Here is a 72,089-nt window from a genome sequence, read left to right on the forward strand (position 1 = left end):
TTTGTTTTGCATGTGTCAAGCAAGTACAAGAAAATTGTATTTGCAGTAGGCAGCATCCCATGCTTGAGCCCAGGTATCTACATTAATGTGACCACCTGCTTTAGGATTTTCTCCGCTGGGACATTATTATGATCTAACCCTTTCAGCTGTTAATTTGTTGTGCTTCACAGGATGGTGAGGAAGGCACAATGAAGGGAGGAGGTGTTTAGAGAGGAATCAGGCACTTTAACTGCATTTTACTGCAGTAAGTAATTACAAATATGAGTATTTCATATACTCTCTGCTTTCAAAGGTTGCCGTCAACATACAAATATTTTGTAACCACATCATTTCTTAGGCAGCAGATAAAGAGTCAGACAACAATGGGAGTCTTCAGCTTTCAGGCATCTGTGTCCCTGCTTCTTTTGTCAAATCCCTGTGTGGAGCTCAAGTGCGGGTGGCTGTCTCCCCTGGATCTACTGAACAGTGTCAGGGCCACACAGGGGACTGTTCTCTGTTCTGGAGGTAAGCAAAGGCCGGAGAAGCATCACTAATCTTTGTCAATCTAGCTGGGACAGTCAGGGCTGTAAAACGGTTCAGCGCTCGCCTGCACTTTTGAAACCTTCCACAGGAGACAGAGTAATGCCAGAAAGCCTCTGCATTTACCTCCGCAGAGGATCTGAGAGGAGACATGCTCCTGAAAGTGCGGTTCACCGAGGGAAGCTACAGCAGCTATATCTGCGCTAGCAAAGTGCTTCTCTTTCAAATTTAGCCTAGGATTCATGCTCTCTTTTCCCTGAGACTCAGACATCCCCATGCTGTGTCAAATGCACGTGAGATGCTACCAGGCTGGTCTCTGAAGGCTGGAACAGCTCCAAGGAAACCATAGGCTACGTCTGTTGTAGCAGATCTTACTTGCATGAGGATGAACTAAAAGTTTGCTGTGATTACCCTCTGCAAATCGGGACTGCAGAGGCTGCTCTGCAGATGTCCCTGCCTGTTGTACTCACTGATATCAGATCATTGTTTTCTTATCCTCCATTCTTCTTTCTTTTGATTTAGTCTTCAGTCCTAAGCATTTTCATGCCACCTTTATTCTGTCTTTGGATAGTGGCAGAATGTGGGTCTCTACAAGCTGCTGTTTTTAAACAGCCACCCTACAGCCTGTCTGCTGTGCCTTACAGACACTGTCCGCTTTACCTCACTGATACAAACCTTGGGCTTTCAACCAGAAAAACGGAGGTGTCAGCAAGAAAATGAACTAACTCGGGAGCTTCAGTCCTTCCTGCCCCAAATCCCACTGCTAGGCTCAGTGGTAATAAATCAGTGTTTAAAACACACTAGCTTTTCATCATCCATTAGAATAAACATCCACCGACTCATTTGTTTTCTTTCTGCAGTATCATTGTCTTCATAAGCCTGAATGAATTGATTTCTTTGAATTGGGTTGGGTATCATGAGAGGGCTAAGTTTTTCCAAGAGATAAGAGCATGAACTGAATGGTGTATGTGTGTGTGAAATAAGTTCCCATCCAGAGACGGGAGAAGTGACAATTCAATACAGAGCCACCACTACAATCCTGGAGTGACAGGAAAACCACAAAATCGCGCATCTGTGCAACGCGGGACCAGGTTGCTGAGAGAAGCTGTGGATGTCCCGTCACTGGAAATGTTCAAAGTCAGGTTGGACGGGGCTTTGAGCAATGTGATCTAGTGAAAGATGTCTCTGCCTGTGGCGGGGGGTTTGCTCTAGGTGATCTTTGATGTTGCCTTCCAATCCAAACCATTCTATGGGGCCTCTTAGGTAGATAGAGAAGTATCACTAATCTTGTTTTATAGGTTAAATGGGAATCCAGGATTGAGTCAAATTGTTTGAGAGACATGAAACAATACACAAACACATAATCCTCAGGAAAACCCATGAATTCTGGATGTCGCTCTTTCTTTCTCCCTTCTCAACTATCTTATCATCTGAAAGTGTAACAAAACAAAATCTACAATAAAATTAGCTTGAATCATAAGTCAGTGAAGCTGAGGTGGCAGCACGTCCCACAGTTTTGCCTCTCCAAGAAGAATTAAAACCTAAAAAGACAAGGGAAGTTTAATTTCTTTCCAACAAAATGCCATTATTGTGTCTGACAATGACGGGGTTTACACACACAGACACACACGTGCGTGCACATGCATACAAAGTTGCTCCATAATAACAGGTTTTCTGGCTTGGTCTCAAGGCTGACATAAATCAGAAGACCAGGAGCTTCTCCTCTGCTAGTTTATGGACTATGAATAGGATTGCACTTATCCTGATGAGCCCTCTATTAGGCCATCATTCATAACCGTAAGATAGACTGCCCCTCAGAAAGAAAGGACACATCCGTGCAAGGAGATCCGTCAAAAGAACTCAATGCGTCACTCTGAGCGTACCCATGACCCAACCAACACCTATTTGTCTCCCTTCCTTCCTTAATTTAATTTTTTTTTTCTTTTTTCTGATTCCTTCCCCTTTTTACCTGCTTACCGAATGGAAATTGCACTGATAGGAAGGCAGAGATACCAGCTGCTCTGAAACTCTCTCCATTTATCTCTCTTAGGTCCTGAATCAGCCAGGTGCTTATGTGCATGCTTAACAATAAGCACCTGCTTGAATCCATCCTTATTCAGTGAAACATTTAAAACTCATTGTAAGCCCCCCTGATACCAAGCGGAGTTAAACACAGTTGGAGCCATGCTTAAAATTCAGCCCAGATGAGTAGTGCTTTGTCGAATCTTTATATGGCACTGGATAGCAATGCAGACCCGAACAACCTCCAGAAAGCTGCTTATTACAGTTGTTCATAGTAGTTAGGGGCAAATACCTTCAGGTGCAGTTAAGGAAATGTACCTGACTTCAGATCTTTGCCACTCACAAGCAAAAGTTCAAGGAGGCTGAGAGGAGAAGGCTCAATTGGCTCTCAAAAAAAAAAAATCACAAAAGCTCTGAGGAATAAATGCACAAAAATGCTGCTTTTAAAGTTTTCAGGATAACAATTGCTCACGGCTGCCATAAAACCCAGATGACTTCCATATATTTAATTTTATCTGCCTAAAAGCTAAATTTACATGTTACAAAATCTGAAGGTAACCTAGGGGTGCTGTTTTGTAGCTGGCTGCCTACAATTTGCAAACACTTGAAAGTCGTCATCTAATGAGACTATTTGAGAGGAAACCATTCAGTGTCTCAGTTACCCTCTTGACTTGCCATGAGCAACTGAGATAACTCATCACTAACGGTTATGAAATGAACAAACAGTTTATTTCAATGGTAGAAATAACCTCCTGGAGCACGTATAGTGGGCTGGCTATGAAAGGCCCTACGCCAGAGTACAGGGAGTGAGGACTCCAAAACTGTACCTGCAGACTATGTACCCTCAAGAACACAAAATAACTAGAACTGCCTGTTTCTGGCCTGAAGAAATTTTTTCTGTGGTATTTGTAAGAGCCATCTGTTCTCCAGAAGTTCATTGACCATTGCACAAATGGAGTGGCAGTGCCTAATGGGAGGTGTCTAATGGGCAGATGAAGAGAGCAAGCTGAACACCTATTAAAATTGGTTTTGGTTGGGCTTCCTGGCTGAACTGCCAATGGCTCTGCTATTAGAGGGCTCAGATGTTTATCTGTAGACAGGTTTAGGGCTCTTCATCACTTTCTAACCCGCTATAAACTCTGCTTGATCTTTGTGTAAGATCTGCCTGGAGCTTTGTGCAAGATCCAGCTAATGCACCCAGAATGGGAGGTAGGCGAGAGACGCAGAAAAGCAATAGGTTTGGTGACAGGAAACATTTAAGAATATATTGTCTCTTCTGTTAGATGCAGTTACTAGTACCCGTGTCACTGAAAACACCAGGAAGTCCTTTCAAAGCACAAGGTCAGGTATTAGGCGGAGGCAGCAAGAGCCCAGCACTCGCTGTGCCATCTGCGGGCAGCATCGCTCAGCGTCCCACTTCTTTCTGCTCCAGAAGAAGTCTTATGCCTTGAAAGAGCTCCCATGGAGAACAATTCATCTGCCTAGCAATACACCCATCGTGGGCTCAACAGAGACGACTCTACTTTGCCACCATATCCCCTATTCAAAATATCTGTTGAGATACTTACATTTTGCGCTTCTTACATGTGAAATCTCTCCTCAGCCAGGGCCCTGTGAAGCAGCTTTGCTACAAGGCACCGGTGAAGCTCCAAACTGGTAAAGCAAGCGGTGAGGCAGGAGGCACGACCTTCACAGGAGGTAAATCACGACAACACAGCTTGCAAAGAACAGCAGATGTCACCACGCTCACCCAAAGCTTGCCAAAGAGCTCATTTGTTTGAGTTCCCTCCATCACTTTTGTACACGTACACAATTGCTCACACACAGAAAGCCAATGAGCGACTATATGGAAATAAACACACACATGCTAAAACCCAACCAAACTCTGCTCCTTCTGCCAGCTGGAAAAGGAGGGTTGGAGTGTTTCTTGTTTTCCCTATTTATTACCCACACAGCAAACACTGGGATACCAAATAAGAACCTGTACAGAAAGGTTGGAGCAGTATAAAGAGGACAAAAATACCTGAAACAAACTCGGCTGCTTTGCCCAGGAGAAGCTGCTATTTCACTTCAATGCCTGCTGAAGTTGTGGATTCCTCCCTTGGTCTCAGCAGTGATTTTCTTTCCTTAATTAATCAATTACACATGTAACTGTGGTCCATTAGCAAAGCAGATGACTGTCTTCAGACTCTGATTACTGGTTTTGGAAGAGCCGAAAAATATTTCAGTACGATGAATAAATTTCCTCTATGAGGTTTTAATGAGACCATTTAGCATTTTTTTTTTTTTTAAAACCCAAGAACCGAAATGGGCATAATAAGCCAACGCCACCTACATCACGCACTTGGGAAAAACAACAGGCCCCAGTTTTAGACCCTGTCTGCACTTAATTGTACTTGGAAGAGTACATAATGGAGGACTAATGGTACCTATGCGTTTAGTTCACTTAGCAGCGCAGAGGGGATGATTTCCTACGCGCAGTATAGCACTTTGGTTGGCTGTTTTATAAGATAATGATCAGGACACATACATTAGTAATAGACCGCCAGGGCTAGCGTGTCCTGGGTTACAAACCCCAGCTGGTCATGATCGTAGTTATTAATAATAACAGTAATCTACATTTCTAAATCACTTCTGACCACGAGAGCTACCAGAGTCTGTTTATATAATATATATATATATTGCACTAAGCCTAATTTCATCTGTGTATAAATATAGGGGCATTTTTCAGTGTGCGGGCATGTTTTCAAAGAAACAAAAGCTCAGTTCTTACAGTAACTCAGTATACTGTCCTGCACACAAAAATACAGCCGGGATTTCAGTACTTACTTTTCTGACATCTTCCCATAATATACATGGTACGTCTATTCATTTCATTAATCCGTTATTGACAAGAAGAGCTCAGAACATCGATTTTAAATCTCGTCTGAGATTCTGAAAGCCTCTAGTCTCTAGCAAGTGCTTGCCCCTGGGTCACCGCTACTATTATATGCTGATTTGCAGTTACATATTTTGTTTGGAGGCTGCATTGTATTTGCTTTCTCCTATCTGAATTCTTTCTGACACTGAGGGGGAAAACAGCGATCAACATGGGGCATCAGCAACAGCTTACAGCTCTCCCCATCCCTGTTACGTTGTCTCAGCCTTTCTTCATGTTTTACTGATTATTTTTCAAACTGAGAGGCTTAAAGCCAGGAAATTCCTGAAAAATTAGTTGTGAACGCAAGTGCTGAAAACATACATTCTGCATAATGCTGAAAAGAAGACAAAGTGATCCCCACTCTGCGTTTGCCAAAGCGTCTCTGAAATCCAAATAAATTAAACTTCTTATTCACTCAGCGTTGCCAAGTGGATGGGTACAAGCCTCTTGTTCCCCTCCAGTAGTGAGCGTCGGATGACAAGTATATTGGCCATATTTTCGGACTTACTCTGTTAATTGTTTTACCAATTAGGGAGCCACCAGGGCCTTTGAATCCTCGTTGGAGTAGTGTCCTCCATGCCTGCCTGAACACGTCTAGAGCTCCTGGTGCTGCCCCAAGCTATGGAGTCCACTGGGTTTCCACTCCTCTTTCCTCTGAGGATATTCAGGCACCGTTGCTGAGTGAGATGTCAGGAATATATGGATAAAATGGCCCAAAAGCTGGGATGAAGGCGGCTCAGTAAGAAGCAATTTGCATTGTAAAGAAGTCTTATAAGTATGCAGTCTATTAATAACTGCCTCCATTTGTGACAAATGTCACCAGCCTGATTTGAGCTGCTTTGGAGGCAGAACGGATAGCAATTATCTATCACCCCGGAAGATGCTCTCAACAAATGATTCACGTTTGAGGGGGGATGGGGTGGTGTTTTCTGTTGTTTTGTTTTCCTAACTAGTGATTTCAACACGAAAGCCCTGAGTTTCAAAGGCTTCAGACTTAGGGTCACCTCTGCAGGCCATTTGCATCTCCCCAATCCATCAGCCCTATTGCACTCTGTGTTGCACAAACTTGAAAGCAAAATGTGAAAAAGATCAGAAAGGAATGGAGAAGATTAAGTCTTTGGGCATTTAAATAGCTTCAGAGCTATGACGGCTGAAGAAAAGCTTGCTGCGGCACCTGGAAAGGCATTGGTCTGCAGATGGGTACTGGCTTTTGGCTTGACATTAGCTCTGGGCTGGGAGAATGGCCCATGCTACAGCTGAATCCTCAGAAAAGACCTGCTTAGACACCCGTTCAGCTCTCTCCAGGCATGGGCATAGACAGCACCAGGGTGGTAAAAGAGGAATACCAGTATAAATATAATCAACACAGAACTTGCAATGTGTTCCGCTGAATTCCCTGAAATTTTCTGGAGTTGTTTCAATGTGGTGTCTGCAGCTTGTTTCTACAAGCTGCAGAAACACAGATGAGCTCAAGAAAATTAGATGCAGCTCTGTCATATGAAAACTTGAGGAACTTTAACTCTGTGGTGCCAGAATGTCACCTTTTTAATCCTGACACCTGTCATCTACATTTTACAGCCATTGTCTTGTCCTTTTGCCTCCGGCCCATGGCAACCAGATCTTCAGTGAACCAAGTACCTCTAACACATCTGTTGGGAACCACTTCTAAACCCATGGCTTTCCTCCCCTGCCTTTCAGACAGCTTTCTGAATTGCTCAAGACACACAAATGCTAGACAAGAAATTTCTGGGGTCTGACTAGTAGAGAGCGCTGACTTTAGGACACGTTAATAGGCAATAAACTTTGGATCTTGAGGTAGGGCACTTAGTGCGATGAGGGAAGATTCAGGAATCATTTGAATGTGCTCATCTAGCTTATTTATATTTGTGCTTAGTTTTGGGAATAAAATGTGTGTGTAATTGAGCATCCTGAGTGCGGTGTGTAGCTTGTGTAATTTCAGATGCGTGTTTGTGAAAATCTTCTGGAGCTGGCTCTGGGAGTCTTCTTCAGAGAAAAGTTTTGCAATTACCTGACCCTCACTGTAGTTTGACACTTTTAAGCAATTTTCCATAGGAGAAGTGCTCTTACTGAACCCAAGGCATTCGGTGGAGGAAACAAACTCCCACAGAGGCAGAAAAATCACTCTAATTCACCTGGTGGATGCTCAGCAAAAAGCCCATGAAACAGATCCCGTTACCCCATCCATGAGGCAGAGACAAGAGGAACAGAATCAGTCACTTCTCCAGACATGCCTGTAGATGGGAGCTGTCAGTCCTTGAGACACCAAGAATCATGGAAGACAGAAAGCAAAGTCAACTGCAAACATTTCAGCTTCCTCCCTCTGTCCCTGCAGATGCATCTTAAACTGGGATGTTTGCAGAGAGCCCAGTTTCATGCCACCTGCCACTGGCCGAATCTCCAAATCCCCAGTCGCATTCTGCAGCAAGCGCAGATCTTGCTGAAGTCAATGGACACGGCTCTTTGCAGGACTGGGCTTTTTTGCTTGCAGAAGTGATCACATGAGACGTTGTGACAAGCCAGTATCAGATCACATACCTATCCCAGTCCAAGCAGGCACTGACTACAGGCTTAGGCTACGTGAATGCTTTTATACCCTATTATAAAGGTACCAGTTCCTCACTGTCATCCGGTTGTCATCGTCTCTCAGGCAGTTTAAGAGGCAGTAATGGCAAAGTTATCAACACCTTCACATTTTCTGTTTTGTTACCTCCAGTACAAATACCAATTACACAGTCTGACAAGGAGAAAATGAAATTGCAAAGTGTTAGGCTGCAGGTATTTAGTTCAATGATTGGGACTGTCTTTAATGCACTATAATGACACCATCCCAGCCAGATAACAGAGAGATGGGGTGTTATGTGCATTCCTACACTTTGAATTTAAATTAAAATTTGCCGTGATTTAAGATGTTATCTCCTTTGAAGGTCTGTACTTTCCTTGGAGAAAATAATTATTCTCAGCTAATAACGTGAATTGCTAGGCTAGTGATTAGTATATTTGCAACAGGGTAAATTTGCTTCCTATTGTCAAAGACAGGTGCATTATTTACCGCATGATAATCTCAATCTGGAAGGAATCTTTGACTTGAAATGACACCTATTAGTTAAAGCTCATCATCACCTTGCCTGCTTTTGCTTATGCCTCAGTTTGGAAGCTACATTTTCCTTTGTGATTTGCAGAAGTCATTACCAAATGCTTGAAAGTCCATCAGCCAGGTTACCTTGATAATTTATTTTATGAATAATAATAACAACAATGACAATAAATAAAGCTAAATTACGTCCAAAGGTAAACAAAGTAGTCATTTGCGAGTTGTGATTACAAAGGTAGGTAGTAAGAAACATGCAAGGAGATGCAAGGACATAATATAGGTACTGACAACATCATCCCCCGTGTGTCATTTTGAAACCAATTCAATCAAGCCCCCATCCAAGGACTTCACTCATTGGTTTAATGTCAGGCAACAGGTTCTTGTTACAGAGGGAAAGAGGAACACGAGAAGTAATACTTCAGGATTAGAACTACAGAACAGCTCAGGACAGAAAATCGTAATGCTTTATCCCCAAACCAGCTCAATGGCAGACACCCAACTAGATTAGGATCCCTGTATGGCAAACACAAAGATCTCGATTTTCCTCCACATTGGCTTTAATGCTTTGTGCAGTTATATGAGAATGCCTGCTCTTTGAGAAGCAGGGCCATTGCAGTGGAAATCTCTGCTGTACAAGCATTTCACCTTGTGCTGGCTCCTTTTCATGCACAATTAAATCCTGGCTGAGATACGCCTGGTGATTAGCTCAGCCTTTATTCCTTCCCTGCCACTATCTCACACACTGGATGAACTCATTCTCAATGATTATGTTGCTGATAAGGGAATTCCCAGAACTACAGTGACCGAACATATTGGATTTGCATAATCTTGCTTAAAAATCAACATTGCATTTTCGTCATGTCACCAGATTCCAACTGCGTCAAAGGAGGGTGGATACTTGGGCAAGTCATACCTGAAGATGAAGAGATAAAACAGATACAAAGAAAAGGAGACAGAAGGTGATTTATCACCTCGGAGATCTAGTTCAGAAAGTCTTTCTTCTGAAGTGAGAAAGAACTGCTAGCTTTCCAGTGAGCCACACCACCACCCTAATTTTTGTTCGGAGAGGCTCCCACCCACATCTCAGCTAGTCTGGGGCTTGTACGCATGACAGAGATTCAGGCTGAGGCCTCTGCCTTTGCTTTGCACCTTGGCCAGTGTTATGCTGGGGGAAGCCATTGGAAAGGCCTATTACAACGTCTCACATCAAACGGATGCCAGCGATCAGAAGAGGATTATTGTCTTCTGATTAGCTTGGTAACTGCTCGTATTTTAGTGCATCTTTCAGCATAAGAGCATTGGGGTGAAGGCTTTTCAAGAATAGCTACCTTGTTTAAGATCATATGCCCACCTAATTTGAAGCAACTCTCTCATGCGTACAAGCATTTTGTCTACATTGCTTGTGGTTCTTGGAAATTATTTGAGGTTATTCTGTTTCTTTGCAAGGACTCGGCATTCTGGGCTGGCAAATGCCACCAGAAAGACAACCCTGGAGAATAAAATGTTCTAGTCGTCTGATAAAATCCAGACAATATCACGTTAAAATTCCTATCCAAACCTGCCTCCAAGTCTCAAGCCAGCCCTAAGAAAGGAAAAGGAGTAGCCTGAAGGTTGTTGACACATCCCGAGTAGCTCACCCTCTGAGTTTTCCCTCAGCTTGGGCTTGAGTGGAGCCAGTCTCAAAGCTACCCCTCTTCTCAATGAATTTCTTCAAAACGCCACCCCAGTGTGAACAAGATTTCCAGCAAAAGGCCATGAATTCTCCCCTACGAGCAGAGGGCGTGAGCTGGGAGAGTCTTTCAACTTGTCTGTGGCGCCATTTACTCCTGCAGCAGTAGGTATAAACTTTAGGCTTGTCTCTTTCCGAGGGTATAAGAGCTTTATCGTCTCACTGCTGTTGATTGAGCAGCCCAAGACAAGTTATCATTAGGCTGTTTAGGCTATCTGCACATTGCCAAGGAGCTGACTGGGATGTCAAAATCTCCAGACAAGAATTTCTCCCAGGGCTAAAAGTGGAGCGACTGGGAAAAGCTGCAATTGCTAAAACTCTGTTTTTAAGCCCAGATAATGATCAGAAAAAGCGGTTGGGCTTGAACTTGTTTTTTTTGTTTGGTAGTTTTTAACGTTTCCTTGCATTATTTTCCCATTTGGATTTCCTCTTCTTTCTGAAATCCCATCTCTAAAGCCTATTTAAGGCAATTTATTCATCCCCAGTGGACATCGGAAGGTTGCAATAACCATGGTCATGATTTGGAGATATGCTTAACTTCAGCCTTGAACTCCTCTGTGGTGGGTGCGACGTTCACCCCAAATTACTTCTTTTTTCTCCTTAACCAGCATTTCTCCCATGCAAGCTCTATAGTGAACCTTGACCTATGGATATAGGGAAACTGGTTACTTGGAGTTAAATTTGCACCACATAAAAGAGAAAGCTGCTTCCACTGACCTGGAGGAGGGACATGCTGCATTACCAGAGACAAATGTCAGCAAATAACAGAGCTTCAGGACACCCCAAAACCTCTGCAAATCTGCCAAAGAAGGTCTCTTAGGGCCCTGACACAGGGGTAACCACACACAGAGGAACAGATCTGCCCCAGAGACCAACACAAAAGTGACAGTATACCTGTCCTCTTCGAGGTGGGATGTGAATGGGAACCAAGTGACTTAGCAGGGTCCTACAGCTGGGCCAAGCCAGAGCTGCGAGTTTCTTATGGTCTCTTTGGATAACAAGGTCAAACGAGGGCTGTAAAAAGGTTGTTCTGTAATATTTATAGGCCTAAGGGCTCCATACGTGGCTGGTTTCTGCAGAGCAGTTTGTTGTTTAAGGGTCTAAGGGAAGGAACAAGGCTGCTGGGAAGTTTTCAAAGCTGTTACCCTTATCCCCAAAAAGGAAAGGACAAAAGCACTGACTTTATTATTCAACAATGTGTTTTGAGAGGCTGAGTACAGTATTGTCTTCCCAGTCTGAAGCAGAAGATTTCAGGGCTAAGAAAGGGCTCCCTCTGGAGAAATATTACCAACTTCTGGAACCCCACAGCCAGCAGAGCCTGCTCCAGCTGCTGTCCTGCCTGAGGCACTCCACCAAGGAGACCGGCTGCAACCCTGGGGAGATAGGTCATCCCTGGGGTGAGTCGCTTTACTTTGCTAGGGTTACAAAAGAGAGGAACGAAGCCACTTGAGATCTGGCTTTGGTCTCCTTGCAATTAGGTCTGTTTATATTTACTAGATAGCTCTTTTGTTTGTGTTCTATGGTGAATAAAAAGCTTTTCAGGGAAACCCAACCTCTTGGTTCCCAGAGAGAAACCATCAGTGTAAAATCCGCAGTGGACAACAGCTGCATCCAGCTGTGGTGGCAGCAAGCTCACAGGACTAGGGTAGAGCCCCGCTTAACTAGACCATGAGTCTCAGGATGAGTTCCATGGTTTCCACAAGCTGTAAGAAGGGCAACCACAACATTTGTCGTTGTTATTTCATTAATTTTCAGCAGGCTCTGTCCTCTGAGCTGAATCTCCTACCACCGTATAGGGAAGGCATTGAGGATTTGTGGCCGGAGGTTGTTTTGAGGCGATAAGCAAAGCACTTAGAAATGTGTGTGTTGTCCCTTGTCTTACATTCATGATACAGGGATGCAGGAGGGGTTCATGAAGCCACTCTGGGGAAAGACTTCTCATTTTAAGAGCTCAGATTTTAACTGCAGAAACTTCTACCTGTGCCTGAGGCTGGGGAAGGAGGAACACATGGGGCAGTGCTGGTGACATCTTACAATGGTTAGCTGGGCTGGAGAACTTGTCTACAAACCCCGTTCACTGCAGCACCTCAGCGAGCTGCCCCAGGAGTCACGGCTGGTGCTCACCTGTTCCTAGGTCTGTGGGCACAGCATCGGCCAGCACAGAGTTCTTCTCCTCTACCTGGAGTCTCACCACATTTTTATAAGGGATTTGCATCTCCAATGGAAAATGCTTAGTAGCTGCAGGCCAAGACAGCTTGAAAACCATTGCACTAGTCTACTGAAGCAGAAACTCTCATATTTTATCCCCTAGAATTATGTTCTTCAGGTTTGCACAACTCCTGTTTCAAAAGCTTTGGCACTAGGCAGTGCTCGCTCTTCTCCAAACTTTCTAATCAGTGCTTTTTTTAACCCCTTTTCCCTGACTTTCCCGGGGATCCGACTGACCTGTACCTGATGGCACTGCCGCAGCATCCTGTCTCCGCATGATGCGGGTCCTGGCCGGGACTCCTGGTCCTGGGTGCAGCCTCCTGCAGGCAGCACTGCAGCTACCGGGGAGCAGGGACCAGCAGCCCGTGTTGCGGGCAACTGCTGCCATCTTCTGGTCTTTTTGAGACTAATTTCAGGCCCGAAAAAAGCTGAGGCAAAATCAGTAAGGTCAGCTGTAGCAATTTAGTTTTACACATGGATGCATGTGCGTGCATACTTATTTATACGTAGCTAGAGATACACACATGTTTTTATAGGCAAAACAAGGACTGAAAAATAAATTTATGTATCACTTGTAATTTCTTCAAATAGTACTTTGTGGGTTAGTGCAGTAATAACTGTATATGCATAAAAGTGATATATAAGCCCTAACTTTTAATTATCATGGGGCAAGATGAATGCAAGTTCTTCACTTAATTGTCCTCACACACTGAGAACCGTAAAAAAAAAAAAAAGATCCGTGGTAACCTCTTTGGCTAGTTCTTTTTGTGTTACATGCATCTGCTCACAAGAAAGCAGTCTGAGAAACACAGACGCACTTGATATCAGCCACAAAGTCCTACCAGTGTTTTTACCTTGGTAGGGTGCTCAGTCTCCAGCATTTTCTGCCATTTTTCCATCCAAGCTGGAAAAACAGAGCACCATGTCCCAGCACCAGCGTCTGAGACATTGGAGCACTGATAAAATGACGGGCCAGTTTACCATAATCTAACTCAAATCATATTCCCGATACCGAGTCACTTCACAATTCAGACACATCACTCAGAACTACTGCTGGATTTAATGGCTGCTGGGATTGCCGTCGTTTCCAGTCTTCTTCCCCCACTGGGTAACCTTCTGTGACAGCTTGGGTGAACCTACATATCCACGGAATCTGGGTCATTTATTGGTAGCTACGAGAATCTGTGCCAGAAACTCCGCATAGTGAGAAACATGAGATGGTGAAGGTAGAATCATCAACACAGAAAAACAGGAACACAGGTTTGCAAAGGTTTTCTTTTCATCTAGTCCATTCTATGCTATCTCAGCCATGTCACACAATCCTGCTCTTAAATTCCCTGCACCTTACTTTAAAATTAGTCAGGATTTTTTTTATGCAAATATATCAACGACCTTGTCTGCACATTTAAATATGGGATTTTTCCTGCTTACTGAGATTTCAGCCTTATGCAGAATGTCAACTAGCCTGGAGTAAGAACGACTCAAAAGCACCTCCAAGGCTTTCAGTGCAACTCTCTGACCTTTATTTAAAAGCCCACTTCTTCTTAGAAAATGTTTTTTGATGGTATTTGCTAATACACAGTTTCCTACATAAAGGCAGAACACACGCAAAGGTCTGTTGACTCCGTAGCTCTGTACTCTGCAGTCAGGCATGAGCATTGCAAAATTCACAGCTGGCAGCTCCCACCTGAGACCAATCCTCACCAGCTCCCACCTGAGACCAGTCCTCACCAGCTCCCACCTGAGACCAGTCCTCACCAGCTCCCCCAGTCTGCTGGCGGCTTTGGTTCATCCAGTGGGACCCCAGCTCAGATGGGTCCTATGGGACCCAGCTGAACCTGAGCTGAGGGAAAATGCCTGATTTAAGTCTCCTGATGATGGAGGTACCTTCATGGTTCCTTTATTAGATTTCCAATATCTTCTGGCTCCTTATCTCTCCCTTGAATATTAGCTTTAGCCTGTTGCATATGCAGTGTACGCGGAGAGAGGACTAAACGCTGATTGACCTGACAACCTTTCAGCACCTGAAAGTCTTATCAACAAGCCAGAATTGACTCAGAATTAAAACCCTCCCGACCTTGAGTGGATCTGGGGGAAGAGACATCGCTGCATTTTATGGAATGCATGAAGTCGAAACTCACGGAGAAATCCCATAATCTGCCAAGCAGCCTCCACTGCTTACGCCACGAGCTCTTTTCCCACACAGCTGATGTTGTGTAGGTCTCGATCATCCTGCTCTGAAAGCACAGGGTGGGTAGTTAGACTTATACAAGGAGGTGCAAAAAAAGGAGCACACAGCCTTAGAAATACGTCTTTAGAAACACAGCCTTAGAAATATGGACAAGTGTATGCTATGGTCAAGCGGTGTGCCAAGCTACAAGAAGCAGCTTTCTTCTTTGGACATATTCTTGTTACAAAGCAGAGCTTAGTTTTCCAGTTTCACGCGGCACTTACTTACTTAAAAACATTTCATGCTTTCTCCACTAGAAAACTTTTCAGGATATACAGAGTTTCTCGTGTAGTGTGTTAGGAAGTGTGATAAAATGGTGGTAGAAGGGAGATTTAATTGAGGTGGGTTTGAGAGAGCAAGGACATACACATAGCAAACATCAGAGGAAGTCCCGACATTGTAAGGGTACAAAATCACCCGCAACAGCCCTTGAAAGTGCACATTAAACACAAACACTACAAGAGTCATTCTTTTTCTTCCAGGTTTTTAATGTGACGGAGAGAACAAAAACAAAGTCCATTGGAACAGCTGCAATTTCCAGTGACAACCAGACACACATCAAATAAAAAAAAAACAAACCAAGAAAGGTTTCAAATGAAGAAAAGGAACCAAGGGACTGGAATTGGCTATTTCCCACACAGACCCGACAGAGCATCTAAATGAAATATTTCATTAAATGCACGACACTGGGTGTTATTTACAGTGGAACTTGCAGTGTGTACATTTATACAGCACTAGCATCACATAGAGCAAAGAAATGTCATTTTGTTTCCTTTGCCATTCACAGGCTTGATTCTTCCTAAAAGCAGCATTTGCTAATACAAGGGTGAGAAACTGAGGGAGAAACTTGATGGAAATATAACATACGGGGATAAAATCTACATAAACCTAAAAATATACTCTCCAGTTTTGCATGTCCTTTGGAAAGTCAAAGGACACAAGCAAGGAACGTAAATGGACCTAGGGCCTCCTTAACAGTATCAGAGTATACTCTGTTGTTGGAGGTCTCAAAGCAGGACCTGGAAGAGACTTACACGTCTGCAGAAAGCTCAGGCCCATGCTCTGTGCCCCTGTGTGGAGCCAGCCTTGGGGCTGGAGTGCTCCCAGGCTCAGGGAATATCCCTTAGAGCACCTCTCCGGCATCACCGAAGGACATTGGGCTGCCTGACCTCTCTCCAGAGTGCAGAACATCTGGCTCTGGTTATGGGTTTTCCAAGTCCCTTTTCTTAGTCCAAAAGATACATACACCGCTGTTTATAAGTCACGTAGCATTTCCAGGGGATGAGGATCAGATGGGCAAGGAGGCGATCACCCCACCCAGCCCAGGCTCCAGCCACCACCAGTAAGATGTAGCAAAGCCAAAGGCGGTGGCAGGACCTGTCCTGCATAACTGATGTGAAGGAATAGGTACACGACAACCAGTTAAATTAACAGAGAATATAAGGAGGCAGAACTCATCGTAATACCACTGGGTCTTTCATAGTAGTGCTTTGTGTTCCCCTAAATGCCTGTTTCTGCATGCTCAGAAACTCAGTAATGAACTCCTCCTGTGACCCCCATTATGCTGCAGTTCAGCTAAAGACACCAACTCACAGCAGGTCAGTCTGGGTTCCCTAGACCCACCTTTCCCATGCCACAAAGTCCCTGGCTAAGTGGCTGCACTGGTGTGCCACGCACGCATGAAGAGCTGTCCTCTAGTAGAGGTCTTTGGGATTTAAGGCAAGTCCCCTGTCTTGGTCCTCTGTGCCCCTGTCGCGGTAAAGTTCATGAATCCGAGGAAACAGTGCTCTGCAGAGATCATCAGTGGACCCGTGGTCAGCAGTTTTCTCTGTGGATGGTCCAGTGTGTCCAAGACAAGGAGACTGTTCACTGTGGCAAACGTAGGCGGGGGAACCACTGGAGGAGGAATGGTGGCCCTTGAACTGCAGGTGTAATGCTGATTTTACAGTAGAAATAAAGCTGAGCCATCGCAGGAGGTGCCTGATGAGAAATCTCCCCCTGCATGGTCCTCCGGGGCTCTGTGGCTCATGCTCAGCCTCACAGGTAGCCCATGGCTTGAAACTGAGACCCAAATCAAAACACAGCCAATGCTGAGGGAACTGCACCCAACGACCATTTTGCTTGGGAGAGCAGTAGTGTGAAGCCTACGCTGATTTAGACCATGACAAAGACAATAAACAAGCTCATCAGGAGTGTTGACTAAGCCTTGTTCTCACTGAGGTTGGATGGGAGATGTCAGCCCAAGTGTCACAAAGGCAAACGCCTGAGCTGAAGCCGCTGGCCTGGATTTCTCTGTTACGGAAAGAGAGGAGCAGGGCCATCCAGGGCAGCCCATCTTCTTCTCAGCACCGTGCCTGAGCGTGGTCACAAATATTGTCTGTGCCTTTCAAAAGGAAATAATGGGAACCCAGGGTGATGAGTTCAGATCCAGACATCTAACTCGGAGGTGTCTAAGGCTAGGTGATATGGGTTCTCCTTAGCTTTTCCTTTCTTCCTTCTCTCTTCATTGTTGTCCTTTCCTTGTGTCCCAGCTGCAGTGTGTGTTTGCCCTTTCCTATTAGGTCATGAATTCCCTGGTCAAGTCAGGGGTAGGAGCCTCATCACAACACACGTGCATCATCCCCTGGCCCTCAGGTGACTGACCCATGCATTTTAGGGGTGCAAAGAGTTTCTACAGCCACGTGGCTAGCCTGGGTGACACTGACAACAAGATCCTATTGCTCTTTACCTTGTCCCAGCTAATGTCTCAAAGGTGAGGTTTAGCAGCCTGTGAGAGAGTTATTCTGTAAAGAAGAAAGGTTTCTAAGATTGGATATTTCCTAATATTACCTTGCCATTCCTTTCTCCTCAATTTCTTCCTTCTCTGAAAATTAACAGAGAAGTTTTGCAAAATAAATGATGTCATTATTGTCACTGTACAATGTCAATGGAGAACACAAATAGTCAGAGCATTGGATGATAATGACTAAGAGTGCTTCATAAAATAAATAAAGATAAATTCTGACTCCACAGAGCAGCACAACAATAGCCCAGAAAATGAAATGAACTCTTTTTTTCCCCCAAATGCGATGTGGCAATTGCTGTGTACAATCCAACAAAATGGACGAAACATAAAGACTGTGGTGAACTTTTGTGTTGAAATACATATTTAGCTGCTTCTCACCATGCAAAAGGACCAGACATTCTTAGAGGCAAAAAACCCAACCACATTCTGGGCTGTGATTCTCAACAGAAGCTGTGAACTGCTGCCAAAGGACATAATTACATTCACTCCTACCTTAGAGAAGGAACCTTGCTGTTTTGAAGACGAATCAAAAAAAGGCCCCCAGCTACCCATAAAATGAAGAAATGAGGCATAATAAGCTCAGTTATTACAGCAGCTTGTGATTTTACCAATTTCATAAACCCCAGAATAAATCTCAAAAATGCCAAGTAGCCCATTGTAGCCTGGCTGCTCCGTAAGTGTTTATCCCTGATTGACACAATGATAAAAATGATGCTTATTAGAGGGTTTTTGCCTCATTGGCAAGGAGTTGCTGCTTGTGATCTAACCACGCTCTGTGTCCTTCGTCTGCCCTCCGGAGCAGCACTGACACTGACCCCCACGGATCTGTGGGGCTGGCCCCTGCGTGAGCTGTTAGTGTGACTGTGTTAGACTTCAGTCCTGCTGGATTTCAGCCTAGCCCTGCGTGATTTTCTTAAAAAGAAAAAAAAAAAAGAGGCATCCAAAGAAAGGTAAATAGGAAGATCATTAGCAAAAGTCCAAAATAATTTTTTTATGTCACAAAATACCCTGGTGAGACAAATTCCCTGTGTTCTGTGACAGTTTCTGATCAATTCTGGTCGATCGCTGAGCTTGTTGAAAGGGTCTAATTAGCGCTATCTAGTCAATTGTGAGCATCGGTGTGTAATTTAACAGTATGCCTTTCATTCCTGCTTCCCAAGAATGTACATCCAAAAATACACAACTCCCTTTGCTTCTAGGTGCAACAGGACTTAAGTCTTACGATAAAAAGGGCATGTGAATTTAAAAAAATGATCTTTACAGGATACCAAACTTAACTGTGCTGCTTAATGGAGAATTTAATGTTCTGTACAGCGAAAGCTTGCTGCGTGCATTCCCTGTGTAACAAGTTAAATGGCTTTAAGTAACTGTGCTTACAGTGCTTCCATGAGACCGAAGTATATAAGAAAATCAAGCATCATATTCTTTAAATAATATGGCTAAAATGCTGGTAAATTCACAGAAAGTCCCCTATTTACACTGGATAATATGTACACATTTGGTTTGTGGAATGCTCCAACATCATACCGATTTCTCCTCTGTGAAAGTTGTAGGAAGAAAACCCTTAATCGTCATAGAAATATATATTCCCAGCCATCAACACATTTAAATATTTGGTGTCTGGATATAAAGAATGAAGTGCCACTAAACCGGTCGTGACTCCAGATAATCTTGAATTGGTGGGATTAGTTTTTAGTGTCTCTCTTAAGATCTTCTTAAGGGTGCAGAAATTAAAAATTACAAATTTCAATAGCTGATCACTTCAATCTGTGTATGTACGTTTGCAAGTATGTGTAAATACATATATATATATAAATATAAAAAAAATTATGTATATATTTCTCTCCCAGACCAAGAAGGTGCCTAGTGATTCTCTATGGCCAAGTGCAGACAGTAAAGGGCTTTGAAACCCTGATTCTTCTGAGAGCCCAGCACCCACCCTCATATCCTCCAGAAATTAGGACTCTCTTGCTCTTTCGGGTGGTTCAGGTGGTAACCCCAAAATCAAGACAGCCAGCGTCACTAGTCACATTGGTAGCTCTTGTCCCTGTTGCTGGAGCTCACCTATGGTAGGTTTGTTACCTGCCTCCCCTTCGGATGCCCTTCGTGTCTGAGCACAGCTGATGGGAATTGCCAAGGAGTGCCGGGCAAGGCAGGCAGCATCTCACAGCTCGGCAAAGGCATGAGGGGGTCAGGGTCTGTTCTCCCGTCGGACACACTCACACCCAGGCAGGCGCACGCATGCACGAAGCCGCTGCTCGCGTCCTGTGCCATTACACTGGGATGGAGAGGGACAGGGTAGACTCCCAGTGTAGGCAAGGTTAAACCCAAGCTCTGCAAGGGGTGTGTGGTAGCTGCATGCACCAGTCGTGGCTGGAAAGGAGTCAGAAACTAGGGGTTTCATTTTTATCCCTTTGGGCTCTTCTTTCCCTCTGTCCTCTCTCTTCGAGGTATCGACACAACGGTATAGAAATGGACATTTTGATTTTTCCAAGCATGGCTCTTTTTTGTTCCTCTTCTGCGTCCACCCCCCCGACCCCCCTGGCCTCTGTTGCTCACATCAGGACCTGATCTCGAGTCTCTGGCAGGCGCAAAGCAAGCAGGCCACCTCCAACCAGAGCAGAGGAAGCCAGAAGGATGGGAACCACCTTGGTTATCCCTACGAAGGAGGAAAAGATTGAGTTCCCCAGGATGGCACCAAACTTACAAAGCCCATTGAGGATGCCAAAGGCCGTTGCCCTGCGGGGAAGAAAAGCAGAAAACAATGGTTAGGAGGGAGGTTCTTGGCATAACTACAGAAGATCTGGACAGGTAATTTTGTGAATGCTCTTAGGTTGCCCAGGCTATGCTTCTAGCAAGTAAAGCCAGGCAGGATAAATAAATAGATAGATAGATGTTGGGGTTTTGCATGTCTGTGTGAATGATGAGAACGTCTGTGTGTAGTCATTTCTCCTTTCCATCTCAGCTTCTCCCTAGCCCTGTGGAGCCCACTACGACAGCCTTTGCCATCCCCAATGACAGCTGGACACAACCTCCTCTAGAACTTATCAAAGCCCTTCTAAGCGCTGGCTGGAGTGGATTGTCACCAGAGAAACAACCCAGGCTCTCCTCCGAATTCTGCTTCACCCAGCAGCTAAAGCACGCTGCCTTCAAAGCACAGTCCTTCTCCTTCCCTTCTGGCTTCCCCCAACAGCCCGAAAAAGGCAAAAAAGGCAAAAAAGGCTTATAATGATGCCACAAGGAAAGGTTTAATCTGCAGCACATTCTTCCAAAGCTTGCTGTGCTACCTCATCTCCCAAACCATTCTGCGCACATGGCTGTCTCCAGGTTGTGGAGGGGAAGGCTGTCATGGTGATGAGCTATGTCAAGATGCTGGGGGATACAGGGATACATGCACATCCATGAAAATGATAGAATCCATATTTTATCTGCCTGTAATTTCCATACACCCACACGACTCCCTGCCTACAAGACACCATGCATGCAGAATTATGCTTGCAAATGTCTGTGCTGATCCAGTACAGCCGCAGGACTACCCAAGCCCTTAAGGACTGGTGAAAATAAAAAAAAAAATACACCTCCCCCGACTACGCTTATCTAGAGTGACTTTTTCCATCAGGAACCGAGAGGACAAAGTCAGAGGGTGGAAATTAAAGGGACAAATATTCTGAGCACCTTTTGTCAGTGGGGTAGAGCTCCACAGTGATGACGTCCAGAGCGTTCCAGGCTGCAATGCTGGCCCCGCAGAAGAGGCACTGCCAGCCGATCATTGCTGACTCGCTGTTGCCGAAGAAGAGAAAGAAGCAGCACACTGCTGAGATCAACATTGAGCCACCTACGGGAGGAAACCAAGAGAAAAATGTTGGCACCGGTTTTCCCTGTCCACAGTTGAGCAAACACATTTGTTGATAAAGATGGCTTTCAAGTGACGGCGTTTCACCCCAGAAGAAATTAAATCTGCAAGAACCCAAAAATACCTTGATGCTGCCTATCTGTCATTCTCTGATGCTGGAAACCAGCCCGAAAATGTTCTCAATGACCATCTGATCTTGCTGATAGTCCTGCTCTACGGAGACTCCAAAGACAGGCTTTTCCAGGCATGTTTCCAGCATCTCCGACTTCCAGATGGACCCAGAAAGAGCAGGGGCAAGTAAACATGAAAGTCAATGAGGAGGAAGAATCATTGCGAAGGTTTTCCAACTTGAGTTTTGAGTGAAGAGCTGGTGCATTTCATATCATATTGAAATCACTTGACACGTTTATAGTCTCAATTAGGATAATTTACAGTCAATTTTATGAAGCACTTGAGATCTCTTTTAATTATAAGAACATCATTAGATTTCATGGCACATTTGCACAGGAGCCATAATTTCATGAATGCCACCGAGGGAGAAAGTGAGAGAGTTCATGCTCAGTTAGGCACAGTTCAGATTCAGAAATATTAATGGCTACAGCACTGCCTTCTACCCTGTTGGGAATTTTCACTTGAAGATGCAATTTTTGCAAAATCAAAGTATCTTTCATTGTAAAGTTTTGTCATTGCTGAAATATCTCCATTTACTACCAGGAAACTGAAATAGTTTGTTTGTTTGGGGTTTTTCGAATCAATTTGATGCCATCCAAAATAATCTGAATGCTGAACCAGAACTAAAATGCTTCATTTTGGACGTTATGTTCCATCTTGCCACTGCGGCGCCCTGCCTATAAAAAGCTGCCGTGCAGGACTCCATATCCACTTCTCCTCCATGGTACCTGGCCAAAATACATCCCCCGCTGTGCGGGGTGGATATTCCCCCTGCTGAAGAGGTACAGTACAGCATTAGGGTCACCGTCTGTGCCCCTGACCTGACATTTGGCACAGGAGAGGGTTTAGCAGAACACGATAACACTGAACTGAAGTCCCAGCGAGGCACATAACGCAAAAAGCAAAATTCAGTTTTCCTGCTAAGCTGACCAGAAATAATGTGTTCATCAGAGCGATACGGGTGGGATGCCAGAAGGCTGTTTCAATTGAAAATTCCAGAGTGAAACGTTTCAACGTGTCGTTACTAATTTTTGTCCTGTACTTTTCATTCTGCAGAAGAAATAAGCATTTAGGATCCCAGCTGTCATCTCAATTCCAGAGGAAGATGCTGAAACGCTGACATGTTTGCAGGGGGGACAATCTGATTCTCATTCAGCTTTATTTAATTTATTTCCCACAGACCCTCTGATTTGCTTGGGTCTTTTCCAAATTCACTACACGAACGCTCATTTCCCCTGCAACATACATTCCTGACACACTGGCGGGGGTCATCTTTCTTACCTTAACCTGTCTGACGGTGAGGCTAAGCTGACTAAACTCCCCTCTGTTCTCAGAAGAGAAAGGTAGGTGAGCTCCAGTGAATGAGTCACCCCTTACCCCGAGCCACATCCCTGATTTTGTTAAACTCACTTGGCTGTCCCTGGAGGTACGATTCCCACAGTACCCGGAGAGCAAGGTCTGAACCCTGGAGGAAGCAACACCAGAAATTCCCAGAGTAATCCTAAAGCTGATACAGTGATAACTTATTCCAATGACGCTAAAGGGTGGCATCTTGTTTGGCTGTGACATGGTCAGTTAATCTACCATACGCTCTCTGAAGCTGTTTGTAAGATCATTTGAAAACCAGGAAACCAAAAGAGGGAACTCCTGGGCTATCGAGATGCTGCATCAAATAATCTTTGTGAATATTCACTGCTACAAGCAAAGTGTTTATTTACTTATATGGAATGCTGTGGACATCAGCATCCACCCAACAGCACCAAGAGGTCCTGCTTCAGCTCTGACACTGATGTGCTGAGGACTGGGTAAACAATAGGCTTTGAGGTAAAAGCCAAAATAAAAAAATGAGAATTTCACAGCTACCCAGAAAAGCGGGGTGAGGAGGCGAGGAGCAGGTAACTTGCCCACTGCCACAGAGTAGGTCACTTCCGTCACCCTCGAGTCTCTTTACCCTTCTGCTCCGTTTGGTCCGGGAGTGACTCATCCCCACCTGAACCATCTCGGCTCACGTTGGTGAGTGCAGATGCAGCGAGACCTTCACACTGACCTCGGCTCTTTGCAGAGTCGTGCTCCCACCCACGGCCTGTGCCATCCACCCGTTGTCCCCGCTCACCGATCATCTTTATCCTCCCTATTTTGTCCATGAGTAACGCAGAGATGATGTTGCCCGGCAGCACAGACAGACTGCCCAGGAAGCTGACCAGGTAGATCAGGAAATCGTTGTCCTCCTCGAAATCCAGGTGGCAGCCTTCCTTTTCCTTCATGAATGTGCTGTTTACGAGCCTGCAGTTGATGAATTTATGTTCGTAGAGATCTGCGAGGGAAAGAGGAAAAATCTTGATCCTGCGCAGCTGATCTCCCTTCATACAGCAGCAACAGGACTCAGGGTCAAAACCAAACCAGAGATCTGAGAGGTGCTCTTCACCAAATGGAAATTCAGGGAGTTTTTATTTTAGCGGCAAGCTCTAGCTGCATGCTTGGCACATGGTGGGTGTAAGCTCGTGCGCTCCCTATATTTCTGGAGTCACCTGGACCAGTATCCCCACGCCACACGGACAGGAAACGCAGGCTCTTGCTTTCATGCATTATGATTCGTTCTCTATTAAAGTAGAAGTGAAAAGCTTTTTCAGCATAAATTAATGAATATCTTACTGCTTATGACCACCAACCGCAGGTTGGTTAAAATTATATTTTAAGCCAAATTTGTTGAATTGAGCTGTTAAACTGCTAGGCATTTTGCCATTACTTTAACCTGCCAAGGTCTGAGCGCAGACTTTTGCGTTTCCCGTGCAGCAGCCAACGACACCAGAAGCCATCTGGTTAAAAACACCGATGGAGCAAACTGAAGCCTCCGTCCAAATGCAGCACCCTCTTTCTTTTCCCATCATCACTCTCATTACCCAGCGCACACACACAAACATGCAGACCCCTATCGTCCTTTCTCCCAGAATCTGACAAAATAGTTCCTAATTAGAGAGATGGGACCACAGCGGGAATGCCATTACCCGTGTTATAAAAGACAGTAGAGATGATGGTGCAGTTTTCGAAGAAGGTCTCGCTGGATGTCACGTCTTCAAAGTAGCATTCCTCAAACAGTGAATCCTCAAATCTCACTTCCTTGAATTTCATGCCAATAAATCTGCGGGGCAGGAAACAGAACTTCACCCTGTGCTTTCAGGTATTTTCTACACTATATAGCATGTAACGGCTGTTTCAAGAGACAGAGTAATAACGGCAATTTCTAGGGTCATTTACAGAAAAGGTGTTGCTTGAATGCGTAACTGTCCTTCCATCTCCATGCTTACACATTTTGTATTTCAGTAGAAGCGATGGGTTTGAAGAATTTGTGGGTTTTTTTAAGAGAGATGGACCTTTTCGGATTTCTGGCAGTTTTTCCCTTTCAAAAATAGTCACACCTATGAAAATGTGCTTCTAAGGCTGAATGGACACAAATCCTCTCACTTTCAGTACTAGTCCATCTGAAGAAGAAATAATTTCACCGAGTGCATGGCATTTTCTCTGTGGACTGGCCTTGCCGCCTTCCTTGTTCTGCCCCTTCCTCCAGCATAAATGCAAACAGACATTATCAGGAGCCCGTTGAGCCATTTGGTGAAAGGCTTCTGACAGCTGTTTAAACTCAAAGTGATTTTTAAAGCAAAAATGCAGCAGGGTTTCTAGAGAGAGCGGGGAGATTATCTGAGTTCTGCTTGTAACCATCTCTGTTCGGGGAATATTGCTTATCATGTAATGAAAACAGATTACACTAAAAATAATCAGCTGTGTCAGGTGATTGATTTCTCCTCTGATGGGAAGCTTGACACGTCTGACCTGCCTGCCTGAAGGATGACACGATATTGATTTACCTACGAAATTTTGCAGGGACACGGAGAAGATGTATTAGTTAATGCACAGGCATGTTTGGAAGATGTAAGGAGCTATTAAGAGCAAGCATTATTGCTCTAGTTAAAGAGGCCATGACTGTCACCAAATAAAAAGCCTTCTAACATATACCCAGAAACTTAATTGAATTGAGCACTTACAACACAGTCGCGCATGATGGCTGTTTACACCATTAACTGAGCACTGCAGGGCTTCTTAACTGAAGCTACTAAGAGATATTATTAATGCTCGAAATACCATGAGAAGACTATTCGAGTCTTTTACTCCATGTAGAAGGTCTCATAGGTTAGAGCAGAACTGAAGCTGTTCTGCATTTGCTCAGTAATAGCCTGTGATGTATTTACTCCCAAAGGCGGCTCGAAGCCCTTTTCCTGCAGTTTGCTTTCTTAACATCTGTCTTTAAGAGAGTCATACAGCAACGGACTGGTGTTCAATGGAGTTTTAACTCACAGCTATAAGTCATATCGAGATATGCTGTGGGCATTACTGGAACGTAGATTGATCAGGTTTTGAATTTTTGAGAAGACCAAGGAAAGCGAATAGTGAACTACATCACCTTTTTATGTCTTCATCCTGCAAGGTGCTGAGCATCCTCAATTCTCAATGAAGTTAGTGAAAACAGCACATTTTCTCCAGGTATAAGATAAGGGTCCCCAGTCCCCAAATTTGACCACCATCCACTTCTCACTGGGCTTTGTTTGGCTGCTCGATAGCAGCAGGGGAATAGGAATTATGGGGTTAGGTTTGCACCATCAAGCACAGCTCCTTGCTGCAAGGAAGGTCTCTGGAAGGACATAGGGACATATGCTGGGGTCTCCCACCAACGTCTATCAGATATACACCAAGGAAATGGTGACAAATAGTTTCTGAGAGGAGAGGAATAACCCGTCTGGGCAATGAGGTATGGTTTCACCCATAAAGATTAAAACAGCGAGTGTTTTATGTAACATTGAACACCCCATGGGACCTCCCCACATAGTGCAAGGCAGCTGGAGCAACAGCCTGGCTAGCCTATCTGGGGCAAGGGGACCTCCACAGAATTTACATAGGGATATTTCACCACCCATTTTATTGGGATTTAGAAAAGTAGTGATGGCCTGGTACAAATCACTAGGATTTGTATTGCTGTGGAACACAGACTGATTGGGGTCCAGGCTGGATGCAGAAGAAAAACCACCAAGCTTAGCCCAAATAGGAGAAGAAAGGGAGGAAAGCAATGGTGTTCTGCTACAGTAACTTCACTGACTTTAAAGCACTAAAAAAGAAGGTGATATACTCGGCTGTGGGGAGATGTCGGCCAGCGTGGGAGAAGAACACCAGTACAACTGGCCACGACACAGCTCGCACTAATGGGCTGCAGGGTGGAGACAGGGCTAAGTCATACAGGGGGCTTCAAGGAAAACCAGCTCTTTCTTTTGGAAATGCGGCAGCAGGGCAGCTTCATTACAAGTGATGGTCTCCCCTGGCCAAGACCAGTAGATGTCAGTGCGTGCTAAGGAAAGAAAAGTCCCCTCTGCATCCAGAGCTGCCCAGCACAGCCATGTGGGTGCCCGCTGGCCTGCTCCTGCTGAAGGCAGGGCTCCTCACAGGCATCCCCTTGGGTCTGGAGATGCGAGTGGCTGAGGCAGAGTGCGTGAAAAGCAGGAGAAAAAGGATATTTGGTCTGCAGAAAACTGCCTTTGGGATTTTGAGAGATACAGACTGTGTGTCCAAAAGAACAACAGAGATTTTCAAGTCAGTGGAAAATTAAAAAAAAAAAAAAAAGAAAAAAATTAAAAAAGGAGCTTTCTAGAAACGTATTTCAGTTTGCATGCATCGGACCAAGTTCTGTTCACTTACTTATCGTTTCTGTATTCCCCGTTTCTATGGATCTGGTTTTCGAGGGTGAAATTAAAGGTGAAGTGTGACACTTCTTCCTCATCAAAGATCTTCACTCGGGATTCATATGCCTCTTCTTGGAAATACCGGATCATATCAGGGAACCAGACAATAAGGCCATAGTAACTATAGCAGGATGGGAGACATACATTAGGGATACGAGATACTGGCACTGCAAATATTGCCGTGCTTTTCCAGTGATCTACTTCATAACCTGTAAACCTGTTAAACTCCTAATGCCAATGCATTTCTGATACAAATTCTTGCTCGGGTCGGACACAGGACAGAGCAAAGTGCCTCCCTACTCTAAACACTCAGCTGATCTCAGAAGCACGTTGAGCCATTTTCGTTCACTTAAAGCAGGACAATTCATTTAAGTTCGACTCCTTGGCTGGGAAATCCAGCCATGTGCTATCCTTGCTGCCCAAGAGGCTAGCAGAGCAGTAAGAAATTTGTAAACTCCCCCAGAAGGCAGATTTCTGCAAGTGTGAGGTTTAAGTGAGAGTCAAAATTTACCTGTAGTTTAGATTTAGGCTCACCTGAATAGTTTTGATCTAGACTAAGGAACAGACGAGAATCCAGTAGGGTTGTGTCTTTTTTTGTGTGGACAAGATCAAATGGAAGATCTAGAGGTGAGAAAGTCGATATTCTACTGCCCTACTCACCGCTTCTAAAGTCCTGATTTGTTCCAAGCACCTTGTACTCTCATATCAGCAATCAGATTGATCAACAGTTCTTAGGAGAGCAGGGCTTAGTACACAAAGACTCTTTAAAATAAGACCAGGGTTAATTTTTTAATAGTTTACTTAAATGTGTACATAATTATTCAAACTCTGAGGGCCCTCTAATTTCCTGAAGAAGTTAAACAAGTACCTTACCTTAAGGCCATTGTAAACCAAACTACAGCCAGCATCAGTGTGTTCATCCTGTACTGGGCTGTTAAGCAGTATAGCACATTGTCCCAGACCTACAGACCCACAAGAAGGAATTAGCTGCAAGGACACCCAAACAGACACTTGGCAGATTAATTTCCGAGAGCGTCATAAATATACTGTCAGTAAAAAGGGCTCGTTGGGGGAAGGTCAGATGCGCGGCTTCTATTCGGTGTCGGTTCAAAGTTATATTTATCGAGATAAATGGGCAAAAAGATCGCTTACTCAGCTGTGTGCCATGGTACTTGATCTGAACCCTCTGTAATGAGCTGGCGTGCGTGACCAGGGCTGGGCTGGCGTGATGCAGTGTCTCTCTCAGGTTATATCAGTAAATGTGGACATGAGCCTGTTCTCAGACCTGCTGTCAATTTCGTCTTTTCACATATACTTATTGTCTCAGGGGTGCTTTCAAAATGACCTCCAAAGCTCGCTGAAGAACAAAACCCCAAACACAGCTGGGACTTTAGGAGGAGTAAGATGAACTCAGGTAGGGATGAAGCCGAGCAGAGCAGGAGGCAGACCAAGACCTGCTCTTCTTGATCTGTTACAGAAAATACCGCCTGGAACATGAGGGGATGTAACTCCTCATGCTCTTAACTTGATATATAAACATAATAATAGCATAGCACCTGCGTTGCTATCAATTATGGAAGACTCTCCTTTACTTTAGGCTCATCCTCCTAGACTGGAAGATCTAGCAAGATTTTCCACAAAGTTCTGCATGGGCATAGGTAAGCAGCATAGCATGTGTGAAAGGTTAAATTAGATGAAGAGACAATACAACACTGTTAGAAAATCAGTCTCAGCAGGAGCAAGGAGCAAACACTCTTCTGAATCCACTGCAGGTGGTAAATTCACTTAGGCTTGGGGGAGAGGGAATCAATATTTATCTGCCCAGAAAGAGAGTCAAGTGCTTGGGGCTGTGGCTCATCATGGAAGGCCTGCCATCTGGACTACCACGATGCTCACAGGGGCATTTTGGGGGCTGGCAGTTTGGAGATGCTCACATCTGCATAGCAAGTGCAATCAGAGTACAGCCTTTTGCAAACACCAGCAGATTTTTTTGAGTGAGGGTCAGGGTTTCAAGACACCATGACCTGAAGCAATGAGGCACCAGAGCCCAAAGCTCAAAAGTCCCTGTGGGATGTTTTTTAGTTCTCTTTACCTGTTTGAAAGTGGTTGTGATTCTGACCAGCCACCGCTGGTACCAGGTCCCTGTTGAGCTCTGGATTTCAATAAATTCATCTATTTGCTTTGGAGTTTTGATATAGGAAACCTGGAAAAAGGGGGGGGGGGGGAAGAAAAGGAGAAAAAAATATATAAAAAATTGGACTGAAGTTTCTAGAATTGATCAAGGGTGGATTTTAAATTCCACTGTCTTCTGGGCAATATTTCCACCCGATATCCCTTACTATCTTTTCCTTGAATGTTACTACTAACAATTGAGCTAACCGATTTAATTACAGCAAGCTATTTTATTATAGAAAGAAGCCTGCCCTCCTTCCTGCCTTCCTTTCCTCCATCCTTTCTCTCTCTCTCCTTCCCTGAAATATTTCAAGTGCATCACATCCACTTCAATCTTTCATTTGTTGGCTAATGTGCCTGTGCACTACCTTATTTCTCTATCCTTTAGATTCCCACAGGAAATTAGGACTAGGCAATTATAGTAAAAAAAATATATCCATGATCATCCATTTGTATCCACATTGAAATGTGCCCTCAGGATCTGTTTCTTCAAAGATAACTGACACGAATATTTCTCATTCAGCACCTTTTAAGCACCACTGGCAGAACTTCTATGACAAACGAATATGTAGATGGGAGTCTTTGCAACTGAAAATGCACTGTGTCATCAAATGAGCCCACACCACGCAATCAATTTGCTCCACTAATCCGAACCTTCAACACCAAACACCTGAACTGGACTGCTCAAGAAACCCTTAAAAATGGGTCCCGAAAAATATTTGCTCAATAATTTTAAGTAAAAGCCTTATTCAGGGAAACCAGATCTGTTTGTAAACACGAGAAGGAGGTGAAAATTTACTGAATAAATTTCTGACTACGAATGAGCGCCTTGGCTCAGCTGTGGAGTCTCCGTGTTCCTCTTGCTGGCACTGTTTAAATGTCAGATCTGGGAACTGTCCCGGCACCGGCTGACTCACCACAAACCGGCAACTTCTGGCCTACCAGAAAAACATAAAATCTGACAGTTTGTGCTACACCAGCCGCATTGATCATCCGCCCGTGCCAACGGATGTCAGCAAATCTTGACTCAGCCAGCGCGCCATACCTCGAGGTGCGATACTGAGATCCGCTCATGCTGCAGCAGTCATGACACTGTTGGATGGAGCAATGAGCACTAATGGGTGATGTGCAGCTGCTCCTTCATTCTCCTACTCAGACTCTCATAATGCCCAACTTTGATATGTATATCTATATATATATAATTGAGTTTCAGTCCTCTTCCCACCACACAGCAGGACTGGCCACCCCAGCTCGGCGTTACAGCAAAGCCAGGTAGGGATTCAGAGAGATGGTCTCTCGTACCTTTGCTACCAAGGTTCACATTAGTCAAATGGCTGGTAGCCTAAAAATAACACATGCTCATTAAGTTCCTACCTGAACATGCACACAATCGTCATGAACTGATATTAATCTAATTTTCTTGAAGGATCACTCCTGAAGGGCCCTGTTGCCTGACAACCCTTCTGAACACGTAGCCTTGCTCTCCTTTTTGTTCCAAAAGACATGTTTGACACACAGCCATATCTCCTTTTCTCCATCCTTTAAAAGCACATGTCCTCTTACCTTTAAAAGCATAAATCAAGAGCTATTCCCTGGCCGGCTCACTGGGAGTTTACAACTGAATTATAGTAATTTGCAGCTAACCCCAGCATAAACCTTTTACCTGATTTTACTATTAACAGAGTCCACTGGCGTGACCTTTTTCACAACAAGCAGCAGACTAATGAGTAATAGCCACTCATCCCACTTTCCCTTGGAGAGATTAAAGATTGGGTATGAGGCAGGTGGAGTTTAGGAAGCTCATTAGGAGGTACGTGAAGTTTAATCAGAGTTTGATTAGAAGCCAGAATGGAGAAAGGAGTGACTCAGATCTCCCACATGACTAATATCTCTCTTTTTTGGTTTTAGTCTCTTACAGCAGACCAATTAAGCATGTGTGTAATTGGCAAATCACTGGTCTATATGCTGCAGAGTAACACCAGGAATGAAGAGTACTCACTGCAACTCACAGGACTGACTAATACTTGAAAAAACAGACTGGCGTCTAACTTTAATGCGCAAAATGTATCTCAGAGTCCTTTTTCTGATTGCTGGGGGAGGTCGTGTTGAAAGAGTCTCAAGAAGGAATAAACTGGTGCTGTGCTGCACCAAGGCAGATATGTCCAACCTTTCTTTTTACACACTCATGGCTTTTTCAAACTCACCGTAAACACCCTCTCTGGCTCACCCTTGGCCCGCATGTTGGTGTCATGAACTTGCTTGAGGATCATCCAGGCTTCATCGTGTTTACCTATCTGAAAACACCAAAGAAAAGGAAAATAAATTTTGAAGTTCCCAGCTCTGTAATTTACCGAAGCATGAAGAGAAACCAATTCTAGAGGTCCAATATAGTGGAGAAGCACACGTACGGCACTGGCTGTATTAAACGCAAATAGCTGAAAGCATGGTTTGTATTCACAGAGTGCAGCATCGCTGTGCTGAGGAAAGGAGTTACCCTAAAAGTGTCTGAGGCAGGAGAGCAGTCAGGAACAGAGCTTTAAAACCAGAGGAAAGAAGAGGAGATAGATGAGGAGACCTGGGCTCTAATCCCACCTCTGCTAAAGACTTGAAGGGTTGTCTTGGGCTAGATATCACCGCATTTCTCATCTGTGAATTTGGAATAAAGAATACTTGCATAAGGTCTCTGAGGTTTATGTATTTTACTCAGTAAAACATACTCTGTCCTTTGCTCTTCCACCAGGATTCAGTAGTTACATGTCAAAACTCTGTGAGATGTTTTCAAAATGCCTTTATTGCACTTACAAAATTCCCAGCATTCACCACCTTTTTTCTCTACAACGTTTGGCAGTGAAACATTAACCATGGTCGATTGACCTCGTTGTCTGTAGTCTTTGGGATTTAAGCAATCTGTGGAGCTAGTGTAGACACGTAGGAGTGGTTTTGCCTCTCAGCTTGTGCTATGCGTGTTTGATGGGACAGAGACAGACAGACCGTGACACATTAGGGACCAGCTATCCTCTGCTAATATCAGACTGCAACGTTCAGATGAATCGTCTTACCTCCAGCAAAAAACGCGGGCTTTCAGGCATGAATTTCAGTGCCACCAGGGAGGCGATACAGGGCAGAGAGCAGACAAGTACAAAGACCCTCCAGCTGTGGAAGTGGTACTTGGTTCCCATACTGAACCCCCAGCCTGGAAACAGCAAGAGCCAAAAAGTAAAAATACTGACCAGGCATTCTGAGTTTTTCTCTCCTAAAGCAGCTCTGAACTTTACAGCGCTGAATGATACAGGGACAGGTTGAAAGTTTGCTATTCTTAGCAATGACGGCTCTTAGAGGCTCAACAGCATGCTCAGTAGATAACAGCAAGTGAGTTCATGTTCATTACAGAAAATGGAGCACACTTGCTCAGGCTCTGCCTTTTAAAAACCTCCTTTTATCTTTGAGTTTAGAAATCACCTGGTGATAAGAATAGCTCCATGCAGCTGTAGGCAAGTAAGGCTGGGAGAGCACAGAGGAATCAGGGCTATAATTTATTGCTGCTCGGTGATTTTACAAAAAATCTACAAAGGTTAAATCCTCTCTGATCTGAGAGGCGCATTAGAGGTGTCTCCTTTCCGTCTTGTACATCACACATGTATTTCATATTTTACGGAAGCGAGCTAGGAAAGCAAGCTTATTTTTTTCCCAACCTACAAAACCTCAGCTGGGATTCAAACATAGAAGAACCAAGATCCTAATCCTGCATTTGAGATTCCCCCTCTCCTGCTTTTTTCCTGATGCCTGACCAGGTCAGGTATTCCCCTGCTAGGGACTGGAAAGCACAACATCATTCTTGCATTGCTCCAGTTACTTTCCCTAGGATCAAATCTCAAAAGGAATGTTTAATTCATTTTTTTTTCTATAAATATTTTTATTCATTTAATAAGGAAATCATCAAGCAATGGGTTTTGCAGAGGTCTCATCTGAGTCAGTCATGGTGTTCTACTCATTTCCCGAAGTTCCAAAAGAGTAGGTGGAACATGGGAAATCAAAAAGAGAAGCTATAAAAACAAAACATCGAAAAGTCATTTGAAAAATAAATGTAAATACATAAGAGTTTTCTAATGCAAATGTAATTGCAGATAATAGAATTACTTAACCTGACAACACTATGCAGTAAATTTGTCTATTTGTTCCAACAGTCTCTGTCATATCAATCAAAAGCATGAAAATTTCTTTATACTGAGCATACTTTAAAGATGGTGAAGATGGATTGATAGATAGATAAATGTTAGTGTTTTTCTTCATGGTCTTTGTGGCCTGTCCTACTTTCCTTAAACAGGATTTTGCAAACAGCTGGTGTCACTGGATACTGAGGGAATTAATCTTTTCCAGTAGATATTTGCTTCTGATGTTTCCCTAGGATATACACACGAGTTACAAGGAATACCACGTGACATGCAGATTTTTGCTCCCCAGAGCATGGATAGGTTTCAGAGTCTTCTGATCTACTATTTCTCTCCCACTCCCAGCTCTGGGCAGGGAACTCCTCAAGCCAATTAGGTGAAGTCAGATGTGACTCCAGCCCATCGCATGCTGGGGAGACGTGTCACCAGACACACAGCCCCGAGAGCGTTGACGCTTGGCTAAGGAAAAGAGCATGTGCTGTCCTCACTGCTGTTATTCATAGAACCCAGTAATTCTCTGATTAAAGTTACTTATTTTTGATAACTGGATCAATTTTTGCAATATAATCTCAGTGTAGTTTTCCCTGAATGCCCTGACATTTAGATTAAGCGCTCGGGCTCTGGCAGCATAATTCAAGGGGTGTATTTGAAGCTTTTGATGAAAAGCAGCCCTCATCAGTCCTATTTACAGCCCTAGTATCAGTCAATCAATCACTCAGTTGATTTATCCAACCTTTTGTGTGCGCTTCAGGTATCTATTATTTTCAGTGTTGTTTATGGTGGGATGTGTGAGGACTGACTAACGCTACCTGTGTGGGCTGTTGGGGTATTGTAGTGATGCAGGAATGTGGCGGTGTTGAAAGTCAAAAGCACAAACCAATTACCGTAATGCGGGATGATGCTCCAAGCCATTGCTGAAGCAAAAATACCACCAATCATCCAGAACATGCAAAGCCAGCTCAGGTGTTCCCCCCTCTTCTCACGAGATAGGAATTCAGAGAAATAGGCAAACACGATGGGGAGGGATCCCCCAATACTGAGGAGAAAAAACAGCACATGGGAAGAATAAGAGTTTTCTTCAATGTCTTTGTATTTAGGATTGCATATATAAAGAGGGAAAGTCACACTCATAGACCCACTGCACAAAGGCGAGGCTTGTAGGAAAAATGCAAATCTCTCTTTGGCTGGTCTCGTCTCAGACACCAAAGATAAAGAAGATTCTTCTCATGCTCTGAAAGCCGAATTTCCTGTACAGTTTATATAAAGCCAGTGTAATGCCCTGCTCTTCACCTAGACATCTTCTCTGTTGTTATTTCGTGATCACTCATTTTAGGGAGTTAAAATACAGGCAGGCGATGGGGACTGCTGAAGGTCTCATTGGAGGCCCTGGCTGTAAGGCTTGTAAAATGAGGTGGGCGTTTATCAGTCTCACGCGCCTTTCTGCACAATTTGGGCAGTGCCAGAAGAACGTCAATGATCAAGCTTTCTTAATGCTAACTCCTTAAAGGTCAAGAGTAAAGTAATGTAACCACACGTGCTAACCAGCAGTGCCATCCCAGCTTGGTACCAGACGCATCTCCGGAGGAGCCTTCCTCCTCCCACCCCACACACTCAAACTGCCAAGCTGTGGCAGGACTCCTCCAGGACATGGGGTGGATTCACCAGTTACCCACCCGAGGCCCGAGATAAGGCGGCAGAAGAGGAAGAATCCGTATCCCTGGACGAAGGAGGAGAGGAACGCGAAGGCAGCATTGATTGCAAGTGATATGATGAGGCATTGCTTTCTTCCCAGTTTATCAGCGAGGCCACCCAGCATGACAGCCCCCACCATCATTCCTAAGTAGACTATCAAGCCTAGAATAGAAACAGAGAGACAGTGAGTTTGGTTAGTGGGTACAAATATTAGGCAATGTAGAAGCAGATTTTAATGCTCCCGTACGGTAGCTGGTGTCAACCCAGTATACTATGCAATAAAGTAGAGATACCCCCATGCTCCCCCCCCAGATTAGCTATCTCAGATGCCAGAAACTCTATCCATTGGTGAAACCTAATTTCCTCATCTTCTGCCCATGAGCTTGCATCGCTCCCTACTGCATTGCTGCCTGCAATATAGTCATACCCTCATTTGACCAGACCCACATCTTTCTTTCCCTGCCTCCCCGCTCACATATCCCCTGCACGTAAGCAATGGCCAGGCATAAGCAGCTTAGAATACACGTGTCCCAGCTATGTGCCACCAACGATACAACAGAAGTCTGATGTCTTAACTCCGCTAACCCTCCTGAGCGCAATGGGACTGAGGATGTGCAGGGAGGAGGCTCTCTCTGGTTGCCGTTTGTACTCAGAAAGCTGTGAGAGCAGAGAGACTGCTAAAGCGTGGATAAATTCCTTTGCAGGTTACCTATCCTACCCATGCTTCCTTTGCAGTATATCATCTCTTTCACTCTCTGCTTTTCCTAGCTTTTTCTGAAAGGATCAGTCTGTTACTGAGGCTCACCTTGTGTAGCGCATCTACTTCCTTCGTTACTGAGCCAAGATCTGGCACCCAACTGAAGGATAGCTTACAGAAAAGAGTGCAGTCTTCATCTCAAAATTTCAGGAGAAAGCAGAACCTACTGCTCGTCTTCACAGTTTGCTCTAGGAAGTTGACACTCTGACATCGTTAAGAAAAATGGGTTCCGTTTTTTAACTTGACTTCAATAGATCTTCTACCATGGGGTCCTCAAAACACAGTTTCAGTGACTACATTTGCTGCCGGGCTGAATAGGAGAGAATGGGTTTCTTCCCTAAATAAGCTGCCTGTACCCAGCTCGCTATGTGCTTGCAACTCTGGCCTAGAAAACACAGCGGTGGTTCTTGGCTCTTCTACTGACAGCACCCCCAGAAGGGCCACCTATCATATTGCCTTTTCCTTTATCTGGGTACTAGTGTAAATAGCACTAATTAATAATGCTCACAGGTCCAGGAATTATTTTTTTTAAGCTGTAGATACTTCAGTGGGCAAGAATATTCCCAGGAATAACCGCAAGCTATGATTCTTCTGCTGGCAAAATTCCTGTTGAGGCCTGAAGGAGTTATGATATGAAAGGACAGCAGGATTAGATATTAAGCATTTAAAATCTAATAGCAATCAGTGCTGGAGGGCTGGAAACACTGATCAGCTAGAGGGAAATGATTTGCACTGTTGTTAAGGAATAATATCTGGTAATTGATCAGTCCAGCAGCTGGCACCACATGGACCAGATCTTTGAAGGCTTCATTGGCCCCTGGGCTTCAATTTTTTGTTTTAGGCTTGGCTGTGAACAAATCTCTGCTCATTCCTTTGAGCCAGGAAACCTGTAAGGATGGAAAGGATCAGGCAGGAGCATATGTCTCCAAGGCTCCTCTGAAAAAGCCCAGATGAGGCAAGAACGCAAGGAGAGAGACTATGCTCCTGAAGCTATGCTGAGTTTCACGGTGTAAAGGACAAGGCCCTTCGTACTTTGTCCTCTCGCTGAGTGTGGCTGCGGCTGCCTCTGCCTTAGCACTGCAGGGCCAAAACACTCAGTGACCCGGTGACTTTATAGCATGCTCTGATGGCTCTGCCAGCTGCTGACATGGAAGTGTTCGGGGCAGCACATCCAAGCTCACTGTTACCGCATTGGCAGCTCCTCACCTACTAACCCACATATGTCTCAGAGCTGTCTACTGCAAGCTAGTGGTCCACAGAACAGGAGCAGTGCCACCATCACCACATTTCAGAAGAAAGTGGTGGCAACCACCGTGTTTCCTGGGAAGCACAGAGGTGCAAGAGGCCGTTCCCAGAACACCTCCTGCATCATCTCAAACACCACGGGCTGGATTATAGCCTATGCCTATAGGCTGCACAGTCCTGCTGTGGAGATCCTGATGGGGCCTGGTCATGGCTGGATATGATCCAGAGGAGCTGAACTATGTCAGGATGGAAGAATATCTGCTGGATGAAAAGCAAAACTTGCAGTGCAGGGGGTTCTTGAAGGAAAAAATTATGCTTGGAGATGCTTGGAGGTTGGGGGCATGTCAGGTTCAAGACCCAGCTGAGCAGGGGTTGAAGAAAACACCATAACTGAAGAAAAGCAGCAGTGTTCCCTGTATCCCTGGCCCCTAGTGAAGGCAACAGGTGCTGAGCAAGTAAATACATTGTTTTAATAGGAAACATTCCTATTCACTGACTGAAGAAACGCAGCTAAAATAAACATTTTTCAGGCATGGTTGAAGAACATCTCTTTGGAGGGTCAATCCTCACCTTGAACCAAGTGTTGACTTCTCTTGAGAGCCAACAGCTTCCCAGGGACCTGTTCTGTCAAACACATCACTTGGGAAACAAGGTGACGACGAATTTTTTTGCAACTCGTTAACATTTAAACAAGACGATCAATTTGATGGCTGAAGGCTGTTCTATGCCATCCAGCAAAGCCGGCTAAGGACTAATGCAGAGAGTTATTTGGCAGCTGACTCTGTCTTTCTTCTGATTGTGAACGCCTGCACGTGATTTGAAATGCATTACTAAATTAAAAGTTATGCAGCAGAGAGCTGCTGCAGCATTTGAAGGATGCTTGTCTCACGTTGATCAGAAGTGGAAAGGTTCAGACTTCTGAAATCTCCTTGTTCCATAGCAGGGCAGTGGGGTCACCTCTCTGTGAATGGTTCTGCTTTCTTTTGTGGCCACAAAATGTCTAATGGGCAATTAGGATTTTGTGTGTCAAAGGCAAAAAAAATCCATTCTTGCCTCTTTGTACCACAACCATGGCACAGGGTTTTGCCGTCACAGTTGTACCTCCACACGGTACAGCTCCACACGGCTCTGTGCCATCAATACCCACACTGCCTGCCCTACCCTCCTCACCCGAGCTGTCCTGGTGAGGTGATCTGAAGGTGAGTAAAGGTTTCAGATACTGATCTGCAGCAGTCAGAGAAGACATGTACACAGATGGGAATCTGGGATCTCTTTCTCTGTTGACTTTGGTCTCCAGCTTGTTCGCTGAAGTGCAAATTACAAGGCTAGAGCTGAGGTAAAAAACCCTTTCAGTCCAAAATCTTGCTGAAGGAAGAATCTTAATGCAGCACTGTAAGGCTTAAGGCACTTACCCTGGCTCCTGAGCTACGTTTAATGGAGCAGCTCTGATCGCAGCCAGCAGACGGAAGCGATGATGCACCCTGGTATCTGCTCACTGGCGCGTCGCAGCTGCCCCTCTGACAGTGAGCGCTGCCAGCGCCGCGCGAGCGGCTCACGACACAGCTCAGCCCACCCCACCAGACCCCACGAGGAAGAAAAAAAATCATCTGCCTCAGTTAATTTTTTTCTTTTTTTTTTTCCCCCCTCGGAGAAAATCCCTGGATGGCAGATGTTCATCCAAATCCTCTTAATAACAGAAAACGTCCCAGCTCAGGAGGAGGTGGAGGAGGTTGTTTCTCTCTTCTAGCTGGGGATTTATTGCAGTGGGGATTTATTGCCGAGCACCCTGGCCGGCAGCAGGGCAGCCAGCTCTCTGGCCCAGGGAATGGTGGGCTTGGCATGGGACATGGCAGCGTGTGAAACTGGGTATCGAGAAGCAAAGTGGAGCTGCTTTTGTGGGCAAACCTCTGCAGATTCTGACTGAGGAGCCCAAACTTGTGATGGAAGGGAAAATTATATCTCTGCAACACAGTATCCATGTGGCTTTCATTGGTTATCATATGCGACAAACCAACGGATGCGTTGTCCCTCAGAAATTTAAAACAACGAAAATCTGTAGTAAAGGAAACCTCAGGGTTGACCAGAGACTGTCCGCTTGGCCAGCTTCTGAGGGGAAGGATCCCGGCTATAGAAATGTTTACTACAGGGCTGAAACAAAATCAGCAGGACACTTTATTCTGGTAGAGAGGTCTCTTTTGGTAAGACTGCATGTTCTGCATGGCCCGTATCGTTAAACCTTTTGGGGCAGCTGCTATAAAACACTCTGACAGCTCCCAGATTGTGGGACCCAAGGTGCACAATAACAAACATCAGGCTTTGGAGATTGCTGTCTCCTGGATTAACAATAAGGTGTCAGGGACCTAGGGAGGAGTGGAATAGTTACTCGTACAGTCTCCATGTGGGAGAGACAGTCTTCTGGAGAACATAGTGATGGTTGTTACCTCTGAAAGAGATCCAGCTCAAGGAAACTTGAATTTTAAGGAGAATTAGACCAAGAAAAGCGATCACTAAATGGTATTTCTTTTGTTGTTTTACTTCTGCCCACAAAATATTCTACAGAACAACACTACAGCAGTCTGTACGAGAAACTGGACTTCAGACCTCTGCTTTAAACCACGCAGACTTAGACTGTGCTGGGAGGACTCGGCTTCCAAATAAACACATGCAGCAGTTAGGTGAAATGTTAAGGGCAGCTCTGAATAAGCCATTATTTGCAGACTATTCCACGAGTAATGCAGTATAATGAATGCCTGTGGGAAAGCCTGCAATAGCCTCCCGTAAAATCGGTGGAAAACCGAAGAGCAGAAATTCTAAGAATAGATTTCAGATTATGACACATCCAATGCTGAAGTTATAAGGAAAATATGTGACCACTGACTGGGCTCATTCCCACTAGAAGAGAGGTAACATATACAGCATTTTCACACTAAGAAATTTATTAGCCTTTATCGAAGTTTTGTGCTCCATGTTAGACAGGAATTGTGGACTTAAAAGCTGAAGTTCTAGGAATAAGGAAAGGTGGATGTAGTACATGGCTCGGTGTCCACTAAACTGTCCTTTTACTATTTCAATATATTTTGAAGTGAGAGTTTCAGAAAGAAAACAAAAAAAAAACCAACAAGGTTTAACTAAATCTCCATCACAAGCATGAATTTCTTTCATTGACAGTTAATGGGATTAAAATTCTTAAAAATAAGGGAAATCTGAAAATAATCCCTTTCAAGGCAGGACAAGGACTCATGTTAAAAATGGAAAATTTGAGCAGAAAAACCCCACAGTTCAATGGGACGAATTAGTCCCAGAGCCCTTGGGGCTGTCAGGAAGGTGAGGAGGCCGCCCGGGTCCAGGTGCAGGGTTGTCTCAGCTCTAACTGGTCTGCACGGAGCCAGTAACCACAGGAACGTGGAAGCTCCTACCTGCCTTCAAAGCCCAAGCCACTACTTGTATAGCCCTATGGTAAAAAAGAAAGGCTTTTGAAGAGGGAAAGCATTTGGACACCAGAAAAGGATTAGAACCTCATATATCCTTCTATTCAAAGTGTAATAAAAACAAAATCCAAACACTCCTACCAGTGTAGCATACAGGGATGCACTTTATGGACACAAAATTTTGTGAGTCGGGTCTGTACAGTTTGGGAGATGGACAAGGCGAGGCACAGGATCCAATTGTGTGTAAGTAAGCTAAACGGAGGAATGAGCCAGTGGTCGTCCTGACTGTCTTGTGCTCTAGCGATGGCCGGCGTGTACCAGAGCAGGGGATGGTCTCACCAGAGGATGAACTGAGGGCTGAGTGGCCTTTTTTCCCTTTCTTCCTGAAATTTATCTGATTTTCCTTGTAGGCTTATTAGTGCTTTCCCCACTAATCTCCTTGACCTTGTAAATGGAAATCAAACGAAAGGGAAGTCTCGTTGCACCTGCCTTGTTGGTTAAGTACCGGCAGAGAGACTTCATCTACAGCTAGTGGCTCTGCCACTGAGAAACGGATCGCCCACGTGAAAGGTGGCTTTCCATTTTCGGAGATCTGGGGGTGGATACAGGGCAAATCTGGCTGCTGAGATCCAGGGGATTCTGCACATTAAAGCCAAAGGTGGATGCGCGAAGCCACGAGCGCTTTGACGCAGCAGCGGGGAGGCAACACGCAGCGAGCCCTTCGTCGAGCGCTGCCAGCATGGCGTGGGTGGCTGTTTACGCTCAGCCGGCTTCACAGCTCCCCACGGGACTTGTCCATCACCACAATATTCATGGGACCATCTGGTTCCCCCCACCCAACCCCTCTGCTAAAGCAAAGTTTTCAACAAGAGGAAGCCAAACAAATCCTCTGCTGTTAAACGAAAACCTGTTCGTGCTGGCTCTCGTCAGATGAAATTCCCGCAGGGTCTATAAATGGCGACACGGCCATCCCCACAGCAGACCTGCGCAAGGTGCGGGGTGTTCCCAAATCACAAAACCACCTCTTTTCCCCTAACATGTCCCTACCACTCAGGGTGATGATGCTTCTTGGGCTGCGGGAGTGTTTCTGCCCAAGAGCAAATTTGCAGCCAGGAATTCATGTCCGATGCTGGGGACGTGGACAGAGGCAGGTCTCACCAGGGTTTAGCTGGATGACGTGTTGGGGGGGTCCGTGGCCGTGGAGGTGCAAAACTGGCAGCCATGAGCCACGGCAGAGCAAGGAAGCCACATCTGGGCTCATCTGTGCTTATCCAGAAAAAAAAAAAAGGTGGAGAAAAGCCACAGAGCTCTGCCGAGGGGATTAGGATTTACTGTCATATCAGGTGAATTCAGGTCAATGAGAAGCTGAGGCCAGATTTTATCTCAGCTGATAATAAAACATCCTCTTCACACAACTAAAAGCAGGGATATTGTTACCCATCCTATTTAACCTGACTCACACAGCCAAGCATTGAATTGCTACATAACTGCATAATTCCTAATAGGATCTTTTTAATATTTTTTTTATCTAACACTATGAGGCTAAGAGTCTGTAAGACGATATCCTCCTTAAAATATTATTATTAAATCATAAAAGGAAAAAGGGAGCTGTGTGCCTGAAAGACGGATTTCATTCCCAGCATTGGTTGTGGCTGTTTCGCAGTTGCGGGCAAAGCCTTTAAAATTTTTCTTGTCTCAGTTTGGTGAAGCGTGAAATGAGGATAACGCAACTGCAGCCCCAGAGATCTGGGAAGCTTTAGCTGTGCCTTGAGTTTTTGATACACAAGATGTGAAAAGGTTTGAAACATGACTATGACACCATCTTTTATACTCGTGGTGTACTTACTGCTCTACGCTTGCGAATAGACTTAGTCCTCTGAGAGGTGATTAAAAGCACTTGAAGATAGAAATTTAGACGATATTTCTCCAAATAATGATACCATGTACTTTTCAGCAAATAAGCAAATAGAAAATTTATGGCTCTTCATACGATTATCCTTAGCAAATCAAAAAATATTCTGTTTCTGACAGGACGCCTTGTACTGAAAAGGAATATTCTGTTTCAGAAAATTTAATAAATTAATTTTTATTACGACTGCTACTGGAGAAAGCCCAGCAAAACAGATTTACCAAACGAATATGTAAAAATAATGTTATTACAAGTTACCAAACTTATTCTTAACAACTAGCGCTAAAAGTTGATTCGATCAAACTGCTGAAATATATAGCTGTTGATTTATTTATTTATTTATTTTTAATACCCCTGCAATCAACTTCAAAATAGCATTTCGCGTAACAGAAAACTCCAAATATGTGTTTTATCCCACTAGGGATATTTAGGGCTAGAATAGCTGTTAATTTGCATCTGATGGCGAAATGTTTATTTTCAGAACAAAATGTAAACGTTTTCTAAGATGTGTCATAGTCATTTCACACATTTCATGAAACACTGTGGGCATCTGTTTATTTGTAATTTTTGCATAATTTGGCCATAATTTGCTTGATATTTTCCCATGCTTGCTTTCCGAGGGAGGAAAAATATGCAATGTACAGAGTATTTAATGCAAAATGTCCTTTTAGCAAAAGGGGAATTTCACTAAATTGGTCTTTAGGGGGCATCTATTTTAGCTCTCTTATTTGTCCCTTCCTATTTCTGCAAGAGTTTGATTACTTACCTGATTCATTTCCCATTTTTTTCCCTCCCGGCCTCTCTTGTTATGACTGAGACCTTCTTGTGTGTTTAAATGTTAGCAGCTGCCTGGGAGCAACCTTAACTCCACCTGGGATAACCTGGTTATGTTTCCTTAGCAAAAACGTGTTGAGGCGAACGGTGTTGCTTGGGAATAAACACGACCTTGCCTGAGGACATCTATTGGTACACAGGAGCAAGGTGAGGGGCAGTAACTCGTGTGTGGATGATGACCCTGCATCCCTGAAGCCTCATGATAATTTGAGGGAAAGCTGTGCTTTCTCAATCAACCCTCCGTTCATTCTGTGCGGGCACACTCTTACAAGATCGCCACAGCACATGAAGCAGAAATTGAGGTGAAGAGCTCTTTGATTGCCACCCATTATTGTGCCAAGTCAAGTATCATTGAACCCTGAGCATTAACGAGATCAATTTGCACAACCCATAGACCATTGAGGGAATGGAACCCCCGAGGGATATGAGCACGTCAGAGGCTCAGAGGGAGCCTCTGAGCTTTGTTAGGAGATACTTTTTTCTACTTACTGGTGGATGGGTGCTGAAGCTAATCCAGGAAGGGTTCTGAGGAAGATTATGTTCCTGTTTCCATCAATAGCATCTTCCCAGCCTTTCCCTTCAGGAGCTGGTATCTGGCTGTCCTTGTCATGCCGTGTACCCGTGGCTGCTTAGAAGAGGGATGAAGCCCTCTTGCAGGGGCAGTACTTGGGACACCAAGCTGTGCTGGAGGCAGGTCTGCACCCAAACCTCGTCTACCTGCCCTGCTGCCTACCAAACCTCCAACACCCTCTGCTCCCTGCTGCTGCCCTCAGTTCGGCAGAAAGCTGTCCTCCTCCTCCCCAGACCCAGAGATCTGCACTCTGCCCATCTTAAGCCTTCCAGTGGTCCCATGCCCACTCCAGCCTTCTCACACCCTCACTTCTCAATGCCCTTGGGTCTTTATTGCTCGTATCAGTGCACCACTCTGCAATCTAAAGCTTTCTAAGCCAAGCTTAATTCTTTTTCACAAAGGATCATCTCACAAACCTCAGATCCAAGAGGAGATGATCAGAGGGCTGAAACACCTTTGCTATGAGGACAGGCTGAGAGAGCTGGGGAGTTGGGGTTGTTCAGGCTGGAGAAGAGAAAGCTCCAAGGAGACTTTATAGCGGCCTTCCAGTACCTGAATGGGGGCTACGGGAAGGATGGGGAGGGACTCTACCAGGAAGTGTAGTGATAGGACAAGGGGTAATGGTTTCAAACTGAAAGAGGGGAAATTTAGATTGGATATCAGGAAGAAATTCTTTACTGTGAGGGTGGTGAGACAATGGAACAGGTTGCCCAGGGAAGTTGTCAATGCCCCATCTCTGGAGGTGTTCAAGGCCAGGCTGGATGGGGCTTTGAGCAGCCTGGTCTTGTGGGAGGTGTCCCTGCCCATGGCGGGGGGGTTGGAAATAGATGATCTTTAAGGTCCCTTTCAACCCGAACCATTCTATGATTCCATGAAATCTACAGTAGAGAAATATCCAGCAGACACAAAAGCGTGTTTAAGAAATAAGATGGACTGACTCAGAGACCTCATGTACAACACCAACCAGTAGCAACTGAGTGCTACCATAAACATTCACTTTTCTCTCTTCCTTGAACTAAGACATATCAATTTTCCTTGGTTTTAGGAAAATTCTTTTTTTACCCTTCATACTTAAGCCACAAAATAATGTGAAGACAAGCTTTGAGAGCAGATCCCCCGAACAAACAAGCAAAGGACAGAGGAAATTGTTGCGCAAAACCAGGTTCTCAAAAGTTGTCTTCAAAAACGGGCAGGAAAGGCAGCAAGAAGAGCTCTTCCCCTAATTACCAATTCCAGATTAGCTTGGTTAATGCGCAGGAGGCTGGAGCTGGGGTTGGATACAGCCCCAAATGTCTCCTTGCTTATTCAGAGCTTATCAGAACACCCTGAACTTTCAGCCTTGCAAATACTGAGCTGCAAAAAGCAGAACAATCTCTCTCGGGAGATTTCTTGTTCATTTTTTACCTGTGGTTGAGCCAGAAATACTTCAAAGATAGATTTTCTTGTGACATTTGAAGTTTCCTGACTCGGGTGCCTGCCAGAGCTTGAGCTCTGTGGAGATAGATATTTATGGGGTCAGAGTTGCAGAAGATTTCAGCTTTCATATAGTCACCAAAATAAACGACCTGCTTTTCATAAAAGGTCTCATCACTGGAAAGGCACCCAGCCTGGTGTCCCATAGGGAGCTGGTGAATTCAGAAGTCCCTTTGAAATCAGGATCCAATTGTGAGGGATTTGCTTTTATATATCTGACCTGAGATATTCCGAGCTAGAATTTTAAAGTGGTTTGTGAAGCAAAAAAAAGTTAGCAAACTGTTTAAGGCAACTTAACTCTTTTTTTTTGTGTGGAAATAAACACCTTCAAGTTCAGAGAAGAAAAAAGAAGAAACAGAAGGGAAAAGTGTCTAGGACATCCGTACACCAAGACAAGAGGTCTATATAAGGATAATGATCTATTGCCTTTGTCACATGCAAATAATGCAAATAGAATGGAGTCAAGGGCTGGGATCTAATCCAAAATCTGCATTTCCCTTGTGTCAGGCAGGGCTTCTGGGCCAGAATGTTTGAACTACAAGCCCTGATGATTCCCCCACCACCCCAGTACCTGTCCATCCGGACATACTGTCCCCCTCCTAAAGCAGTTCTTCCAAGAGCTACTTTATTTTCCTTCCAGATGCACAGTACTATCGCGCAGCTGGCTCTCACTACAGGCCATGCTGGATGCTTTCCTGATTCTTAGAGATCTGCAAGACTTTGCCGACTGTGGCTTACAAGGTCCAAGGGAAAACACTGTTCATCCAAACCTTTCCACCCAGTCTCCCTCACAATAACTAAGCCTTTGCATTTTGACCGCAGGGAGGTGTCAATGGTGATGCAAAAGGGATGTTGCCAGTAGCTTCAGCCTTTAATCCCCACGCAGCACATCACAACTGCATTCCACAGACCTAAGAAGAAACTGCTCTGACAGAGAAGTTAGTGTGCAGAAGGAACCGACTGCGCAGCTGAGCTGCCAGCTGGGTCTTGGGGCTAAAGAAAAGGGGAACATGGGCAAAGTGGAAAACTTTGGAGAGCAGGGCAGCATCAGGAGCCACAATGTAACAGCAAAGTGGTCCACAGCAAACTGACCCCTGTCTTTTATATCTATCATATTTGGGTGGTACTGCTTTGTGGACTTCTCGTTACAATTTAGTTTCTAAAAGGACTGAAACCCGAGTCACTAAGTGCTCTAGTAGGCTCATCTTTCACGTATATTGCCCTTAAACATCGCTATGAGTTTCGCCCTGTGGACCTGCTGAGTGCGAGCTGCCTTGTTCAGATCCAGCCTGCAGTGACCAGTCCTGGGGCCACGGCACATTCATAAGGTGGGCTCCGATGTGGTGCAATTCTGCTGCTTTTGAGTAGTTGCCTTCTCAGCACCGTGCGAACACCTTTTGAGTCAGATCCACCTACCATGACTATGCATGACATACATACAACACAAGAGGAGAATCATCAGAAGGTCCTGAAATCGGCTGGTCACTAGAAATAGGTGTTCTATCTACTATTTACTGCATTAGAAGAGCTGTTCGCAAGTGGCACTTACCTAGCATCCCTTTGTTCGAACTGGATAAGCACATATCCTTCTCAGCACTGGGGAGAACAAATCCAACCACAAACACCTCCACCCCATCTGCCATCAGTGCCAACCCTAAAACAAAGAACAGGGTCCACTGGAAGCGTCCGTGGCCACACTCCTCAATGATGTTCTCGTACTGGTGGGCAAGCTGCTCCTCGTCCTCCATCCTCTCTGCCATAAGGTCAGCACGGTCTCTGTACTCATCAGCCACAGCAGGAGCTCGCTGCTTCTGCTTTTCTTTAATGTCATCTGGGTGCGGGATCCCTTGGTACTCCCCCTCATAGACCTCATCATCTTCATCATGGCCTTCTGTAACATCACTCTGGGCATCTTCTTCATGAGCAGGCTCATCCCCACCATGGTAGTAGCCATCATTGGGTGCGTACCCTTCGTAGTTACCATCTTGGTACCTGTAGTCATCCGAGACTTGGTTTCCTGCCCTTCCCCCTTGATAGAGGTTTGTGTTTCTATATCCATCATCCATTCTGAATGGAGACTTCTAAATGCTGTAGATGACTGTGTGTAAATACTCTAATATACTTATCGATTTCTGCAATATCTGGTATTGGTTACTTGAACATATCTACTCTCTGTTCTTTGGAACCAATGGGATTCACAGCTTCCCAGGCTCAGAAGGAGGAGAATTACTATATAAAGTTTCTCTTTGACAGAGTCTCACACAGCTTTTGATAACGCTTCACTTTTCAGCTGTCATTTGTGACTTGCTGGCTTCTTCTGTGCTTTGGGTGGGAAGAGCTGCTATCTGGTGAGCAGCAAGGGAACAGCAAACTGCACAGCCAGGGAGCTAGGAGGATTTGACAGGTTTTTCCTCATTCATTGTGGTGGTGAAGGTCATGTCCTGAGAAAGAGGAAACAGTAGCAATGAGACAGCAAGCACACATGCATTGAGTTTAACACCTAACATTTTGCATACAGGCTTTTCCATTGCAAAAAAAAAAAAAAAAAAAGGCTACAGAGTGTTTGAGGAATTATTTTGCATGGTCAAAACCCAAAGCCTCAGTACAAAAAAAAAGCATTAAAAATTACCAAGTTGAGTGGGAACCTAAAGCAGAATGTAAAGTAATGTGTGGTCCTAATTTCTGTCGTTCCCAGAAGTCCTGCCTCCCACACGCGGTACTGGTTTCTACAGGGAGCAGAACAGTACCGGGCTGGGTTGCTGGAACGGAGCTCTCAGGTTGCTAAATATGTTTCTATCCATCTAGCCAGAGCGCACTCTCCCCTGGTACCTACAACTGGCTAACACCATAATGGCACAAAATACGAGCCTGGTTTGCTTTTTCATCCAGATCCCAAACTTAATTTTATTTAACGGCTTCTTTCTTTCCCTGGCGTCTCTCCGTCTGTATGACAGATGTACAACTAAAACGCAGTGTCTGCCAAGATAAAGTCACCAAAAGTCACACCAAGCTCTGTTCTTCCCATATCTAACCATGAACGGAGGATGATTTTCACAGAGAGCAAAAACAAAGCTAATATGGAATCACTGCTCTCCGCAGGGAAAACCAAGGGAAGCCAAGTCACATCTGAACACATTCTCATTTTGGACACCTGATTTCCATTATTTTTCAAGCAGTTTTCAGCCAGCTGGCTCTCCAGTGTTCTGCATTTGTTGCGGCACACAGCTGTAGACAAGGAGCTTGAAAGGAGACTCGTGTGGGAAACGGAGTCGAGTCACGCCAGAGGAGCCAGCACAGCGTAGGCATGCACAAAATGTGGACTTCGCTTTAAACTTTGAGCTATTTGCCTAACTAAAGTGTAAAGGAGCTACAAAATGACATGGGCAGGCACGTGTCTGTATATATGTGGATGTTGGTACCGACACAGGGTAACGTTTTCAAACTGAAAGAGGGGAGATTTAGATTGGATATCAGGAAGAAATTCTTTACTGTGAGGGTGGTGAGGCACTGGAACAGGTTGCCCAGAGAAGCCGTGGCTGCCCCATCCCTGGAGGTGTTCAAGGCCAGGCTGGATGGGGCTTTGAGCAGCCTGGTCTGGTGGGAGGTGTCCCTGCCCAGGGCAGGGGGTTGGAACTAGATGATCTTTAAGGTCCCTTCCTCACTTTCTGTGATTCTGTGGTGCCCAAATGTTCAGTGTACGGAAAGGGCAGAGACTTGACTTCTCTGCACGGAGTCATGGCTATGCCTTGCCTGTGCTTCTCATGGGAGCTACTCCAAGAAAACTCATAAAAAGCTTCCCCTGCATTTCTGTTTAGCTACCTATACATATTTATGGCATATAATTACGACATGGCCTCTGCAGGCCCTGCCAGAGCATCTTCCGTTTCCCTGACCCCTCTGCCATTTGTCCCTGCATCCAACGTGTTTCCTCTTCCCTTTCTTTATGCTGAATCACACAATGCATTTTGCATGAAGTTAAAAAAGCAGCAGGGCATTCTGCCAGGGCTGAAAAAGAGCAATCAATAAAGCAAAAAAAAAAAAAAAATTAAAAAATCCCAAATGCATTTTGATCAGGTTAGAAAGATCAGGAGACGACAGTGCAGGTAGCAGCAAAGAGAAGCATTTGCTTCCACAATGGAGGTGTTAATGTGCAGGGGAGTTAAACCATTCGACAGCCATCAGAAGCACTTAAGTGGGTTTTACAGCTCTTGTTTCAATGCTGGACTGTCACCACTAATGGTTAAAAAATCCAAGAGCGCTTTTGAGTCTCAGAACCTTCCAGTCTTGAAGTAACTTTCTTGATTACACAAAGATTTGTGTCATCACTGAACATCATGTTCTCCAAGGCAGTAAAAATGTAGTTCCACAGAGACATATTTCCTTTTGACAAGTAGAGGAAGGAGCCGGTTTTTTTAAAAAAAAGGAAAAAGAACAATATGTGCTAAGGAACATTAGACCTTGCTTTGGAAGTCTTTAAACACCATGCATTGGCAGGTTATGTTCCAAAGCACCTCAAGCGTCGGAGCAGGAAGCGCAGTGACCGCACTGTATTTGTCCCTTTCTGGTTGCTACAAAAGTAGACTGAAAACTCATCTTAGGAATGAAGGAATACTAATGATCAGTAACAGAACTGATCAGATTCCAGGTCTCCATAGACCTTACCCCTAGCCTTAAACCAGCTTTTACAAAATGTGAAAGCATGTTCTTGAAGACCAAACACGGGAAAGCTTTTCGTTCCCTATTAAAAAGCCGCTAAGGTGGGAAGCTGGGCTCTCTGCCTCCTACGATAACAGGACCAAAGAAGATCACGGACTTAGAAAAGACCTATTGAAGCATCCATGCTCTTCCACTGATACACAAAGTTTGTTATTTACCATACAAGACCACTTACATCTTGGGCAGCATAGGGAATAACGACGTGAGCTGAAGAGTCCCATAGACCAGTGACAGCCACTGTGTAATTCAGAAAAAAGGTCATGGCAAATGAGAGTCACTGGGTTCCCATTCAGTGTGTAGGATGGATATTTTCTGGGATCACCCTAGCAGAAGAGGCAGTACCCAGAGGCAGGCTGTAACTTAGGACTCTAGAATGCTTTTCTTTAGTACTTCACACTACTTGTTTCCTCTCTTTACCACATATGCACAGGCTGATTCACTCTAGACCTGATTCTTTAACACCCTTTCACTCAAGCTGAGTGGCACTTACTCATATTAGCAGCCCCATTTAGCATTTAGATGCTAAATCATGACTTCTCATAAAGATTGCAGGCTTGGCTTGCTATAATTACACTTCAGAGCGATGCATGAGAGCTCAAGAGAAATATACACATTACATCCAGCCTATTACAACCTTGGGCCCTTTCAAACTGACAGCTACCGTTCTGAGACGCGCAAGTGAGGTTTAAACTCACAACAAATGTAAAGCTCCATCGGACAGGGTCTGCCAGGGAGGGAGGGGCAGAGGCAGGAAAGTCTCCTTCTGTGTCTCCCCAAAGTAGCCCAGTTAACTCAGCTTGGGGCACAAAAAACACTAAAGTACCTGGGAATACAGTTTCTTTGTAATTCTCCATAGCACAGTACTTATTTCTCAGCACATTACCTTGATTTTTCTTCCCCTCTAAGTAATTTTTGCACTATAGCTTTTCCTCTATATTCTACTTGACATTTACAGTAATCTTATTTCCACACCAAACAGTCTCTATCTCATCAGTTATCCTGATGCTAGCGAGCATCCTTCACTTAGTCCTGCATCTTGCGTGCTCTGATTTATTTAACAGCAACTCTTTAATACACACTACTCACCTTGCGGTTTTCTTGCACTCCTTAGCTCTTTAGTCAGCTCAGATGTTGCATACTTAGCCAGGAATTCAGTCATTTGAGCTCTGCAACTTCAAATAGTAACCTAAAGTCTTGGATATACTCATAACAGAAACGGTATCTGCTCTAGGAAAAGGGACCTTTAAGAAGAGCAGCTTAACAAATGTGTTTGCCCCTGTGAAAGAGCATGTAAGGGAGGTGCCTGGCACGCTCAGGTGACAAACTGTGGGCCGAAAGGCAGCAGAGCTTGGAGGGGATGCAGGTGAGGGTGAGTTCCTTGTATCTGGCACCAAATGAAGAGAGCCGAGGACCCCAGGGCTTGTTAGAGCTGAGCTCTATCACAGAGCAGACGTTATAGCAAATTAGTGAGCAGGGCAGTCAGGGAGGGGTGATTTCTTATGAAATATAGTGAATCTGGGGGCACGAGGGAGTTTCTGGAAAAGTAAAGAGAGTAAGGTTATTGCTTTGTGGGAGCCGGAGCTGAAGGGAGCCGTGGGCAGGTGTATGTATGCAGCGGGGGAGAGCCAAGGCCAGGAGCTTCAGCTTCCAGATCCTTCTCATTGCCTTTGCGTGCTCGGAAAGGGGAAGCTCTCAAAGTCAGCAGCTGAAGGGGGAGGTTATACGAAAGCCAAGGGTAAGGAGCCATACAGGGATGCTATAAAAATGCTTTCAAGGGATCTTTAGCATTCACCAGAAGAATCCCTGTAAAACAGATGGCAGAGCAGTTCAATATTCTGCCTGAAGGACAACTCCTTTAGCAAAACACCTTCACCCCCAGAGCTGCTTTCTGCTGGCAGCAATGGGAAGATGCACAGACCGTACAGTGACCATAAGGACTCTCTGCAGTCACAAAGCTGACTGTAAAAAAAAAAAAAAAAAAATCCTGAGAGGAAACTCCTTACTGAGAGGAGACAAGAAATGCTGCAGATGATAGGTTTTTGTGAAGTTCCAATCTCAGACTCTTAATGAGGATGCAATTAATGGATCCATTTGTACACACGAAGGACCAAATTTTTGAGACGCTTAACAACTTACAGCTCTGAGGGGAGCAGTATCCTGGATTTCAGGCAGCCAACAACTGGACAAATATTACTAGACCGGCTGGGTACTGCGGCAAAGTCTGATCGCCAAGTTGCTAGACGGAGGCGAGGTGCAGACTGAGCATCCCTGGGTCTGTCCCTTGGCTTCGTGGCGTTTTTGTGTCCCTCCCAACTGCCCATGGGAACAGCCCACCCTTCCCCTGGTGTGAATTGCAGATCAGTTGCTCAAACCCCTTGCAGCTGTGGCTATGTGAATAGGTGGCAACTTGTGCCCCCAAAAGCCTAAATAAACCAGAAATTGGAGAAAAGTCCCTGTGCTCCCTGCTTCACAGCTGAGGCCCAGGAAAAGTAAATGGTCTGCCCAGAGCCGTTGTCAGATTTTCACTGAAGTCTTGCAGTCTAGCCTTTTTTTAACCAAGAAAACTGCTGTTTTCTTTCAGGAGACTTTTAAAACTTTCCCCTCTTTCCAAGCAGTATAAATTAAAAGAAAAAAAAATCTAAAACATTTGTCTGCAACTCTACAATTCATAAAAACCTTATTTTCAGATCAGATCCATTAAAAAGATTTCATCTTATACTGTAAAAGGTTGCCCTTTTCATTGGCATAAAAAAAAAAAAGTGCACGGAGAGTTGTTTAAAACTGAAAAACAAACATTTAATTTAAGAAATGCCAGCATGTCAGCTGCTTGATCCATTTTTTTATTAGAAACATTTGTTGAAACTGATTTATTTTTTTTTTTTCCTCCTGAAAAATTCAGGTTTTGAGAAACTGTCATTTTCTTGTCAACAAAAGTTGCATCAGAAACACTCCAATTTACTCTCATGGATATAATGTTTTCTCACGTGCACCTTTAAGAAGGCAATATAGAGAAATATAACATAGGAACAATAATCCTGCCAGTATATGCACATGACTAAAAGCATCTGACCTCTGTGCTGTGAGGCAAAAAAGGGCTTTTCTTCCACAGGGCTCTGATTATTCTTTTTTTTTTTTTTTTGCTAACATTAATGGTACTGCTGCAGCCACACGATTCAACATCCAGAAGAGAGCTGAGCAGTATCATCGTTTTCCTGGACAGATGGCAAGGCTGGGTTCTTGGCAAGGATCCTGCAGAGGGAAAAGCGGCAAGATCTGGAGAGAATATGTATATGTGAGTGAAGCTAGAAAAAGGAAATGAGGAGGCTTCTAATGCAGAGAGGTGGAAACCAAATGAAATCAGAGGTCAAGGAGCAGGGATGGAGATCAATGGTCCAAATTGTGCTCAGAATAAAGGGGGAAATGGTCAGCGAAGCACGGAAGCCCTGACATATTATCGATCCACAGACTGTGGAAAAAAAAAAAAAGACACCTACTGCTTAGTAACAACAGCAGCTCTTGCCTTCATATCTAAGGATTATAAACCCATCTCAGGCCACCTCTGTTAGAGCTCAGCCTTAATCCTTGCTAATTCGTGCTTGGCTTTTTGCAACTCTATTTCACTGCCAAAATAATAGACAGGGAGAAATGTCTCAGAGCACAGGACTCGGCAACAGTTTTGGAAGAAGAGGGCTGTAGGGAACATCACTCGGTCAAAAAAATTATTGACTTCTTTTTAAGGGAGTGTTGTACCTAGATAGGTCAGACCTCTTGCACGTTTTCAGCAGTCGTTTTCCTTACTTTGCCTTTCCATCAAATATCCTAATCACACGGTGCTGATGAGAAATGAGTCCCTGGGGAATTTTCAGTAGGATGCTCTCAGATCTGAACACCGGCCAGTGAATCAGTGTGATTTAATCAGCTGAAGACCTGGTCTCTATCGTGGAAATACAGGTCAGCCCTTGGTTTGCAAGTTTATATATGATTGTAGACAGGTAAGGGAGCACTATATACACCACTATGAATTAAATTCCTTCTGATTCCTCCCTTTCCTTCTTCATTCTCACAAGATTGGAAATACAATTTGTCCTTGCAACATCAAGTATTCTTGAGAGAGGAACATATTGCAGTCCCAGGCTGGAAACGTCTTGCATCTGGAGGAATGTCAGCGCCAGATGTAATTCCTTAGGTCTCTCTTATGCTCTTGGTCAGAAAAATCAAGGCATGTATATGAGTTTTCTTAATCAGTGATATGGTAGCTAGAAGCAAAAAGGAGATAGTTTACTACCAAAGCCACCATGGCCATATGCGTGGGCATGTCAATAGATGGTTTTCAAGTGCAAAGTTACTTGTTAATGGCTACAACAATCAACTGTGGCTGCACATACTTACAGGAGACTAGGAGACTAACTGGGTCTGGACAACAAGAGATTTAAAAATCAAAGTCTGTAGCAGGGCTTACCTTCAAAAGAGTTTGCTTTGAACTCTGGATAAAGAGGTGTCTTTTGTTGTGGCTTCAGAGGAGAGTGCTGCATTATGTGAAAAACTAAGGATAAAAACAAGTTTCTCCTGAGACTCGTTTTTGTTATTAAGAAGTTATTTGATAGCTATGTAACACAGGTTCAAAAACTCTCCATGGAGCTTATTAAGCAAGCTATCTGTGCCACAGATTCCCTGTTAGTGGCTGTGAGTGAACAGAAGAGCCAAGATATTTGAAAGTCATTGACTTGAATTCACCTGTTTCAAAGAACTGGCTTTCAGCAGCACAGATGGCACCTAATGATTGCTCCCCTACAGCACAGGTAGGACACGTAGGATTAAAGTCCTCTGTTCGGTGCAAAAATCATTGATTTGCTCCAAGATGCTGCTGGGGTCTCTGGGACAGGACTCATTTATTCACTTTGCCCACGCTGTAGATATTGGAAGGTCGGTGCTGATGCAGCCCTGGTATATTCAGAAATACAGGGAAAACGGAGCTCAGGCAATTTAGTGTGTTACCAGCAGATCAGATTAATTATTTAACAGAGAAAGCATTTCAGTTCAAAATTCTCTGCTACGGAGTCTATTGAACTTGTCATTTTACAGTTTCTGGATAATCTCTATTGATCTGTGGTGGTTTTTACGCATTTGTGTGTAGGTGCATACTGTGTATGTTTTGTTCCATCATGGTAAAAATACCTCCAGTGTAATGTGGTCCTGGAGTCCTGGATTACTTTGCTACAGCAATAAATTTTTCTGTGAAGAGAAGCTATGATGTTTGAAGATGAGGCATTTACAACATGAATTCGGGGGCAGAGCTGGACGTGGTATGAAGACAAATTGTTCAGTTGTTCTCGCCTGAACTATCCTGATGCTGAGTAAGAATCTGGCTGTACCGCTCTGATGCCATTACACTTTTTCTTTTCGTCCCATCCCATCCCAAGTGCACTGGGGGAGATTTCTAGTTTCCACCACTTCGAGCACTAAAATGCCTTATAGAATCATAGAATCATTTAGGTTGGAAAAGACCCTTGGGATCATCGAGTCCAACCATCAACGCCACTCTACAAAGTTCTCCCCTACACCATATCCCTTAACACCACATCTAAACGAGTCTTAAACACATTCAGGGATGGTGACTCCACCACCTCCCTGGGCAGCCTATTCCAGTGTCTGACCACTCTTTCTGTGAAGAATTTTTTCCTAATGTCCAGTCTAAACTGACCCTGTTGCAGCTTGAAGCCATTCCCTCTTCTTCTATCGCTAATTACCTGTGAGAAGAGACCAGCACCAACCTCTCTACAATGGCCTTTCAAGTAGTTGTAGAGAGTGACGAGGTCTCCCCTCAGCCTCCTCTTCCTCAAACTAAACAGTCCCAGCTCCTTCAGTCGCTCCTCATAAGATTTATTCTCCAGGCCCTTCACCAGCTTCGTTGCCCTCCTCTGCACTCGCTCCAGCACCTCCATATCTCCCTCGTATTGAGGTGCCCAACTGTGGTGGTGACTTTCACAGCAAAGTGGCTGTGGGCTGAACTTAACTTGTAATCCACCATTTTACATTATGAACTAAGGGACAGAAAGTCCCACAGATTGTTAAGGGGAGATTATAACTTAAAGCCTGATATTCTGTTGGCGCAGATGCTTTAAAGGTCATATCTAAGACAGTATGTGCTGCAGCAAGCTGGCACAACAAGAACGTGTAGCAGATGAAAGGAGGAACAAGCACCAGTCAAGCCGAATAAACAGCTCTTCTGAAATTAAGGACGCAGACTAGCAAGTTGGGTGTTTGTGAGATAGAGAGGAATATTTAACAGTAGGAGTTGGAAAGCAGTGGCTTAGCAGCACAAAGCTGTATAAGGAGGGACAGACTACAGACACATTAGAATTCCAGAGAAAGGCCACAAAAGGTCAATTTGACAAGATGAATATGGATAATGAGTTGAGACAGATGGTATAAGAGTATGGTAGCTAATAAATAATGAACATACTTGCTTCAAGGAGCACAAGCAGGGAGAAATCACAGCCGAGAGCTTAGTCAGAAGGGAGGTGGTGAAGGGGAAAAGAACAAAACCATGGAGGAATGGGGGAGAATCACAGCAGGAGGACTGGTGGGAAAAGAGTGTCTGGTTTCAAGTGCCAGAGTGTTGTGGAGATGATAATTTACCCAAAGACAACTTAGAAATGCATATGCCTGAACTGGAATTTGGCCATCTTCCTGAGATTAACAATCTTTTAGCTGAGAAAATACTCATGGTTTCTAAACCTTTCCTAGATATCTATTCCCTCTTCTCCTCTCCCATTACCGTAGTACCTAAGCAGCCTACATGCAAGGCTGGGAAAAGTTCCTAGGTTTGTTTCGCGCATCATGACCTGAGGCCGAGAGAGACTAAAGCTTCATCTGAGCATTGAAATGGAAATCCTGTGCACCGTCCCCCATACTTCGGTGGCCCTTGTAGACCAGCCAGATAAGGCCTCCTTCCAGCCTTCATTCCAGCTATCCTTGACACGATGGCCAAGATAAAAGTGAGCATTGCTGCCCCACAAATCTTTTCCGAATGTGGAGCTGAGACACAAACCCTGGCCCAGATACCAAGGAATACTCCGAGATGTCCCGATGTAGATGCAAATCAAGGAGCTTTCCCCAGATCACCTGGGGACGCCATACCAGTGCCAAACATCCAGCCCACGTTTCTGTTATCTCCTTGCCTTTTTAAATATCACAGAGAGCTAGAGTCTTTGCGGCTTTATTGCTTATTAATAAAGCAACATCTCTATCAGCATTGCACCTGGCAGCATAAACCGATAGGTAATTTAGTGTTGATTCAGAAACAATGGTGCCCTAGTGCCCTCTAATGAGTTTGAGCGTTTCTATGTGAGTTTGCCCTTGGACAGTTTATTAGGTCTAACCTTACTGGGCTTGGAGGCCCTCACATGCTCCCAGAGATGAGTGTAAGCAATAACCTTGGAAATAAACTGCCTGCAATTCAGCAAATTCTGCCTGTCAGACAGCAAACGCGCCTGATTAACTATGAACCGCTTAGCTTATTGGCAAAGATGTGCCTCTAGCTACAAAGGGGACTTTTATTTCATCACACTTGCAATCTGTGTTATTAAATAACGAGCCACTTAATTAACTAATTCATTAATACATGGCTGTGATGAATAGATTTGCTCCAGTGACAGAGTCATGAAAGCAGACACAAACCTGAGTGATTTCTAAATACTGCTGTCTTCCAGAAGGGATTTTATTTGAGCAAGTATCTTTATTAAATACCTCATTCTTTCTCCTGTCTCTAGCTAATAGAGCAGTGTCAAGGTCTGCTCTGTCTGTTCCCCATGCCCCCCGGTACTCCCTGCTCTTGTCCTTCCCTCTTTTCTGCCTTGCCGAAGCCTGAAGCTCCCCTTCTCCTTTGGCTCCATGCAGTCAAGGTGTCTTCAGTGTGTTGTGCCCTAAAATCACTCTTTTCCCAGAGTTATCACACTGCTGTGGCCAGGGTGCAATGTCTCATCATCTCCTATCTCAAATGGGAAATGACTGCGGTGTTTCAGATACTCTTATTGTCTGGGATCACCTTCCCATTGCTGGGGGACCAACAAGCCTCCCCACAGACCGGACGCAGAAGGGAAAATCATTTAATGCACCCCACAGCAGCCCTTGCAGGGCTGTTGCCTCCTGCTTTCCACCATGGAATGGGAGCGTGTTAAGAAAGGGCTCTAGTGAAGACGTTTCCACAGGCTGAGAGATCTCCCTGCAGGGAACTGTTCCTGCGGTGGGGAGCAGCTCTTTCCCAGCCCAGGATGCTCAGGCATCAGTCTCTAGAGGCCGTTGCTTGCCAGCTCCTGGGAAGTGTACCAAGGCACCGGCCACGCCGGAATTCAGGCTCATTCCAAGAAATCCCCCGTGCCGCAGCCTGTCGCAGTTGCAGCCAACCTTATGCTTCCATCATGCTCTTTAATAGGTTTGTTACTTACGTTTCCCTTCAGGGCTGCTCAAGGATAAAGTTCAAGGAGCAGGTTTATTACAATGCTAAGACTGAGATCAAATAAGAGGGGCGATTCTCTTTCTTTTTTTTTTTTTTTTTTTTTTTGCGGGAGCCCTCCAATACAATTGCTTTGTGGCCACACGAGCTTTCAAAATTGCAAATTCACTGTTCATTATGCACCTTGCCTGTGGAGAAATACAAGTGCAAGCAGCAGCAGATTTCAAGAGATGTTCACTCTGAGACTCCTTTCAAGGTTATTTAGGAGGGAAAATACTGGAGCAATTGCTTTTGCTCCATCCATTTTCCTAGCACTTTGATTAGTTTGACCATTTTTTGGATATGAAACACTACTGAGGAGACCTGAACTTTGTAGCGTTTAGGATCATTCAACAGATTCCATTATCTGGTTATCAAATTGACTATGTGCATCAGATATATCACTGCAGCACAAACAAAACATGCCCACAAAGTGATGTTTTCTTCCGTAAGAAGGCAATTTGCAAAGCCTGCCTTAGCTGGGAGACTGCACCTTGAATATCTCAGATTGCCAGGTCTTTGAAGAACCTGCTTTTGAAACGAGCATTTTGCAGAAAATCACAAAAATAGATTATATATTTTTTTTTCACGGACTAGATGCACAAACTAAAATTGCCTTAGGGCCCGGAATATGTTGGCACTGACTTAACAGTAACATGAGACCTCACATATAGCAACACTAAATTTATGCTCGTGTTTTATACCCATATGGAGACTTTCAACTCAAAAGAGCCCCTGGCAGTTTTTTTGTGCACTATACAGCAGAAGAGGATTTCGGCTAATTTGAGCACATGCAGCGGGCCCCCTAACATTATGGAAAGGTGGATTTCTTTGCAGTGGTTTATCCCAAGCATCCCATATTCCTTTCTTATTTCTGCAGGAATCTTTAGGATAGATCCATGCAACAGCAGCTCATTTACACAGAGCCTTAAGCTTGGGCAGTATCCTGACAGCTCAAAGTCATGCGGTTCTCAGCTATGCCACGGGTTGTCTACTGTCTCACAGTCTTCTGAAATGATGTTCATGCCTGTGTTGTATAAGAGAGGAAGAGCAGGACAGGAGGAAACCACTGAAACAAGGAGCAGACACTGCGGGAGCCAAAGAAAGAGAGAAAGCAACAGCGGAGCATGAGATAGCAAAGGAGGAAGGGCAAGGCAGGGGGTGGGAGGGTGAAGGTCAGAAAGGAAGGGAGAGGAGAAGTCATGACAGGAGCTGGAGTCCCAAGTCTTGGAAACTAATGTTGCCTTGAGCCAGTAAAAGGAAGGCGGCGGGGGGGGCGAGGGGAAGCAATTAGTCATACCACTTCATAGCAAGGAGAAGGCTGCGCATTTGCCTCAAATTTTTGCCAAACAGCCTAAAAAATTCTTGTGTTCAGGTTGGACATTAATGATGAAAAAGCTTCATCTCACAAAATTAATAGCTACAATACATCATCAGGCTATAACACCATAGCTCAGGTGTACGCAGAGAGAAAATCCTCAATATCACCTGTCAAGGCAGAAGAAGGATTTAGCTATTATTTATTGCTTAGTGTGACTCATGCCTGTGGGTAGGGGCACGACAGTACAGATGGGAGTTAAAGTCAAATTGCCGCCAGTGTAATTTATGCCAGGAGAGTTGAATTCAGGCTACTTCTGCTTATGTTTTACCTGTAGTTCTTCTGTAAAATATGAAAAGGGTAAGAAAACAGGTTGAAAAATACATGCCTGTGCAACCATTTGTCAGGACTCAGGTTTGGTTAGAGGAAAGATGGCTTGATGTCTTGGGCAGCATCAAGAACTCCATACAGTTTTCTGTAATGCCACAAATGGCTCCATTAACCTTAGAGAAGACATTTAGTTACTCTTAGGCTTAGTTCCTTGTCTGTAAAAAATAGCTATAACAACTTACTCTCTCTACCTGTCAGAGATTGTGTAGGGAAAATATATGCATAACTGAAAACTGAATCTTGTAGCCACTGATGGAGGGCTCAAAAGTTCAGCTTTCTGGACTTCACATTCTCCTTGCCAAAACCATTGTGATTTTGAAATTATCCTGACAAGGACAGAGTCTCCTGAGAATGACCTCCAGTGTGCTGTTTCTAACCGGAATCCATGATACTTACGGATTGTCCTTCCGTTCCTCTTGTTTCAGCTCTACCCAGAGAGGCTAAAGACACTAATACTCATCAGACTCCCTAAAAATGGAAAAGCAATGGAGGGAGATCCCAAAACTCTGGAGTCCCCGTGCAAAGGAGTTGCTCTGGCAGCTGAGGAGGGCAGGGCTTCCATGACCTGGGGATGGGTCCTTATCATCCCTGGTCTAAGCACGCTCCTTCCTGCAGATACCGAAATGAGGGGAATCCCTCTATGCCCTCCCAAAGCCCAGTGTCTTTGACCAGCTCAAGCCTGACAAGGGGCTATACAGCAGAAATTCCATCTGCAATCTCCCTGAAGGTGACTTTAATAGAGAAATATGGCTTTTAGCAAGACTTAAGCATTGAGGAACTCAGCATTTTCCTCCCCAACAGGAGTCAGGGACATAATGTATCCCACCGCTGCCGTCACCATGTGCCCTGGTGCATGTCACCAACAGACAGAGCTCAAGGCTGTGCCTCTCCGGCGGCTGTCTGCTCCCACGCAGTTGGCTGGCTTCCATTTCTCCTTAGCCTGCTTGCAAAAATGTTATTTGGCAGCAGGACACCCTCTCCCCTTCATGCTTCTCTAAACCTCAGCTGGAGTGCAGCTCTTCTTGTCAGCAGGCGTATTGTGGTGGGCAGCTGCACTTGGCCCCTTCTGAGGATTTCATCTGTCAGCGTGTTATTATCCAGCTTCCAGTCCACGTCTTGACGCACCGAGATCAAACCTCACCAGGCTCCTCAGGGTCGTTTTGACTTGCCCATCCTTTTGACCATCATTTTCATAGCCCTGAGATGTAGGAGAGCTGGCCATGCACTGTGTGCTGCAGAGCCAGGCACAATGGGCCTTAAAGAGCATGGAAAGCTACTCTTGAAAGCATGCTAGGGACTGCTTGCCAGAACTGGGGCTTCGGGTACATCCATTGCCAACCCTTGCTGCAGCAGTGTCCCTCCACCTGGCTTCTGATGAGCAGATGAGTGGCACCAGAGAGTGCACGCTTTCCTCAAGCTCCTGCCTTCCCCAGTACTCGTAGGGGAACTCCTGAATTTGGCAGAGTCTGCAGCCCAGGGGAGCCCGGAATGTGTTGATCACACCTACTCCTACTCTTGATACTATTCATCCCCACCTAGCTTTAGAGATCATGTCCTGCACCGCTGCGCAGAGCTCTATTTTCATTCCTCCCTTCAACCCCAAGTCAGTTGGCAACGCTTCTGCAAGACGCCTTCTAGGGACTGGCTGAAGTCACCTGCTGGCAGACAGCACTGGTGGCCAGGCAGCTGCCAGATCAGCACACACTTGAGCCCCATGTTGGGTGGAAGGGAGGGCACGACGAGGCAGCAGGCTTGGTAAGGGGTCTCCATGCAGTATCCGCCTTCCTTACCCATTGTGTGGGCTGGGTTTCCAAGCATGCTCTGGGACATGAAAACTACTTTTTGCAATAGGAAAAAATTGGTCTCTTTGTCCTAAAAACGTAAATGAGATGGACTTTCTTGTGATCTCGTAATAGGAGACAAAGGGATGTTCAGGAAATTTGAAAGGCAAGAGATTGAAATCCTGCACAAGGAAATCCCTACCTTCACACTAACCTGTGGGGCTCCTGGGAATAAAAGGCAAGGCCTTGGCAGCATTGAAAGTGGGGACTGGATGTATTTAAGGGAAAGGAGAACATGAGTCTCATGTTCTTTTCCTCTCTGGGAGAAATAAGTTCTTCTTCTTCAAGATATCAGGCAAACATCGAGAGAACTTCACTCTGCTGTAGGCTACTCTGTAACTGTCCACCGAGAAGATTCTTGGATGTATTTGCTGGTGTGCGCTGTCAGAGAGGGGATCCCAGGCTAGAGGATTCCCTGGGTGGTCGATCCTGGGTAGCAGTAACAGGGAGGCTGTGAAGTGGCTTTTGAGCTACATTGGGACTATTCACACAGAAATGACACCAGAAGATAGAGCTATCACAGCAAATGGCTTCTGCTCCTGAGGGGGAAGAGAGAAGTACAGTCTATCACACCCTGAGTAAACCTAACATAAAATAAATTCAAGACTTTTGCTAGAAGCAGGAATTCTGCATGATATACAGGAGAAGGCAGGCAAGAAATGGAGTGTGAGAGCAGGTGTCCTCCAGATGATGAGCCTGGGGGGATTAGCTGGCAAATTTCAAGGGGATAACGAATACTTCAAGGCAGATCATGTGAGTGCCTCTTCAGGGGAAAGAGGATAGAATATCCCAGGTGAAGAAAGTGGCAAGAGGGAGATGACGATCAAAAGTTATTTATCAAAGTGTAACATCAGACTGACTTGAAGGGAAGCCAGGGAAGGGCCCGCAGACGGCAGGTGGATATGAAGCCTTTCATCTCACCCAGACTGGGTAGGAAAAAAGACTGCTTTCTGATGGCACTCTAGTGACAAATGCAAAATCTGCTGACGGTTGCAAAATCTTTCTGGTTACCCAGGAATAAGTAGCCAGAGCACTCAAGCCCACAGTTCCAAGCCTGCGGTAACAGATCCCACCACTGCAAGCTAAGCAGAAGGGGCAAGAGCTGCCCAGTTCCCCTTTCGCTTGCCTGAGATCCCTGGAGTGAAGTGGTGGTAGGAAGAGGAATATGGACCCATGATAAACACACCAGTTTTAGACATTTTATGTAGAAAGTCCTTTCTCTGCAACAGAATTTCTGTAAGGCTCTGGGTGACTGCTGTCCCTGACTCTGTTTCCCATTTTGGGAATGGCATTGAGTGCTCTCTGCATCCCAAATATACTATGAGACGCTTGGGAACAGAGGCAGATGATGTTGTATCTCAGCTAAACGAGGGCAGACAAAAGGCTGCGGCTTGGGGAAAATGGTATCCTTGTGCTGTAGAGGAGGTTGGTTTTCAGGTCTTTAAAGTTGATGCTGTGCCTGAAAGCTAAATTCACTCGTTGGCTTTCTCCTGCGAGGTACGGGTATAAGGAACCCAGGTAATGAGCATGGAATGAGGACGGCTCCGAGTCACTGCATTCCTGCGCGCATGAGAACCACAAATGGACCTAGTGATGGGCACAGAGCTGTGAGCAAAAGGCACTGACGCGCCTGTTGTGTTTTGAGCTCCGTGCTGGAAGAGGGCCAAGTGCCGCTCACCTCCATTCAACAGTAAATGGGTTTGCTGCTGGGATTGGGATGAGGTGGGTTTTAAAACTGGCCTGTGGAAGGATCTTTTCTTTCCAAATAGAACACATTTCTCGCTTCCCTGTAGAGAAGCAGAGGGCTGGACATGCCTTGGATAGTGGAGGCTTCCGTGGTTACTAATAAACCATGACTGGGGCTGGGTCCTGCCCAGACCCCCACGCTTTGCAGTGCTGGTGCCCAGACTTTCCTCTGGGGCTGGCCCATGGCCGGCAACGGAAGCACCCATGGGCCACATGCCACAGCTGTCCCAAGACAACACACAGATATTCCCAGCTCACTGCTTTCCATCGCCGTGCACTGCTGTCCAAGTCCGTTCACCACCACGTAGGATCCAGATACAATATTTTTTTCGCAGGGCTAGAGAGCAAGAAACAGGCCAACCCACACCACACCTCCAAACGAACCTGAGCCAGATAGAACATCCTCCAGGTGAGGCATTTGGGCCATCGTGGTCTTTTGTTTTTTAGTAAGGCCATACCTCTCATAAAAGTCGGTGTCTAAAAGCAGTGTCCATCCTCTACAGAATTCAGGTGACGGCTTTTCCTGCTTCCTAAGTGTCACCTGACCAGCTGTTATCATCAGGACTCTCCTTCCAAGGCTAGTGGAGATCCAGGCTCTGCAGGAGGTCTCCGTTCAACATCAGCTGCACAGTGCCTGAATTTGGGGTACCAGAGTTTGATGCAGGGTTGAGAAGATTGCGGATGTTTCCGGTTCGCAAGCAAAGTACCTTGAAATTTTACTGTGCGATAGGCAGGATTTTCTCTGGGAAATAACTCCACCTGATCTCTTAGAAATTAGTCTCCTCGCTTCTTGGAAATGGAGAAAATGTTTCTGAGGGTCCCTGGTCTGTTGCTGTGTGTCTGACTGCTACAAAGCCTGGGGCAACTGCCCTGTGGCCAGACATGGGTGGCCAGCACAAGTGTGCTACTCGGCACCGTGGGTTGCAAAACATAGTGGGGCTTCGTGAACCCAAAGTCATCCTTGATATTTGCCCACTATAATCCCAAGGCTGTGTCAGTGCTGTTCCTCCAGATCCACAGCCACTTCTGCCCAGCTCATTGCGGGTACCCACCTCTCCCTGAGAGCCAGTGCGAGGTCGCAGAGCCCCCAGTACAGGCAGGGAATTTTTGCCTAAATTTCTTTCTGCTTCTCCCATCTTGTGTGCTTTGCAGGAGGGAAGTGCTGCCCGTGGTCCCTGCAGCAAGGGGTTCCCCTGCAGCATGGCGTCATGCAGAGAGCTCCCTTGGCTCACGGACAGCACTGATTTCTTCTGCTAGAGTAACCCTGGCTGCCAAGTGAAGGCAAAACCGCTGATCCTTCTGTACAGCACCCTCAGCACCCGCCCCCAGCCACAGATTAGATCTTTCTCAGAGTCATTTTAACACGAACCTGACAAATGGCCTGCTGCGCTGCTACAGATGGTTGAGGCACCGCTGACTTTCTCTGCTGGAAGGTGGCGAAGCTTTCCTGCCCTTCTCTCTCTAGCTCAGTCATTCTGGGTGATTTACTTTTTTAACGCATCCAATATACTTTGCAGGAACTTACTAGCCACATCAGCTCATGCTGCTGGTCTATTCATCTCCGAGCTCTGGGATACTGATGAGCAGTATCTCATACTTCAAAGGATGCTAAAAATCATCCGTGCTTTACTTGCTGTATGAGACTGCGTGAGACGGAGCATCCAAACCAGCCCCCTGAGCTGACCGACTCTGAGAAGGGTAAGATCAGAGGATATTTAATTAGGTTCCTAATTACAGCGGTTATTAGCTGTCATAAAATCACCTGGGTTTGGATCCCAGAGCAATGTGAACTGCAGATTTCAGAGATATGCATTGCATAGATAAACATGGTTATTCCTTTGGCTTGATCCCAACTGGAAGAATAGCAAGCTGCACTATCAACGACAGAAGATTTAACTCTGCTGTGTCATTTGTTGTTTCCACAATAAAAGCACTATAAAGAGATCACATAGGCACAGTTGGGTTCAAATACAAGTCAAGACCCACAGTATTCCAATCCTAAAGTAAATTCAAAATAAGAAAACAAGGGGAGCACCATTGGAAAGCCCATACATTACTTGAAGAAACACCACCTTAACTCTATTTTCTGCATCCCTTCTAAAAATACAGCTCTGCTGATAGGAACATACATTGTTTCTTCCACATGATTCTGACTAAGAGAGCCCAGCAAACGGGGAATCTGCTAGAAACTAGTGGAATAACTTTGAATATTAAACAAATCAGTCTGAAGTGTTTGCTGCTCATTGCTTGCCTGTTTGTTTCATTCAGGCAGATAAAGCAGGGAGAAAGGGTCAAAAATAGGCTAGTTTTCCGTGGAAAAAGAGATGCTAATAAACTTTTTCTTCATATCAGTCAATATTTCTCTTCAAAATTTGGCAGATTTTCCACAAGGATTCAGCATTCTGCAGTGGGTTCGGTCATTTTCAGTGAAAATGGACTAAGGGAAACGTTTGCTCCTCAAACATTTCTAATTTGTCCAAAATGGATTTTTTTTTCTTTTGAGATTAGGATATTTAGATGAACATACTTTGACTAGAGGGAAGGAGCACGTTCTCCAAAGACAGATGGGGAGTTCTCTCTTACATTAACCCGTTGGCTTCTTTGGAGAGTGTAAATGGAGTGTCCGTACTGTCCGGCTGGACCCAGCTGTGCTGAGAGCAGTGGCAGAGAAAATGGAGGAAAATAATGCTCCTAATCTAACACGAATGCAAGAACAAGGAGAGTGTGAGTTGGCCAGAAAGGTATTTCAGCTGGGAATAAAAAGAAAGTTTCTAAGGAATCAGTGAGTCAAAAGACTTCTCAAACGGAGCTGGCTACATTTGCATGGGAAGTATCCAGCGGAGCGCTGCGTTCCTAGCGATCTATTCCCAGTCGTACCAAAGGAGAGATCAGGCTGGCCAGGTGCTGGGGCATTTGCAGCAGATGTGAAAGCCTGAAATTCAAACTGATGCTAAAGTTTAGCCACAGCTTCCCGACAGCAACGTTTCTGGGGCTGAAGGACGGGATCTCAAGGGGAAAGAGAGAAACCTCATCACTGAGGTTGCTGAAAATCAAAGACAAACTGCTGGGAAGTATCCTGTAAGAGCGAGCCCTGCGCTGGCTGTACAGCCGAGCCAGGAGATGTAAGAGACCTTGCTTTAACCCTTCTGTGAATTAAACATGGGAAAGACACCTGAGCACGGCAGGAGGGGGATGGTACTGTTCTTGGCTACCAACGTGCATAGGGTGTGAGGAGTGGCTTGTTTTCTACGTCAGCCCAAAGGCAGGTAGATCGAGCACCAGCCAGTGGCTATTGCATGGGCTCTGAAAGAGCATCCAAATGCCACTCAGCATTCAGGGGATAAGGCCAAGTCTGCCAGGGGAGGAAATTCCAGGGAGCTTCACCTGTTCGTGCGTTTTTCTTGAGTCATTGTTGCTTTTGCGGTTGAGGAGCCCGTGACTGCAGGCAGAGCAGAGTGCGGCAAGCCTCGGGGAGTGTCAAGACTCATGAAATATAGATAGGAGCCAGGCAGGCTCCACGAGCTGGGTAAATACATGCACGGTAATTGGCTCCCTCTTCAAGCAAGAAATGTTTTGCATAAGGATGCAGAAAGGGCTTGTTCCGTAAACTTTGATATGCACACTTGACTTGGCAATTGCTGGAAAAAAATAAAAACCCTTCTCTGTGCTGGATAACCGAGCAGTAACTGAACAAGAAACTCCATTTTACACCCTTTCTCCCTTTTCACTCCAGCTTTTTTCCATCACCCACTCGAAAGACTCTTACGTCCAATGTCCTGTAGAAAGAACAGCTGATGAAAGCAGACACAGCACGGGCGCAATATCCTGATCTGAGCTATTTACCGTCTCCGTAACACCCCCAAAGAAAACATCTGTCTACCTGGAACTGGCAGGAAAAAAAGAGTTGCAGATGCACAGATCTTAGCATGGAGACAAGCCAATGGCTAAACGGTTACTATTGTAATGAACATTTGTTAAGGGTGTTTTTCCAGCTGCAAGGATACGCATGCTCACTGGGATGCTCGGAGTGCCTGCAAACCTGTATCGTTGCTCCATGTGAAATTACTAAATCATAGAATGTTTGGAGTCAGAAGGAGCCTTCAAAGGTCATCTAGTCCAATGCTTATGCCATGGCAGGGACATCTTTCTCTAGATCAGGCTTTGTGGATCCTGTCCGTCCTTTGCACTTGAGCAGGATCCTGAGAGATCCCTTTATGCGCTTTAACCATGCATGGCTGGGCAGAGAAAGCCTCTGCTTCTGCAGGCACATTACATGAATTATTTCTAGACACCTCTCAGGAGCCTCTCACGCTTAACCTGATCTCCTTTGCTTGGAGAAAGCAAGATTCCCCATCCGTGGGAAGAAGAAACCTGGATGAGCACCCTGGCAAGGGCAAGGCCGTCCAGACACGAGCAAACAGGGACGGATGGATGCAAAATAAAGCCACGTAAGAAGACACTGCACCAAAATCTCATGCAGACTGAATCTCATGATGGAATCTCACAGTGGAAACAGTCATGGCATCTCCTGCTTAAGCATTCATTTTGAAGCAGATTTTGAAAAATATTTTTGCTAACGGTGGGGATGAAATTTACCCTAAACCCTCCCAGCTATGAGCTGCATTTGCGGACAAATTAGCAATACTGTTTTGCCAGCATCTTAGATTTGACCACTAATTAACTCAGCAGCCGCTGCCAGAGTTAATCAGGGAAGCAGCTCCATTATCCCCTGCACCCCCACGGGGCAGGCAGCCACCAGCTGCCACCACCCAGCCTGCTGTAAAGGCAAGGTGAGGAGCTGCTCGTTTTGCTGCATGGAAATGCCACTGAAGCACCCGCCGGCTCCCTGATGGGGAGGGGGATGTCTGTGCATGGGTGGCCCCGAGCCCTGTACCATCGCTCCCGCAGCCGTTCCTCCGCGATAACCTTTCCCACCCAGGAAAGATCCCTCCACCCCCTTGAAACTGAAAGAAAGGAGGAACCAAAGCAAGGAAGAAGCTGAACGACCGCTAGACTTACTAATCGGACAAAGTCAAAGGTTGTCTCATAATTCAGGTGCCACAGCCTCCTCCGTGGGAGTTCAAGAGCTCCTTTTGGTGAGAGCAGTAGGTTGTGCACAGCAGGGCTCAGCTTCTGCCCTGAGCCCCCACCCCGCAGCCCCCCGGCTTCTGGCCTCCACGCAGCATCAAAAGGGGAAGCTAGTCCTGGGCAAGGAAGGTGCACAGGAGATCAAGACCGCTGGGAAATGTCTGTTCCGAGCTGAACGGTTTACCTGGGGAGCTTTATTGCAACTTTTGGGGGTTGGCAGACCCTGCATCATTCCCCACTTGAGGGAAAAGCCGTATAGCACCGACGTAATAGGCTGCTTTTTCTTCCTCACGTCACACACTTCTGCTGAGCCACATGGTCTCAGACGTTGCAAGCCTGCCAAAATCATAGTATTCTTTCATAGCAGGTATGAGGAAAAAACCCACAACAATGGTTATTTAAATAATTACAATCAGGACCTGCATTTTACAGTAAATTGTTTGGAGATGGAAATTTCGGATGATTTTTAATCAGATAGCTTATCTAAATCCAGTAGGAATAAAAATCTGTTTCAGAATTTGATTTTTAAATGTCAAGGGAAATATTTTGTTTTGGAAGTCTTCCAGATGGAATACTTCCCAGTGCAAAGACAACTTTTTTATAACAATTAGGAAAAAATAATTGAAACTGAACAGCTACAGTAGAGGCTCTGAAAGAACAAAAAGGATGCCAAAATTATATCAAATGACTTTCACCATGAACACACATCCCATTCCAATAACACCAGTCTGGAGTTTTAATTTGATTTCAAATACGTTACGGATCAGAACCTCTGGGCTGCAGATTAATCCAGATTTGCTCAGCTGAGAATCCATCCCTCAGCCCTCTTGTGATTCTGTTCTTCTAATCAAGTACAATTAACAATTGTCACGTAACACCATTAAAAAACACTTAGGAACTGATCGATGGCTACTATAAGCTGAACTGATTAATGTAATTTTTGAAATCAAGTCTTAATTAGCTCTAAAGAATAATGAAAATGTGAACAGCAAATTCTGCTGTGGACATACCACCTTAGACTGAACGAGAAAGATAAATACGATCCCTTTTTCCCAACCATTGAAAAAATTAACTGCTAAATTCCATGCTGGGTTTAGGAAATACTGTGCAGTCCACTTAGGCTGCAAGTAGGCAGTTTTGCTTGTACGTTGGCTCACAGGTGTTTCTACAGGACTCTTCTACCATAGGATGCTACCATCTGGAATATTAAGTAAAATTATGGCAGATTTGACTGAATTTATAGATGAAAACAACCAGAAACCAGTTTTCAGTGGTGATTATATATTAAAACAAATGCAGACCAATGCAAGGACTAAATTCCCCTTGCAGGAAGGATGGAAATGCTGCCTCTCCTTTCTCTGCCCGAACCTCTGCGTGACCCAGTGGGACCAGGATTGACCCAGCTTGTCCTTTTTCCCCAGGCTGGAGAGCTGCCTGCCTGCTGGGTGGCCTGGTACTTTGATGGCAGACTATCTGGCATCTGTGCAGATCACAGCAACCCCAAAATGAAGTGGATAACTATTATCTGGATATATTCCTACTTAACCAGATCAGAGAGATTTTTCCAAAGTTTTCCCTTGGTCACAGGACAGAAGATTTTAACATCTATTTGGGACACTCGGACAATGAAGGGAACTTTCTTTTCCAGCTCAACCACGTCTTCTCTGACTGCTCAGAGTGACTGAATGTCTTGAGCCGCTCTGCTGTGACATTCCCTGTGGGACACAGCCCACGCAGAGACCGAAATGGCTGCATCCTCATTGGGATGCAGGAAAGAAGCAATTTTATACAAACACATGAAAGCACAAATGGGTGTTACCAGTGATTTTGGGACCTCCATGGGTGAATCCAGTACCCAGGTTATCCGAAAGCTGAGAGAGGCAATTGGAAATCCCTCTGATGGGGACCACGAAGGCTTGCCCCTTCGGTGCTCTGTAAGGAAGGCACCAAGCCATAAGGTTTAGGAGGCTCCCGACTGTGCACAGCTGATAAGCTGGAAAATGCGCTCCACGTCCTCTCAGAAGATGAGAGCGCAACAGCGGGCCTGGCTGGGGAGCAGAAAAATGGTCAGTTTTTCTTCTTCCACCTGAAAGCAATTCAGGGTGTCTATGTTTGAGATTTGACTGTGCCACTTGTCAGTAAAGGACCTTCTTCCTCCACACTCAGCTTCCTTTTCCCACTGCTTAGTCACCCCGAGGTCTCAGGTGCCTGATGCTCCATAGAGCTCTCCCGTTGTTTACAAGCAGCCTCCCAGAAAGGTCAACCCTTTTCGTTTCTCCCTCCACCCACTTTTGGCCCCTACCCATAATCCCAACTCTCCTCCCACCTCTGCCTAATCCTATAACCCACGACAAATCCCTTCTCCCTCCCCGCTCTCTGCCGGCATCTCCATCCATCACTGTCTCCCCCGGGGCGACGGGGGTGTGTGGGAGGTGAGCCTGGAGCAAGGCTGCCGTGTGAACACACAAACATCAGGTGTTAGCTCCCACCACAACCAGCCTTTGAGGACCCGCAACGGCCTCCGAACACCACAGGGTCTCTCTGACAGCTCAGCCTGACCCCCATGTGCAATACCCCGCTCCTGGAGCTCCCCCACACCTTGCCTCCAAAAAGGAGTGACCCAAACCCACATCCTAACACTGCCTTTACGTTACAACCCACAAAGCTATTTTGGGTCTATTTATGGACAGCCATATTGAAACAGAGACTAACTGCACCAGCACAAGCTTGTCCTCACATAACTTCGTTTTCATCCAGACAGAAGCTTTCAAGCAACAGCAACCAAACCCTTTCAATATTTAATCAGCTGCGTGGCCCGAAACAGTGGGGACGGGCAGCAGCTGCCTGGCGCAGAGTGGGTGAGGGATGGGGAACGCTCCTGTCCTTGCCGAGCCCCCCTCCACCCTGAGCCTGA

The 72,089-nt window shown here is 45.1% G+C and overlaps 1 protein-coding gene across 1 annotated transcript; it reads right to left on the minus strand.

The window, feature by feature from the left end:
- Positions 1–20,080: 20,080 nt before the first annotated feature.
- Positions 20,081–47,648, minus strand: SV2B (synaptic vesicle glycoprotein 2B). Its single transcript, XM_054214560.1, has 12 exons — positions 47,132–47,648; positions 35,347–35,527; positions 34,558–34,709; positions 32,564–32,697; positions 31,709–31,798; positions 29,425–29,535; positions 28,206–28,294; positions 27,289–27,453; positions 24,555–24,688; positions 23,663–23,863; positions 21,201–21,360; positions 20,081–20,264 (listed from the first exon to the last, which is right to left on the minus strand). Exons 1-12 carry the CDS (start codon positions 47,646–47,648, stop codon positions 20,081–20,083), a joined length of 2,118 nt encoding a protein of 705 aa, XP_054070535.1.
- Between the last annotated feature and the right edge of the window lie 24,441 nt (positions 47,649–72,089).

The sequence above is a fragment of the Rissa tridactyla genome, chromosome 9 (genome assembly GCF_028500815.1).
Source record: "Rissa tridactyla isolate bRisTri1 chromosome 9, bRisTri1.patW.cur.20221130, whole genome shotgun sequence".
NCBI classification, from domain to species: Eukaryota; Metazoa; Chordata; class Aves; order Charadriiformes; family Laridae; genus Rissa; species Rissa tridactyla.

Coding starts and splice junctions, on each gene's coding strand:
- SV2B (XM_054214560.1), bottom strand. CDS start 47,648: ATGGATGATGGATATAGAAACACAAACCTCTATCAAGGGGGAAGGGCA. Junction 32,698..34,557: donor GAGCATCATCCCGCATTACG/GTAATTGGTTTG, acceptor TGCTGTTTCCAG/GCTGGGGGTTCAGTATGGGA. Junction 27,454..28,205: donor TGGTTTACAATGGCCTTAAG/GTAAGGTACTTG, acceptor ATCCTGCTATAG/TTACTATGGCCTTATTGTCT.